Here is a 52,168-nt window from a genome sequence, read left to right as displayed (position 1 = left end):
GGGAAAGATGCCTCAAGTACATCTGTAAGTTTATCTCCAAACCTAAACTTTCTTTATATATTAATTCATATATGCATATATATGCACGTGTTCAATATGACATTTTCTAACAAGTAGTTCAAATTACAAGATGTGCCCATATGATTATATCTACGGATCAAAGAGATCTTAAAAGGTTAGAAAGCAGCCACATCGATGTGTTAATCCTCAGTCAGTACTCTCTCAAATTGGTCTACTTGTGCAGATGGTTGATGACGATCGAAACATTAATTGAAGATCAAATGGTTCGTGTATAAGTAGGTTATTATAATGATATATATATATATATATATATGCTTAAATCTAGGTAGATTCATTAGCAATTGACCTGGATATGAATCGAAATAACTTAACACAAACTCAAATGACTTAAGATCTATTTATTTATTATTCAAGTTGAATCAGGGTTAAGTGATCTTTTATAGCTCGAATTCTGGCACTGGTTTGATAATTGACATACGTAAACCTAGATGATCCGATATGAATTACCATTCATACTCGACATAGTTTCTCTAAGACTGCGTTTGGATGTTGAGTTGAGCTGAGCTGAGTTCTTTATGAATAGTAGTGAGTTAAAATAGTGGAGTGAGTTATGTGGAACCCATATAAGATGAGAATTTAGATGTTAAGATGAGTTTAGTACTATTTATGAGAAGTTAGAAAATGTATGATACCCACCAATGATTGGGAAGTTGTTGTAATTATTGAATAATTAATTTATTAAATCCTTTATTAATAAATAACATAAATCAAACATAAATTATTCATTCAATGCATGTAAATAATCACAACAAAATAAAAAGAAAATATTCCGAGCACTATAAAAAAAACTTCTTACTCCAAATTTATCAAAACAAAATAAAATAATTATCAATAAAATTACAACAGTATCATACCCACGTTTTATTCTATTATTTATTTACATATTATTTAATTAGTAGTAAAAAAATACATGTAATGCTAGAGGAACAAATAAATAGAAACTCACCCAGACAATTGAGTTGTTGCTCAATGAAGCGCTCGAGACCCATGTCTCTCGCTCGAGCGGCTCTCGTCTAGGCAATTGCCGCTTAAGGCTTTTAATAATCGCTCGAGCAAAATAGACTTATTTCTATTTTACTCAGCACCGCTAGATGTCTCCAAATTTTTTTTCCCGAAATAAAATAATTGTCAGTTGTGTTGGGTCCCACTGAGGCAAAAGTTACTTTTGTACATTTTCCACCCTTGAATTGAGAAACACCGAATGCGAATTAAGCCTTTTGTTTGCTTTTTGTCAGTTGTAGGGCCCACAGAGGTTAAAGTTGAAATGCACTCAACTTCAACTCAAAGTGTTTGGATGTTGAATGGAGCTTCAACTTAGTTTATTTTAGTCCTAATTTTGACTGTTTTGGATATGTTTTGTCTTTGCATTTAAACTCTTTTATCATATATGTTTAGATGCTAAACTCAGCTCAACTCAGTTGTGTTTAGCATCCAAACGGTTAAAAGAGTTTAAATGCAAAGATAAAACATATCCAAAATAGTCAAAATTAGGACTAAAATAAATTGCATTTAATGTTTCCATATATTATCTTTGCTTTTTCCTTCTTTGAAATTCTGATTTCATGATTTTTTGGTAAGAAATTAAATATAGATCTATTGTCAAAATAATATACACATTCTCTCTCTCTCTCTCTCTCTCTCTCCCCCCTAATGCTAGGGTTCAAGGGGTTTTATAAAAAAGCTTTGAGGCGGACATTAGCTCATCAATTAGTTGAAGTTCTTTGGGAAAAAGTTAGAATGTTGTCGATCAACCAGATGTCATCAAACCTGGTTCAACATCATATGAATTTACTCATTGAAGCTGCAAAAGTAGGGAATATTGAGTTTCTAAATATTCTTATACGCTCATATCCTGATCTCATATGGCAAGTTGACGAAGATGGAAAGACTTTACTTCACATTGCTATTCTATATCGGCAAGAGAATGTATTCAATCTTATATATGACATAGCCGCTACCACAAATTCCATTGCACTCTCTATTGATGAAAACAATAACAACATGCTACACCTAGCTGGAGAATTGGCTCCTTCAAGTCGTCTAAAAATCGTATCAGGAGCAGCCCTTCAGATGCAGCGAGAGTTGTTGTGGTTCAAGGTGGGTGCATGAATTTTAGTGTTATTTTAGACAACAAATTTTTATATCATATATAATCTATATATACTAGTCACCTTTTTACTCATTAGTTTACACTATGTATGATGTTTGTAGGAGATAGAAAAAATTGTGCCTCCTGCATATGTGGTCAAGAAGAACCTACACGGCCAAACACCTAGAGATTTGTTTACAATGACACATGAAGGTTTATTGAAAGATGGTGAAAAGTGGATGAAGGACACGACAAGTTCTTGCATGCTAGTGGCAACACTTATTGCAACTGTGGTTTTTGTAGCAGCCTTCACTGGGCCCGGTGGCAAAAGTCTAGACAGTGGCACTTCTATCGTTTTGGAAAGTACCGGGTTCCTGGTATTTTTCATATCAAATGCAATAGCATTTTTATCCTCTTCAACTTCAATATTAGTTTTCTTGTCAATTCTCACGTCACGTTATACAGAAAATGATTTCCTTAGATCATTGCCTATGAGGTTACTGCTTGGACTCACTGCGCTCTTCATCTCTGTAGTAGGCATGGTGGTAGCATTTAGCGCAACTTGTTCTTTGATTTATAGCAAAGAACAAACCTCAAGGGTTCCGATTGTTATTGCTAGTTTGACTGGTGTCCCAATTATTTTTTTTGTTCTGCTACACTATGAGCTCTGGATTGATATAATGCGCTCAACATACGGGTCTAGGTTTCTTTTTCGGTCATATAAGCGTAGACTCTTCCAGCTTGGGGAAGATGATGAGTGGGCAATTTGGCAATATCAACTCTGAACATGCAAGCCAAATGAAAACGGAAGGAAGATTTTCAGAGCTATTCATTGGATTTTGAGCAAGAAAAGCAAAGGAAAGTATAATATTGAACAAATTAAGTTTGAATTGATTATCATGATATGCAATGTTTCCAACAAAACTTCAGTTTGATCCTTAATAATTATAATTGTTGTCGTTTATTTGTATTTGTGTCTACACACCCACATGATATTCAGTATGTATGGATCATATATCCCATTGTATTTTCATTAATAAATCCAATTGTACTTCATGTCTTACACATTCATTCATAGGTGACCCTAGATATTTAAACTCTCAGTATGTTTTCTTCCACATTTGTAAGCCTCCTCTCTTTCTTTTTTTTTTTCTTTTTTTTTTCCAATTTTTCGTTGGGTTTTTGAGTTTTTGAATGTTTACGTGCAAGAATGAAAAGGTATGTAGGAGCAAACATTTCAAACAACTTGATTTGATCTAAATGTCAGCCTAGCTTATTTTTAGATTAGAAATGCATGTCATTGGTTATAAGATAAAAATAGCATGTCAAAATTATAATATCTAGTCATGCGGTATCCATGCGTTGAAAAAAATATGTATATATAATGATGGAGACACCAGTGCCCTAGCCTAAAAAACAATGTCAAAATCTATAAGTTCTAATCTGAAAGCTATTAGTCTTATTAGGATGGAAAATGACTTGGTTATCTAGTAAATGACCTTTAAGGAATCTTTCAGATGGTTTCTTTTGTAGATTTGGTTATACGAAAACTTTCTGACCCAACAACCGAATTATTCCAAATCATGGTGGGAGGCCTTAAGTACATCGACAACCTGCAAAATTTGTTTAACATTTACTACTTTGAAGAAAACTATGGAAAAATTTTCAGTCAGAGGGGAAAACAAGTGCTGACTGAAATAGAGAAGTCTATAAAGTTTCTAGATTTCCAACCAGTCACCGGAGTTCCTTACCACCGTCGAGTTTCGAGAGCGGCAGGGACACTTCAAACATAGCATTGTCACCGTCCAACATACCTAAAGAGGGTGAAAGTTGGAATTTCTCAGAAAAGGAATTCAATGATCATAGGGAATAAGAAGATACTATTGGTCGAAACGGCACCTGTTTCAACCATTAGTCTGAATCATTTAACTCAGTTTTCTAAACCGGTTCAAACTAATTTTGGTATTTTTGGCTGTTTTTAGTCATTTCAAGTTCAATCTAATTTGCTCAAAAGTCATTACACTCCTGGTTGTGTGCCAAATCTCTATAGAGCACCTGTTGTTCGAGATAATCACTAGTGGTTCCTGAGGTGAAAGCTCAAGTGAAGTTTGAGGCAATACTCGATCTAGGCACCACTTCCATTATTCTCTATATTTGAAATACAATAGGAAAATTTCTAGGCAACCACCTTGGATCAAATTTAAGGGTTATTATTATTAATTATTTAGTTAGTTTGTAATTATTTAATTTTCATAGTTTGAACTATTGTATTCCTATATTTGTAATAGAACATATATAATTTCTACATTTTTGTTGTTAATATTAAGGTTTGTTATTTTTGACAACTAAGAAAAGTATTGGTCACTTGGGGATTGAAAAATTAAATTGAAGAAATATTCAAAATTGAAAAAGGCATATAATTTTTCCTCTAAATGAAAAGTCTTATATACATTAATAACACCAAAGCTATTTAAAAATATGGAAAATGGTCAAAGTGGAAGTAGAAGCTGCGTAAGAACCAGAGACAAATGTGAAGAACGCAATACTTGGACAAGAGCCTTGATTTTACACTGCATGAATGATGAAATCATTCTCTTTTTGAAAACTATGGAATTGTTAAGTAAATCATGAATGAAATTAAAGGAAAGTATGGATTAAGGTGTGATACTCACATACAATTATTGTTATTTAAGTATAACAAGATTTGCATGAAAGAGGATGAAAGCATATATGAGCGATCATATCATTTAAATGGAATTGATTGCACAAGAATCATTCAATGTTGGTCGTCCTCTTACTGATAAAATCCAAGTTACAACCATACTTAATCGTCTTCTTTCATCTTGAGATCACATTGTCATTTCCTTAATAGGAAAGAAATAATAATGACTTCACTCCCAGTACTTTTGGTACTTGAAGAAGGAAGGATGAAGATGAGGAACATAGAGAATTAATCATCCAAGATAATGATGTCTCAAGACACGTTTTTCACAGAACAAGATGAAACGAAAACAACTCAAGAAAAAGAAATAGTTGAAAAATGGGCAAAGAAAACCATTCAGTGAAAACTGTTTTAAAAGAAGAATGGACATTACAAATCATAGTATCCTAATAAGGGAAAAGAAAAATAAAGTAAGGAAATTGTGACGACAATTTTAAAAGTAATGCTCATGGAACCAGCCTCAAACTGTTGGTGGTTTGAGTCTGTAGTAACAAGACATATTTGCATCAACAAATAACTGTTTGTCAAACTCAATGAGAAAAAAATAGATGAGCACAAAGTGTATATATGGGCAACAACACATATTGCGATGTTTTGGGTGTAAGGTACATGCATATTTTATATAAATGGTTCAGTTATTTTACTTAATAATGTATTGTATGTGTTTAATATTCGTCGAAATTTAGTATCTATACATGTACTATATCAAAAGGGCTACACAGTTGAGTTAAGTTTGGAGCCGTTATTATTAATAAGGGTAATGTATCAGTGAAATGTTTGAAAGGCCATAATATGTATGTATTGAATATTGATATTAAAAATAAACTATCTATTCTTGATTATTTGAATGTGTCTATTAATTGTACATATTTATGAAATTTAAGATTAGGGCATACAAATAAAAATAAAATAATCAGAATGTATAAAAGCAGATTAATACCACAAATAAATTCATATTATTTTTATATGTGTGAACCATGCATCAAAGACAAACTCAGCAGTAAATCGGTTTCCAAAAGTTAGAAAGTCATATATTTACTTGAAATAATAAATTATGATATTTGTGGACCTATTAAAACAAAAACCCACAAGGGAATTAAGTACTTTATTACTAATTTCACTGATGACTATTCAAAATATGGGTATATCTACTTACTCAGACACAAATCTGAGACAATTGAGAAATTCAAAAATTATAAAGTAGAAGTAGAAACCACTTGGGTAAGCCCATTAAAAGTTTGAATAGTAATAGAGAAGGAGAATTTGAAACTTTGGATAATTGATGTAAATAAAATAGTATAAAACATATTAATATTATGTCATACAAACCTCAACAAGATGACATTGCAGAAAGATAAAATAAAACTCTATTAGATATGACAAGATCAATGGTGGTATATGCTGATCTGCCAACACATTTTTTGGAGAAAGCAGGATTGACTGCAGCATACATATTAAATCGAGTAGAAACCAAAGCAAAACCTCTTATACCTTACAAGATATAGACAGGACATAAACTTAAACAAACTTAAAGTGTGAGATTGTAAGGTACAAGTGCTCATACAAAGGCAAATAAGGGATAAATTGAAAAATAAAACCTGGAAATGCAGGTTCGTCAGGTATGTAGAAAAATGGGTTACAAATCATATCACTCTAATAGATGATTGATAGAAAGTAGGGATGCCATTTTTCTAGAAATACTGACCTGATTACTCCACTTCATTAGATAAATTTACTGAATACTCTTAAAAATTAACAAACCTCTACAAAATTTGACAATGAAAATACTTATATTACTTGGACACAGAGTAATGGAAGATAAAAAAAGTACGATCAAAATCAATCTTCAAGTATTGATGTTGGAGACAATGAGAGTAAAAGAACTAGACGACCATCAATATTGTTTCAAGATCATTATGCTCTTAATACTAGTTTGAGAATTTTAAAAAATGATCCTGAAAATTTTTCTAAAGAAATCAATGGCGTCGATTCAGATAAATAATTTGAACCCATGAAAGATAAATTAGAGTCGATTACTAAAAATAATTTTGGGAGTTAATGAAATTAGAGTAGAAAAACTATTGGTGGCAAATGAGTTCTCAAAAAGAAATTGAATGCTGATGGAAGTTTGGGAATATACAAAGCAAAATTAGTGGCCAAAGGATACACTCAACAACTATGTGTAGACTTTGGGAATACCTATATGCTTGTGGTGAAGTTTATATCGGTGAGACTAATCGTGTTTATTATTACAAAAATGAATTTGAAATTGCATCAGTTAAATGTTTAAAATGCTTTTCTTAATGGTGGGTTAAAAGAGGACATCTTTATGATTTAACATAAAAGATTTCAAATTGAAGGATATGAAGAAAAAATCTATAGGTTAAATAAATCATTGTATGAAAGTAAGCAATCTTCAAGACAATAGTATTTGAAGTTTTACAATGCAATTTTAGAAATTAGATATGAAATGAGTCTATTAGATCACTGTGTATATATTAGGAAATATGACGATATAATAACAATATTATCATTATAATGTGATGCTATATTGTTAGTGATCTATATATGAAGGACAAAGCAAAAGAAATTTTGAGATATAAATTTGGAATGAAAGACATGGGTGAGGCTACCTATGTTCTTGGCAAAAGAATTTAAAGGGATAGAAACTCAAAAACTTATATTTAGATCAAGAAAAATATCTAGAAAAATTATTTAAAATATTTGGTATGAAAAATTGTAAATTTTTAAGTACACCTATTTGTAAAGGTAATATTTTGAGTAAAAGTATGTGCCCAAAAGATGCAGAGGAAATGAGTGAAATGCTTAAAATTTCTTATGCTCAAACTGTGAGAAGTCTCATATATGTAATGAAAAATACGAGACCCAACATTTGTCATGCAGTAGGATTGATAAGTAAATATCAATCTAATCCAAATAAGGAGTATTGGAAAACAGTAAAATTTATATTAAGATATTTACCAAAAATGTGAAGTTGTGCTTTGGAATTAATGATCTGGAATAAATTAGTTATAGTGATGCCGATTTTAGAAGTAATATAGATGATAGAAAATTTATACATGGATATATAGTTCTATTTGGTGAAACAACATTTTCTTGGTTGAGTAAGAAAAACAATTATGTATCTACGTCCACAACGGAAGCAGAATATATCGCTTGTAGTAAGATAGTAAGTAATGTGGTGTGGATGAAATACTTTATTGAAAACTTACGTTTGAATACATCCACTGAACCAGTCAATGTGTTTTATATTAATCAGTCGGTCATCTTATTAATAAAAAGTGGAGCACAAAGTCTCAAAGGAAAATACATTATTTTAGATATAGTGAAAAGATTAGAGGTTAAAGTTAATTTTATTTTCCCGACCAAGATGGTAATGGATCTAATGACCAAGGGATTATCTATCAAGAAATTCAGAGAGCATGTGGTTAGAATAGCGTTGAAAAATGTTTAGGTAAAGTAATATCATGGTCACCATACATAACTCTGGATGTTTTGGAGATGTCTAGATAAATGGAGTTATGGGGAGTTACCCAAAATAAATGGTTAGTTATTTGTAAAGTCACTGATAAGGTAAGTAAATAAAGTCTTAGGAACAATCCTAGAGGAAGTAGTTACTAAAAGTTCAATGCATGTTGATTGCCCAAAATAAAGGGTTGATCATTTATAAAGTCATCGATAAGGTAATTAAGAAAAGTGTTAGAAATGACTTTTAGAGGAAGTACTAAATAAAAATTTAGCACAAGTTGATACATGTTTTTATGTATTTGGGTGAAGTCATCAATTATGACAAGGATATTTATTCAATCATGAATAATTGATGTCATTCACTAAAGATATAGTGAAATGAAGTCACCCATAATATGTGATCAGTGAAAAAACATATGGTAAAGAATGGGGTCAGTTAAGGCAATGACTAAAGCGTACACACATCAAGACTTGTCATTACTCTGACGCCGATTTGCAAGAGTTGCAAATGATAGTTGAGTTGTGAAAAATTAAATTGGTACCAAGGTAAAAATACTCACCTAGATTCATCATCGTTGTTATGTGTTCAAGTGAAAGATTTGAATTTGATGGGCAATGATCACACACCAAACAATATACCCCTTGGATTTCTATCCTCCCTATAATGATGGTTCTCATGGAGTGTTGGTGGAGGAAGCGTCAAGAGACACAATCATTTAATTGAGTCAAATGGTTGTGTCCCTTGCCAATGGTTGTGCCCATTGTCAACTACTGTCTTGTAGTTTATAAATATAAACAACATGTTCATAATTACTACATTTACAATTCCTTTGTTAAACAACAACTTATGGGACAAACACCCTATTGAGATTGTCTCATTTTGTGTAAATATCAACAAATCTTTATTTCTAAATTCTAACATCTTCATCAGTCTACATCATGCTAACTCAATGGTGGTGTTGGGCAGAATGCACTAGTGGGCAAATCAACTGACAAATGCTTTCAACTTCCTTTAATGCGGCTTGGGTTGCTGCATATTATTTATTTAGCCTTGTACTTGATCTAGAGATGCCCTAACTTCTTTGAACTTAGTCTTTTTTTTTCTCACGTAGTTAGTTGTTTTCCCTTGGTGCCAACTTCTTTTGGCATTCACGGCGTCTTGTGCATCTATGATCACACGATCTTACCAAAGTGAATGTTTCTAGAAGAGTATTAACAAAGGACTTATTGAGAATCAGTAGCTGAGGGAGCTTCCGATGCTAAATTATAAAGAAGCCGCTATGTCTACATCAGGAATAGAAAAAAAAAAGATAATAATCTTTCTTGTACCTCATGATCTCTTATAGAAAATGATCACGAAAATGATCACGTCCAATAGAATTTTTATTACACACCAACAAACCACATACATTATTGTGAATATGAACTTCTTTTTAGTGGATGTTCATTTTGGAACATGAGGTACTTATAAATAGGCTGCTACATGCGCATATATGTTGGGTATTGGGTAGCCACCTTCCCCAGCCCTGCCTTGGCCTGTTGGGTGGCTACCTGCCCATGTAGGGCGGGATGACCATATGTACCCTTGTCCGCAACCCAACATTTGGCTCGTTGTAGATAATCATTGTTAAATAGGCAGGCAAATTGGCAACATCACCATTTAGTCCCCTTTCCATTTATGAAAATCACATCCCATCAACTATCCAACCTAATAATTTCAATATCCATTCAAAAAATCATATACAATACAAATCAGCCAACCCAAAACTTTAACAATCCAACCTAAGAATCATATCAGCCATCCACTCCGTGGATCTAAAGGATGAGGGCCTAAGAGCCATAGTCGCGCCATGGGGATCTTAGACTTAGGAAATGCAATCATGGGTATAGGGTGGAGATGTGGAGTTTCTGTCCTCAAATAAGAAGAGAGAAGAAACAAGAAGGAGAATGAGAAGAAGAAGAAAAAGAAGAAGAAGAAAGGTGGAGGAGGGAGAATGAGAATGAGAATGAGAATGAGAAGATGGGGGAGAAGTAGAGATCATAGGAGAGAAAGGAGATTCAAAAGATGGGTGTAAGGTACATATTTTAGATTAAAGAAATAATATTTGCAGTCGTGGAATGCGCAGACACCGTACAATCTTTTTGAAAAAAGTGAGTAAAAACGAGATTTACATGATAAAAATTAATTTTTGAATAGTGGACCTCACTCTTTAACAAAAGGATTATGCGGCGCTAACGCAATCCATGATTGTATCTCGTATTACTCATATATAATATTATATATACAAACTAAGTGGGTGGGCCAGTGGGTATCTTACTCACAACCTACACACTTGGTTAAAAAAATATACAATCACATATCTTCCATTTTTTCCTAATCGGGATATAAGATTTGGGAAGGATGACAGTTTCAAGTGACTTGCCACCCATCGCTATTTAATATATTTTATGGGTTAAATCTTATGATAAAGTTTAACCTTTGCACAAATGAGTCACCCGAAAAAGACACATGCTAAGTTTTGGGAACCGCAAAAGTCCACCACAAGCTACCATTTCTTCAACCAAATTATTTCCTTCAAAGGTGAGTCCCCCATCTTCTATTTCTACCTCTTCTTCTAAGCAAATTTGTGGTTAATGTCAAATTTATTTGCATAACCATCCTCAAAATTTAGTTACGGGGCAACCTATGGGTTGGCTCATGAATTGCACTTGGGTTGAAGTATGGGCTCAGGTTTATGTTTGGACAAGGACCAAATTTCAACTGTGCTATAGTGGGATTACAATTTTGGGCCATTAACTCGGTCCATTGGTTGAGTCTATTTTGACCCAAAACTTTCGAGGTGTAGTTTGTAACAATGCATACATCATACAGTTCTTGGAGCATTCACCTTTGTTTATGTAAAAATTTAGCCAAATTAAACAAAATAAAGTTACTTTTTTTGGTTTGCATAACCTATTGTAATAATCTCCACATTAAATTGGCTAACTTTATGTCCATAGCCCTTCTTGGAATTGTCCACCGATTATTTTTCTTGTTTCTCGACTATAGCTTGGAGACAAGCCGATCTACTGCTTTCATGCCACTTACGATCGTCACGCGCCCCACTACAAGACTCCCTAACTGCCGATGCTTCAGCCAATAGAAAATCATAAAAAAGGTGCATGTGGCTCATGTGTAGCCTAAACCATGTGAGATCCACGCACCGCCGCACCATAGTGAGTTTTTGGCCACCATGTGTGGTAGTAGTGGAATCAATAACCTTGAATCTTTCAGATCCGACCAACCCCCATGCGCCTAGATAGACATCATCAGTCTTTTATTGAAAATTCAAACCATCTGTCACATGTTATTTTCCTTCTAACCAAAAATTGTGAGAAAGAGTAAGTAAAAGTCTCATTCAGCCAATTCAAACCAGCAAGACACAACACAAAATAATTCAATACGACTTTTGATTGTAGTATCGTAGTCCAAATTTTAGACTGTATTAAAACCGCTTCGAGCAGCTCCCCCTTGTGGAAAATGGGTGGGGGCCAAGTCATTGGCTCCAAATCTCTATTTTTTTCTTTATTTTTCTTGTGTTGTAATAACTAGTTTGGAATGATTGTTGAGGTCTCCACCATACTCTTGTATCTTGTAGTTGTTCATATATATATATATATATATATATATATATGCACACACACACACACACACACACACACACACACACACACACACGTATATATATACGTATATTAATATGTGTGTGTTTGTGCGCGCGCGCGTGCAATACAACAAAAAGAAATTCTATAAAAATAAACTCACAAATTGATATGATTTCATATTAACGATGAGAATGATTCCTTCTAGCACTAGTTGAGCTCACTTTCTCTTTTCCTGGGTTGGGATGCATACATCGAGAATAAACAAAAAAAAAATATTTTTTTCATTCCTCGTCGGCTTTATCAACAAGACACACCCGTAGTGGTTGAAGATCCACTCCTGCATACCAACACGCAGAGGGCATTGCCAAACATGCCATCATGAGCAACCCTATGTTGAGTAAGGGGGCAAGGTGGCTTTCTCCCTACCTGGCCTCTTTGAGGCCTTGGTATAAGCACTCTACCTAGTATCTTTCCATTTTCAAAAAATTCTTATGTTTTAGTTCAAGCATATTCTAAACATATATTCATGCATTTATATATATATAAAAAAAAAAGAGCATAGTACCTTGATTTTTTTAATAAACATTCACTTGTTGTAGAAGAATACCTTATAGAAATAGAGCAATGAGGGTTATAATAAAAATCCCAAAACTTGGCTATTAGGCAAAGTATCATTGGAAAAATCAGCCGAATGGATACAATAGAATACTAGTAATAGCTAAAAATAAAATTTCAAAATAATGCTGGAAACTAGGAGTAACTACACGATCTAAAACAAAAAGGTCAATCATATGTTTGGAGAGCTAAAAAATGGTAGAAAAACTTGCTAGGTAGCCCTAAGCTCCTAAGGTAGCCAGAATGTCCACCAAAGCATTCTCTTCCCTGTAGAATTGATTAATACTAAATGGAAAGATATTTTTTAAATATAAAATATCATCTCAAATATCATAATAAATCTAAAGGAGTCTGGAGCTATTATTAAATCAATTCACAACAATAAGAGATTGTTTCCACAACGAGGTCCCGATTACAAAGCTGGTAGCACAAAATAAGCTCGTTCCTTAAAATTGACAATTATGCAAAAGTGTTAGTACCCAAACCAAGATAATAAGACAAATTAGCAATAACAGAGCAATTATAAGACTGAAAGATACCCTCACAACATGTGGGCCCAAGATTAACTTTAGAAGCAACATCAATGTTGAGATTAAGGCCCTAGGTGGGGGTAACCATTTGACAAGAAAATGTCTCTTAGTCCAGATCATGAAAGGAAGAATTATAAAAATTAACAATGATAGAAGCATTGGAATAGGATGTAAGAGTATGGGCTTGATGATCTAATAAATGATCTTATAGATGACAGTGGTTTGATGGGTATAAGAGTCCTCTAAATGAGTTTTGTTTTATGGTAACCAAATCTTCCAAAAGTAGAGAGATGGTAGCAACTGAACAAGTAAATGAAATTGATATGTGCCTAAAAAAAAAGACTACCACTGAGAGGCATTTTGTTTCCAATTGTGAGAGGCGATATTGGTGAAGCAAAAAACTTCAGAAAATTTATCTCAAACCTCTTTAGAAAGAGTATAATTAAAGAGAACATGATTAGAATTTTCCAAATGACCATCCAGGCAATTATTAAACTTAGAAGCCAAATGAAGACCACAATTTTGGATCTTGTCATCGAATGGAATACCATTGTGCCATAATTTTCAGACAAAAATAGAAATTTTAATAGGGAGGGCCTTGTTTCAAATATAATAGAAGTGTGGGTAGTACTCCGTAAATAAGTTCCAATAAGACTTAGAGAAGAAAACACAATTTTTATCGTGCTTCCAAACATGAAGATCAGGGTCAATCTTGATTTTGATAGGGAATTGGCTAACTCCAGAGACAATGGATGTACCACCAAGGTTAGAGAGATAGTTAAAGTCCAACCATTGAAGAGCAAAAATCTTTGATTTGTAAGGAATGGTTGGAGATGACAAAGCCCTTTTGAGCAAGGGAACTATTACCCAATTATCATGTCAAAAACTAATAGAACCATCATGAATGGTCCATTGACTTTTGGTGTGGATGATGGACAAAGATTTTCAAATGACTTTTCAAGAATTAGAGTGATAGGTTTTGGTGTCAATAAGATCCAAGGAGGGGACATTATTCATGTATTGAAGGGGTGGCAATTTTTTTTCGAATGACGTATTTATGTTGTATTAAGTCATTAGTCTTAGGCTATATGAGTCAACCCAAATATGATCCATTTAATTAAACGGGTGAGACCCTAAGATCCTAACCAGACTCATATAAATAACATGTGATACGATATAATTGGTATAACCCATTTACGAATTAACTTTTATTGGGTCAACTTGAACGCAACCTATTTAGCCCATTTCATTTAGATGGTTTGAGTTCACCCATATATTTATTTTGACCTAATTAATATGATTTTATATATAATACATGGATAATTATATAAATCATTCACAATTACAACTTGATTAATGCTAAGATATTTTATGATCAATATTCAAACCAATAATATAAGAAAAATATTATTTCTATAAAATAAAATTACATATTAACAATACAAAAAAGAATATTTTGAGATATTAAGTATTCAAATACTAAAATTAATATTATATCTCAATAACAATAAAGGCGTATAAAACTAAACATCGATAGAATTTATTCGTATTATACGAGTTGATTATGGATTTTGCATATTAACCAACAATTGTCCTCAATTCATTTTGACCCAAAACTATTTATATCAAAGTCGAAGTTGCCTATTTCGTGTCGTGTTTGTGAGTTCATAGGTTTTGCCATATATTACAACCCTAAATAAATGTTGATAGATAGGTCTCAGCCCTAATTATAACAATATATACAACATTGCTATAATGGAACCCCTTTACGCAATAATAATGACAGAAGACTACATTAAATAATGGTTGTTCCGTTTCTTTTCTTTTTTATTTCTTGAAAAATGATAAAGAGAGAATTGTTTTTTATAGCTCCATTTTAAATTGGAAGTGTTTTTGTATAACACAGTTACACAACTACATTACTGTTATCATCATAGTATTCTCAATGGTTTTTATATTTTGTTTTTTAATGTCTCGTTTGATTACGTAGTTTAGATAAGATGAAATAAGATATTTTAAATGATAGTGGGATTTTTGAGTTAAGATGAAATAGATGGTTTGTAAAAAAATATGTATTTGGATGGTGAGATAAAATGAAATAGTTTTTAACTTTTTAAAGATTTGATAAAGTGGTGCATCCACCAATTATTGAGAAGTATTTAATTATTGGATGGAAAATATTATGAAAATATTAAAAATAAATAATATTTATTATTAATTTAAATACCCATAAATATTTTGACTTTCCCAAAATATGTTTTTTGTAGTTGGTCATAATTATTTCAATATTTTCAAATGGAAAATGCTAAATGTACTTGAGAAAAATTTACAAAAAACTTACTTCTCCAAATGTCAATTATTGATATGCTGAAAATCATGAAATTTGAAATTCAAAATAAAACTAACAAAATGAATCTTGTAAGTAAAACTTTAAGTAAAAATAAAAGTACATTTAACACTACTCATTTCAAATATGATCACATTTCTTTGTTAAACGAAATTATTCTAATTATGATCTATTTATTATACTAGATTTTACAAAATTTGAAATATGCTTTTTTTTATTATATATTACAATAAAATAAAAATTTTAATAGATAATTATATATTAAAAATGTGATAGTTATTTTTTTTCCCAATTTTTAGTTTCGACCAATATTCACCCTAGCCAATGTGAGAATTTAAAATATGATTAGTATTGGTCTATATATATGTATATGTAAAGTCATATTTACATAATATAACCTTAAAATTCTCCACATTGGCTTTTGCATATCCAAATATTTATCTACCTATGAACAGTGCTTATCCAAATTTGGATAACCACTATTCACCATACAAATCATATTTTAATCATTATTTCTCTTTCCTCTCACTCTCTCTCTCACAATCCTTTTATTTTCTCCATCCTTTAACAACACAACAAACCTTCACTTGCACATTCATTTTATTATTATAATATATTATATATATTTTTTCATTTTATTATATTTATAATATATTATTATTAAAAAATTATATTTTTATTATTACATTTGTATTATTAATGTCAAATGTATGTAGTGGATGTTAATTGTAAAATACATATAAAAAAATTGATTTTAGCAAAAAAGTAATAATAATAAACTAATAATATTTTATTATTATTTTATCTCAAATATACATAAACCAATATGAAAATTTTGTTTAAATGATAAAGTAGATATGTAAAAGAGGTAATTTTATATATGCACGTGCATATACATAAACCAATGCTAATGCTCTGACTATTGGGATTTGAGGTGCAGGAGATCAGAGTCTTGTGTCAAATGAGCGGTGAAAAGCAATTGTTACATTAATGCACAATATACAAAATGCAGAGATGAGTTAAAACATGGTTGAACGAGCGTTTTGGATACGTAGATAAAATAGACATATTTTGAATTTCGTAAAATATAGTATAATAAGTAGATCATAATCAGAACAATTTCGTTAATAAAGAAATGCGATCATATTTAAAAATATTGAAATAATTACGACTAACTACAAAAAATATATTTTAGAAAAGTTAAAATATTTATGGGTTTTTAAATTAATAATATATATTACTTATTTTTAATATATTTATAATATTTTCCATCCATTAATTAAATACTTCTCAATAATTGGTGGCACCCATCATTTTATCAAATTCTCAAAAAATTAAAATCATTTCATATCATCTCATTATTTTAATGCACATTTTTTTACAAGCCATCTCATTTCATTTCAATTCAAAAATCTCACTACTATTCAAAATATCTCATTTTATCTCATCTAAACTACGTAATCAAATGAGGCATTAAAGAACAAAATATACCATATATCTCACCTTTTTTTTTAGCTAACTTTTACAATACATCGTATATCAGCTTCTCTATATCATTTAAATATAATTACCATTAAATTTGTAATATTCTCACATTTTTCAATATTTTTCATATATTAATGTGAATTCGGTATCTCTCTGTTGCCAAAATGACATCAATCGCCCAATAAAAAATTAAAAAGAAAATAAAGTTCATTCATCCTATTTTTTGTGAATTTTTATGTTTTTATCATCAATAGTCTTTTGTCTTTTTATCATAACATGAGTAATTTTATATCTTGGAATGAGTAATTTGAAATGTTACCATGGCCATCGATACCACTTTTAGAAAAATTAAAACCAAGAATACATGTAAAATAATTTTATCTCAAACTGCAGTTAAAAGAGAGCGTGGGGTGTGTCTTGGTATGAGACTGTCGGGGTTGTGTGTGGTCTATATTTACTCTGCTACAAATATCAGTTTCCCAAACCCCGCTCTCTCTCTCTCTCTCTCTGTGAAAAACGATGGAATGCTGTTCTATGCAAGTATCGTCGTCTCTGTCTTCCTCTATTCTCAACGTTCAGGTAACCCCACACCCAAAAAGATTTAATAAAATAAATCAATAAATTGGAAGGAATTCCTTGTTCTCTTGTACCGTTTAAGTATCTCCCACTTCACATGAAGGTCGAAAACTCAAAGTTGCAGTCTTTGTGGTATAACTACTCTTAGGAAAAACGTTAAAAAAAACAGCTTGTGTGTGAAAACATATTGCCATTTGTTTTTATGTTAGGCAAACCAGAGTCTTTTAGTTTCAGTTCGACCGGACCACCACGAGATATGGAAGTTAAATTTTAGAGTTTGGATGGTCTTGATGTGCATATATTGTATGCTATGAGCCTACAGCTAACTTGTGTTTGGTATTTTATTGTATATAATGTATTCATGAAATGTTTACAATGTGGAAGGATGATGAGTGAATTGAATGGGTATGTTTTGTAGTCTGGGATTTCTCTAGAGAGACTAGGGTGGGTTAGAGGCTGTCTTAACGATATGGGCGATGTTTCTTTTGAGCCGGTTTGTAATCTATCAGCAATTAATATTTTGCACGTTGTGTCGATTGGAGACACACAATGTTTGCTTTGTGTTGTAGAAGTGTTGCTGCAGCATTCAACTAGTTCTCCTGGAGCATTCAATCTGACATTATTAAGAACGTACACGTGATAAGAACGTACTGTGTTCAGTTTCATACTCAATTCTAGGCAGCCGATTGATTACTAATTTAAGGCATCTCTTAATTTCTTGACTATAGCATGAATATAAAAAAATATCCTCTCTTTATTTTCTTTTCTTTCTATAATTGATATTATGCCGCTATAGAGAAAAATATCTATTGCGAAGTACATCCAAATCGTTCTTCAATATGTTGCCCAATTATTTCCGTATTTTGTGGTTAATTTGGGCATTCATCTATTTCTAAATGGTCTTCGATGTTTGTGACCATGTCCAGGAGTCCTTGAAAAATGATAGATGAATTCGAGCCAAAATACTTCCCATGACACTTTTGAGAATGAAAAACATAAAGATGTTTTTATGTAGATTCTCCATATTTATCCCTTTACTATATTTTATTGCATAAGTATATCTGTTTCAGATGATATTTCACATGCCAACATCTTTGAATTTGCGATTAGTTTAACTTGCATGGCTCAATTAATTGACACTGCAGGGCTCTTCATCTCCTTTCAGTAGAAAATTTTCGAACAAATCTTTCCATCCTCGGTTACTGTCCTCTCCACTACCTAAACCGTTTCTTCAACTTAATGACAAACCGAAGTCCTTTGTTTACAGACAAAGCTTAGCTTCTCTCTCTTCAAGAACAAATAACGGGCCTGTATCAGCAGAAGCTGGAAAGCAGAGTTGGGACTTTGGCAGATTTTTAAAAACTTTATATTTTTTTAATGGACCCCCATCCCCTGCCAAGGTTAGACATGGTGTCTATTCCAATTTTGATCGCCTCTAACATATCTTGCCTGTTTGAACAATAATTTATTTTTGGTATTTACTGACAAGAATTCAATTTTTGGGAGTTGTGAAGTTCTTTGAATTTCTGATTGAGAAACTATCCAGCCCATCACCCAGTGAGCCAGTAAAGGCCATGGATACTTCTGGTATTATCCTGGTAGCTGGAGCTACTGGTGGTGTGGGTAGAAGAGTAGTCAACATCTTACAGAAGAAAGGATTGCCAGTCCGAGCATTGGTATTTCTGCTCCTACCTTCAAATGTGTTTGTAATGCATGCTTAGCTGAAAGTGCTGCAAGCCATTGTAGCATTATTCATTTAGAGAAATTTCCAATATGCTCTTAAGATTTTTAGTAGTCATTGACTATTATATATCCCCATTTTTGTATGACAATTTCTTAGGTCAGAAATGAAGAGAAGGCAAGAAAGATGTTCAGCCCAGATATTGACTTGGTGAGCTAGCTAGTAGCTACTGCATAAAATTTCTCTTCCTAACTGATCGATCACATTTACGACTTTGAGCGAAGGATGCATTCCTGGGCATTTTTGGTTGTCAGTTTTTGATAAGCAGGCCTAAACAGGCCTACTCATATTGAGTCTGGAGGATGTATGTTTTCTGTACATTACCTATCTAAAAAGAATGTACTTCTGAATTTTGCCTCTATTTTCCCCTATCTTTACGAGTAAATGTATACATGTCAACTTTGGAAGTTTCTGAATTCTTTCCCAGTCTCAATTGATGTTAGTAACTGATTGTGCGACTCTTTCTTGGGCGGAAGAAATGAATTATTTAGAAAATATGATTCTTTGGTACTCTCAACTGTAATCAGTACATCCTCTGAAAAAGCAGATGCTTCATAGCACAATATCTAATTGATTAATCAAACTGTTTGTGACTGTCCTGATTTTGTCTGTGAGCTTTTAATTATTTATTGTTTTACTAATTTATTTTTTTATGTGGAGTGCCTAGTATATTAAATCGTTGATGTCATTTCTCGGGTGGAGTATATTCAGATTCTTTCATTCAACAAACCCTGTCAAGATGTTTCCATTACATGATTGTACATAATAAGTTGGTTATATGAAACTTGGTTGTGTTTTCATCCCTTACTTTACATGCTTATGACTGTGCCTTTTTCTACAAATTTCAGATTGTTGGAGACATTACTAAGGAGAGCACTCTGGTCCCTGAGTACTTCAAAGGAGTGAGGAAAGTTATTAATGCCGTTTCTGTCATTGTTGGTCCAAAGGAAGGGGACACTCCTGACAGGGCAAAATACAGCCAAGTACGTTTTTGAAAACTTGGAAGATGGTAGTGAAAACTCATAGTTTCACACATAGTTGTAGGAGAGTTTGCCTATCCACCAATTTGTTGGCTTCTCAATAATGGAAGTTGTATGCTTGCTATATTTTTTACCTTTGATTTTTCTCTAACTCAATAACAATTCTTGTCTACAGGGAATCAAGTTCTTTGAACCGGAGGTGGTGAACTGATTGCCTGTTTTGTATTGATTTTCCTCGAATTGGAAGTTCAATTGTTTTTCCTTTGTGAGTTATGCAAACATCTGGCTCTTGATAACAATGAGGCCTCATTTGATTGTTCGGAACAGATAAAAGGTGATTCTCCTGAAATGGTGGAATACATTGGAATGAAAAATTTAATCAATGCTGTAAAAGGGAGTGTTGGACTTCGAAAGGGCAAACTACTCTTTGGATTTGAAGGTACACAATTATTGATCTAGCACCAAGCTGTTGCATTTTGTGCGAGTAATTTATCATGCAGATAAGAGTAAAATAAAAACGAAGCATAGAAAAGGAAAAAAGAAATAATGGAAAAGGGGAGTAAGGGATGGCATGGGGGGGGGCATTGCATGGCATTCAAGTCCATGTTAAGTATGCCAGCAAGAGGCGTAATGAGAAGAAAAGTTCATGAAGTTATATATCGCATACAAAATTTGTATTAAAATTCCATTTATAACATGGTCGTTTGTGCACTGAATTTATAATTTTATATATTGTTTCATACTACAACAGATCAATCAATACATTTCATCAGTGCTTTGCAACTAGACCAAATCTTTACTGTCATTGCTCATTACCTGTTTGATATAGGAATATGTTCTGTGATTAAGATTTTGTTCTCCTGCCCCAATTTTGCAGATAATAACTCTAGAGAACTCGCTTGGGGTGCTCTAGATGATGTTGTAATGGGAGGAGTTAGTGAAAGCACATTTCAAATTGACCCAATAGGCAGTGAAATTGGTGGACCAACTGGCCTTTTCAAAGGTTTGTTCCTGCAGCCCCTTCCACCCACATTTCACTGTTTTATGTTTTCTTGCGTCCTTAAGCATGATTAACTATCCATCTCCAAATGCTTTGATTTATTCATTTCGTTAGTATTTTGTGTATCTCCCAGGTGTTGTCTCCACTGCTAACAATGGTGGCTTTACCAGTATCAGAACAAGGGTAAAATGCAATGACTTATCTTGACTTCTCCGTACCCCCATGAGATTATCCTTGTTGTGGTCTAATTCAACATAGATTCTGATAAATGGTCTTCGATGGCATTGGAAATGAGCTTACTTCTTATTTCTCTTGAAGTGTCAGTGAATTTGTTCAGATGATCGAGATGTGAGATTTTCGTAATTTTCATTAATGGTATCAAATGTTTCAAAGAAATGGAATGCATGATCGCACTTAAGGGCTGTTCAAGCATTTCTTCAATGAATTTTTGTTTCTAACAACCTTTTCATGAGTTGCTGACATGAAATTTTGGATGTTTCTCTGGGCTACTCAGTTCATTTAGTTTTTGTTATCTGCATGGCTCTATGGACCATAATTGTTTTCTTAGCACACATGGAGGTTGTTTTCCCTGTGGATCTGCTTTCCTTAGAACTATCTATGATTCAATCATATCAAAAGACTTTCTTTTTGTTACACCCACCTGGTGGGTGATTTTTTCCCAAGGATCTGGGCTCTTGTTGTCAGGTTATAAGATGAGATCACTTAATTGCCAAATTTCTACTTTGGGTCCTTATGGATTAGATCCATGCTATTCTTAATGAAGTTTGCACCCGTTGTTGTATGAGGATTTGAAAAAACCCCCAAAAGCCTTGCTGTGCCCGATCTTCCTGTATTTTCTACTCAATGGATATCCTTCAATTCTTCTTCTTCTTCTTCTCCTCTCCTCTCTTGGCTTGTGTTCCAGACCTTTTGGGATGTGCCAGTTTATGAATCCATTTCTTATATAAAGAGAAAATCATTTGTTTGGTTTTCAGAATTTTTCAGTCCCAGAAGATGTTTCTGCATATGATGGTTTGGAGCTTCGCCTTAAAGGTGACGGTCGCAGGTACAAAATGATTGTTCGCACTAGCAGTGATTGGGACACTGTTGGTTATACGGCAGGCTTTGACACTGTAGCAGGCCAATGGCAGTCAGTGAGTGACATTATAAACCCCTTGATCGAATGGCTATGCTTGATAATCACTACTAACAAGCTGTGGTTCCCTTTCACACCCAGATACGCTTGCCATTTTCTTCCTTGAGGCCTATATTTCGAGCACGAACTGTATCAGATGCCCCGCCCTTTGACCCAACCAATATTGTATCATTGCAGGCATGCTTCTGTTTATCACTGTTTGTCTATATTCTGCTTCATGGTCTTCTAAATTTGTTATTAATGAAGTATCCAAATCACTGCAGCTCATGTTCAGCAAGTTTGAGTATGATGGGAGATTGAATCCAACTTTTGTAGAAGGTGCATTTCAACTTCCTGTATCAAGCATTCGGACGTATATAAAGGATCCCATATGTCCAAGGTTCAACAGTACTTTCCATTAGATCTTTTATAATATTAGTATCATAGTGATTATATATATGCTTTAATATACTTGGTCTGCTAGATGCAATTTTTTTCTGGGATTTCTTTCTTTTTATGGGTTACTTGTAGGTTTGTACATGTGGGCTCGGCTGGAGTTACCCGACCTGGGAGGCCTGGACTGGATCTGAGTAAACAACCTCCTGCTGTCCGCTTGAACAAGGAATTGGGTTTTATTCTCACATTCAAGTTGAAGGTTTAAAACTAATGCTGCAAACTTTTAAGTAAAGATAGAATCATTTGTGTTACAGTCCTCTGGGTTAATGCATTTTTAGATATTGCCCTACTGCTGCTAGAGCCTTGAATTTTAAAATTCAGACTATTCATTAAGCTGCCTGAGTTCATGGTACATGGGTTGATGAGTTGAGCCTCTTACCTGATTAAATGACTTGTAATATAAAGAAGATAGAAATATTAATTAGTTTCTTTCAGTTTGGTAGACATTCTTATACTAAAAATAAATACTGGGAATTGATCTCTTTATGGAGATGTGTCTAGGTCTAAAAGGTCACTAAATGAATGCAGGTTGATATGCGTTGTACTCAGTGACAAGATTGCACTTATAAGTGCATATAGGTAATTGAAAAGTAGAAGTCTATACGGTACTTGAACATTGGTGGACCTGTGCATGTTAAATGTATATGAGCTGTATCAAGTTAGTGAATTAAACTTGTGATCATATAGGTTACTGACAATTAAAAGTTTCAATGTTGTTGACCTTTTCTTCACAAACTGAAGTGATAAGATAAATATGGACTGGAGAAGCTTCATTATAGTAAAATCAGAGAGTTAAATTTGACCAATGATCAATATAACTCAAACATGGTGCAAAATTTGATTGATCAAATTAAGGTGGAAAAGAAACACATTTTACGTGCACACAAAAATCTCTGAAGCTCAACTTATGCCAGTTCTATGAATAGAGAAGAAATGAAATAAGGAAAATATAAGAAAGAATTTCAGCTTCAAATTAACGTGATGCCGAGTGATTCTTCTCCTAGTACCTTAGGCCATATTGTATCTCACTTTGTTTTTTTTAATTGGTAAACAAAATTTTATTGATCATAAAATAGACAATGGTCCAAGACTTTATTTGTAAGCCATAGTTACATAGTGTGAAATCTACATATCTGCTCGCCATTTTTCTTAAACTTGACAATTCCGTGATAGGGGGAGGATTTAATACGGGAAAGTGGAATGCCGTATGCAATCATTAGGCCATGCGCATTGACTGAGGAGCCTGCTGGGGCAGATCTCATTTTTGACCAGGGAGACAATATAACAGTATGACTTTTCACTCATATCTCAGGTTTTACTACTTAAGTTAAAATATTTAACAGGAGGTTCTATAAGCAGCACTTGCTGTGGAATTGAGCTTTTGGGCTTTTGGTTGAACCTCCAAGGCTCCAATCTCTAAAGATGATTCTGTTGGCTATCTAATACATGCAGGGTAAGGTATCAAGGGAAGAGGTTGCTCGTATATGTGTTGCTGCTTTGGAAAGCACATACGCTTGTGACAAGACATTTGAGGTACTACTCGTGCTCCCCTTTATTTTTGGCATATAAACATTGTATATGCTATTAAATATTTTTAGTGAATTGTCATCCTGGTTTTTGTAGTATGGGATGTGAATGATTATTAGCATGTAACATATTGATAATGATCAAGTTTTACTAGGAATTCTTGCAGTTTGTATGCAATCTTTCCCACAGACCCACACTGTAATAAAGTAATATAATCGGAAATCTTGTAACTTATTCCTTGTCTTCCCCCAATTCCCTCCAATCATTTCAAGGTATGTATATACAAATTAACAGGCCTGCTCATTTGTAAGCACTTTCAAAGATGAGGGTGTGCTGGTTCTGATTCTGTTTTCTCACTACTTTACACGACATTTATGATAGTAATTTCTGATCGCAACATTCATATTAGAGAACAGGTTGCAGAATTTTTTAAATGATCGGAATTCAAGCTCAAAGGGTTGTAACATCCATCCTATGATAATCATCCTTATGTGCTTTAGTAATTTGACTGACTCATGGATGGGAATTTTATCATCCTGACATAAATGATAAAATTTGCTTTGGAGGGTTTACTATTGCACTTTATTGGGAAACTAAGGAATGGTCTTCTGAAAATTTTTGAAAATGGATCGCAGATCCCTCTATTTACAGAAAAAGCTGGAAAATTGGAAATCCTTTTGCAGTTACACGTTCACTTTAGATTTCCACTAGCAGTAGACAAGACAAGTGCAGCCAGTTCCAACTTTGGCAGTTTTTACCAAGGAATATATATAAATTCACTCATGTACATACATATACACAAACATTTTACCTTGGAACTCCTTCACTAAAAGTTGATTAAAAGATGACTGTTTATGACATAAACTGAAAGTGTGAGAATATCTAAGGTTGTGATGCTCTCTTATTTTACTCTTGAGCTTAAACAAGTTTTACTTGTGAACACAGCTGCCCAAGGTATGTTTTTTGGTCCCTTTCTAATTGTAGATTTGGATTTTATTGGGTACATTTGTGTCTTCTGCAGGTTAAAAGTGTCATTCCATTTAGTGAACCTTTCACAGTGGACCCTGAAAACCCGCCACCAGAGAAGGACTACAACATATATTTCAAAACTTTAAAGGATGGCATTACGGGGAGAGAAATCCTTGAAGAAAGTCCTGTTCCAGTGTGATAATGAATGTTAGCTGCTCTGATTTCTAAACTGTAAGTATTGTGGAGTTGATTATATAGTTATTTATTATGCAGAGTCTTTGATCCAAATCTTAACTAGGATTTGAGAATGAAATCTTTAGTTCTTACACTTTCATTTGCTACACACAAAAATTATCAGGTGGCTCACAGAACATTGCATTGAGTCAGGCAGATAATTTCTTGGTGCATGTTATCATAGTTAGTCAAACCCAGCAAAGTAGATTAAGGTACTCTTTGACTACAACACCTATACTACTCTTGATCAATGCAGGTATATTCAACACCTGGGAGCAAACAGGGCGAGGTTTCTGAAGAAGCATGTAAGCATGGAAAGAAAATATAGCATATATCTTAGCTTTGCTCTCAAGCAATGACAATGTATAGTCGTAGATCCATCACATAAATAGTAGAAAACACCAACTGGCATTCAAAAGTTTTGCACACTGTTCATGGATGCATACTTACATTAATTAAGAAGCAAGTAAATGGAAACATGTTTTACATTCATACTGAGCAATAATACGCCAAGTTCTTCTTTTGTTAGTCCCTAGGCTTTTCAAGTCACTCCCCTGACTTTCCTGTTCCAAGTCTGCATTTTCATCTCAGGTCCGGTTTTTGCAGCTCGTTCCACTTTCCATGCTTTTCTTTTCCCCTGCATAACCCTGGGAACCAGTATAGCCATTCCGTTTCCACTTAAGTGAGAATTAAGCTCTGGAAGAAAAAAAAATTTAGCACCGTTTGAGCATTAGGTACTTGGCCAACGTTGGATTAACGAGATTGTCTGTTGTAGTAAGGAGTTAGTAATAAGACTCTTCGTGGGCATGATGTTAAGAACATGAAACTCATACTCATTATTCCTGCCCCCTGGCTGTCTCGTTTGTTTTCGCAAATGAGATGAGTTGAAATTAAAGTTAATAAGTTAAATAAAATATTATTAGAATATAATTTTTTTATATTATTTTTGTTTTGAGATTTGAAAAAGTTAAATTGTTTATTTTATTTTGTGTAGAAATTTGAGAAAGTTGTAATGATTAAATGAGATGAGTTGTGAAAATAAATGAGGTTATCACGTTTTTGGTGGAATGTGGTTAAACTATAATGTATGTCTATCTTGAAAGAGTGCTTGCATTAGTTTCCTGTCTTGGTCCCTGTGAGAGATTAGGTAGAGAGAACCAACCCTTGTTTCCCTCCCTCTCCCCTCGCCTTTTTTTTTTATATTATTGAAAAAAGGTTTTGTTTCAATGGTTAGGCCACAAAGAGGGTGCGTAAGGTGTTACAAGAGCTGACTCTTTTTATTTTAAAGAATTCCTTAGGACCGGTCGGGCTAATTTTAGTCAAATAATAGCCTCTCAATCACATAGCAACATCTAAGACTTCCACCACACTTATCCTAGATTAGCACTACATCAAAATCTCTTTCTCTCTCTCTCTCACGAACTTGGACGATTTGGCTTCCACTCTCCCACAAAATCCTCTCCACCACGACGATTGCCCTCACCACCACGACGATGACCCCTCTCTCTGTCGTCGCACGAGGAACTCGAGCCCCCCTCTTCGCCACAATCCCCTCCCTCTTAATTGATTCTCGCATTGAAGCCACCCTTTCTGCCACTCTCCTCACTACCCGCCCCTAATCTTGACCCTCCTAGTGCCGTCGACGAGATTCTCCACCCAGTGCTGCCACCGAGATTGTGGGTTTGCGATGGGTTTCACTGTGATTTTGAATGGATTATGGTTTGATTGTGAGTTGATTTTGGATTGATTGTGGATTTTGATTTGATTGGGGTTTTTATAGAGAGTTGGAAATGATCGACAGAGATGGAGGAGGTCGGCGATAGAGATGGGCGACAGTGGAGATGACGGGCGATGCCGTGATGGAGATGTTTGGCAACGACGGCAGGAGAAGATGAAAGTAGTGACAAAGAAAGGGCAGATGACGGTGCAAATGAGAAACGGGAGCACATACGAATTGATTCTCTGTGGTGGAGTGTATTTCTCTTAGGCCTCGTTTGGATTCGTAAGTGATCTCAGTTCATCTCAACTCATCTCAGCTCATCTCAACTCATCTCACTACTATTCAGCAACTTTAACTCATAAATCTCACTACTATTCACAACTCATCTCATTACTATTTACAATCCATCTCAGCTCATCTCAGCTCATCTCAAATCATCTTAGAGTGTTTTTTCCTACGTGGCTTGAGATGAATGGAGGGCTGTTTTTGTGGGATTTGCAGCCCGACCATTGTGAAGCGCTTCTCTTTATTTTAATCTACCCTTCTTATATTGTGACGTTTTGGTTGAAGAAAAAAACTCCATTCCCTTTCATCCGATATCATCATGATGCAATGATATCAAAATCACGCGGTTCTTTTTATATTTTTGAGAGCTAGACAAAGGTCTTCGTCGCCTTGTGATGGGTTCTGAGTTCTGAGTTCTGACAGCTTAATGCTTTATTTTTTCTTTCTTTCTTTCTTTCACACCCCCTCGCCCTCCTGGGGCAAGTGATTCCACCTTCGGGGCTTACCCAAATATTGGGTGGGGAATGCAACAGTGAAAGGCCTGTGAGCATGCATGGGGCCGGGCTGGGGGGACATACTGGTTGGTAATGATAACGACTGTGCGAAAATGTTGCATCCATAGTTGAAACACAGAATCAAACGAACCAGAAAGAAAAGAACAGAAGCAAAACACAAAGGACAAATAAAAAATTAAAAAGAAAAAGAAACGAGAGTACAAGTGGATTAGTGTTTCTTTATAAAAGTTGGACAGAAGGTCTTGAGACTGGAATTCAGAAATCTCAGATTTCTTTTCAGCATCTATACTGGCATCTCATATCTTCAAGTTAAGTACTGCAAAGCCGAGGAACCTTTGCCAACTGAGAAATCGAATATTTATATATATATATATATATATATATATATATATATCTCTCTCTCTTAAGGTGTGAACGAAGAGAAGTCGGTGGGTTCATTTAAAAACTGTTCTTTTGCATTCTTACTTCACTCACCTTGTTATACTAAAAGAAGGCAGCTGGTACCTAGGAGAAGGAACTCTGGACTGTAAAAAGCTAGGATGCTGCGGCAGCAGCTGATCTTAGAAGTCTGATGCACATTTCCCACATGCAAGACAAGTGACAAATCGTGGTCTTTCTGTATGCAGATACGTCAGGATATTGTTCCCTTTGTTTTTGTATGCAACAGTATGCAGATTTGCAATTATATAGTAGGACTGTAGGACCCTCAAAGTTACATGTCTTAATTGACTTCTGTTTCGGGAGATGTGTTCCTCTCAAAATTAATGGTTTCCAAAGTACCCTTTGTGACAAGTGGTTTCGAATCCAAGAGATGTGGATGGTAGTAACGGAGAGAAGTGGGGAAATGGATTGTAAATCTGAATCTTGCAGTGACTTCTGAAATGCTTTGAGCTTTGGGATCCTCTCGAGTATGGTGATTTCATATCTCAACAAACAAGTGGCAAATTTTAAGGGTGTCAAATCGTGCTAACGGGTCATGTTCATATCATGTCAAGACATATACATTATATTTAATGGGTCAATCCGAACACAATCTTTTAAGGATTTCGTGTCAAAATCTCAAACCTTAACACGACCCATTAAAATAATGGGTTGACACGACACGACCCATTTTTACCCATTAATGAATACGAAATAGATTAACACGATATGACATGACACGACCTGACATAACCCGACCCATTTTAACCCGTTTACGTTAATGGATTGAACAAACCCGTTTCAACCTGTTTGAACTTATTGATTTTATATAAATATTAAAGTATAAACAATATCTATAAAAAAAAAACTAATTACAAGTCTAAAATTATAATCCAAACAATAAAAATACCAACATTAAAATCTCAACAGTATCAAATATGATAAACACGCATTGTAATAATATTAAAGTTATAGTCCCAAATACGATAAACACACATTGTAAAATATTAATGTTATTGAGTAGTTGAGATTTGAGAAAACTGAGGGACTCGAGGGCCGTAGGGTTACTGGGTTAGGGTTTTTTCAAATTTTTTAATTTTAGGTCTAAGGGTATAAATGTAAATTCAACTTTCTTAACGGGTCATAACGGATTAACCCGTTAGTGACATGTTAAGCAATCGTGTCTTAACGGGTCAACCTGTTTTGACCCGAACCCGTTAAGGCCAAACCCAAACTCACTTTTATCGTGTCCTGTTTGTATTGGGTTAACAGGTTGTGTCACATATTACCACCCCTAACAGATCCTTTAAGCGATATTACCGATTGGATTCAGTTTTGAAAGCTCTAGGCCAACTTGCCATTTTAGCTTTGTGCAGAAACAACAAATGAAGGCAGAATTTATATATAGCTTGACTGTTCTTGACAATATCTGCCACTGACAATGAAAATTCACATCAAGGCTCCTAATGCTAGTTTAAGTGGTTTGCAGTTGAATTTGGTCTCTGCAAGACTAATCTTTAAGTGTTGTTTTTTAGTATTTTACAAAAATTAAGACCTTTCTTGAAGGCACTTATAAACAAAGATAGTGTAAGAGAAGTCGTATTAATATGACATCAAGCGGTACTTGGCAAAGCAGAGAGCTCGACTTTCCAGACTCAGAAAGTCAGGCAAATGAGTTGGTTTCTAAACATAAAAGAACTATATGAAAAAAGACCTAAAAGGAGCTCACAAAGTATTTTGGACTCCAGATAATTGAGAGTCTAAAAACATGCAAACTCCCTCGTAAAGACTACATATATAATATGTTTAAATGGCATGTTCCCTTAACCAAAAACTCTTACATTTGTTCATTTGGATTCAACAGTGTTATATGAACATTTTACTCGGACTGGATTACATAACCCATTCACACCACTGATCAGCATTTCTACAATTGGAGCAATGTAACATTTACATGATCACCACCAAGAGGAAATTGTTGAACAAACTGAGAAGCTGGGACAGGTGAGAGGGCATGGTAATGTTGTACGTAGTAGCTCCAAAGTTAGCTAGACATGCTCAATTCACTGATGGTATGGATATTTGTTAGTTTTTTTTTTTTTTTAATTATTATTCCTGATTTTATTAAAGCTGATGCACAAAATTTATCAAAAAGAATAACATTTACATCGCCATTAAACCAAGAGGAATTAAAAAACTTACACAGAAAAAAGCATTTTGTGTTGTATTTTGACTTGTTAATTAATTTACAATCGTTCCTGGAAACAAGGGTTACCTTGAACATCTCACTCGGAAGCAGCAAACCAATACCTGCAAAACAAGAAGCTTTATGCATCAGAAGTTCTGAAAAAAGAAAATGGAAATTAGCTCCTAATCTCTCTCTCTCTCTCTCTCTCAAGAAATAATAAAGAGAGAGGAAGGAATAAGAGCAGCTTCATACATTGAAACAAAGTGATCTGTGTTTCCTTCCACGACGATGCCTCTGCAATGCGCTTCTGAGTTTTGACAGAATATCTGCTTCCGTGAATATTTTCCCGGAGGAGCTCATGAACACAGTCCTCTGGACCGGAGGAGACCACAATCCACTTTGCTCGTAATCAAAGCCGAATTCAGACACATCATAAAACTTCTGAACAAGTCGATCCGATACGAACTTGGAAACTAGTTCAACTCTCCCAGAAGAGGTCTGAGGCAAAGAAGGCGAAGGCGAAGAAGAAGAAAATGGGCTTTCGGGAATGGACATTTGACAAACTTGAATCAATAATAAGCCAACGTCGGAAGCATATAATATAAGATAACGAAAACAGGAGGTTTGTGATTGACAAAAGAGAGACATAAGAGGCCAACATAAAGGTGGAAACCGTGATAAGGACGTGCATGGATGTAATGCAATCATGTAGAAGTCGTGGGCGTACTGGGTAGCATTATAGGAGATTCTTATTTCGATGTCTGAGCTAAATAATGGCTGGAAGTTTGAAATTTGGAAACCTACCTATTATTTTATTTTGGAGCAATGCTATAAATATAGTTAATTTTATCTTTAAATTTTTTTAAAATTATAATAATATTCTTATAATGCAATAAAATTTCTCTTTATTTTGTCCCATGTGGCTGTGTTTGGTAGACATTTTTTTTTTTTTCTTATGAGTGATGCTGGGCTAACGTCCAGTAGTGACGGCTGGTATGCCGCCTAGATAAAAGTTTTCTTTTTTATTTTTTTTATATTTTTTAAATATTTTTAAAAAATTAAAAAAATATATCAATATATTAATAATTACTTCTTTAATTAATAATTAAAAAAAATTAAATACATGAAGGGATAAAATGAGAAGACATACTAATATTATTCTTCTTTTTAATATGTAGTTTAGAGGACAATAGACATAGAAGTGGTGTTGTGACCTATTTCTTGGTTCTTTTTACTAAACAAGCATATTATATATATTAACAGTTACACGATACAATATTTTAAAAAATTGGAAGCCCCAATAATTAATCATCCTAAACTAGCTAATATAATAAATAAATAAATGAGTTTTGGAACCATTCATTAACAGGATAAGTTTGAGTTAAAGTGAAAAAAATATTTTTTTAATTCTAGTTGTATTAAAGTTGTGTATAACTTATAATCCTATCATTGCTCTTTATAAGTTATATGGAGCGCTCCATATAACATAATAGATTCGCCTAAGTTTTGGGGGACCTAAATGGTGTGTTTTGGTTTTAATTACGCCTAAGATCTTCCAAGAAAATAAAGGGAATGTATGGTTTATGGTAACAAAACCAAGATAAATATCAGCTTAATGTCCGATTATCAAGGGACCTATTTTATTAGAACGACAAATATTATTCTTTGATTTTTAGATTTTATTAATTTGAATCACACCTACTCTAACATAACATATTTTAAGTGATTTCATGTACCATTTCAAATGTGTCACATTAGTAAAAATAATTAGAAATGACAAAATCTAAAATTGAGAGTATCATAACTCTTAGAACAACACCAATAATCATAACTCTAGCCCTAACTACACATGGAAAGAAATGGCTACATACCATCCTTTCTACCATCATCTTTTCATTATCCTATGTTGTGACATTAAATGATTGTAAAATTATTTATCATCCAATTATTGGATGCCAAATAAGAGTATGGTAAAGGATAATAATTAAGAGGATAGTGGATAGAATTATTCATGCATGAATGTTCAAAATTAGGGGGATTCTTTTTTTTCTTTTTTCTTTTTTTTTAAGCAAGCAAATTTCTATTAGAAATAGAAAGGATAATACATGAGAAGGGGGTGAGATTCCTCAACAAATGCCACAATACAAAAAACTACAGCGTGAAAGAGGTGGAAAAAAAAAAGAGTTTTGGGACCAATTTCATAGTCTTTACCCATGCCCTACAAAGAGGATACTGTCTTAAAAGACGGAAATAAGCAGTTCGTAAAGTTATACGAACTATGGAACCATCGTTGGTGGTAGGTGTTGCCCCTGCTGTAAGCAATGATGGTGGTAGGTGCACTACAATTTGTTATCTTGAAATGTTTTTTGGAGAGATCCATAGTCAATTTCCCAAGATCATTAGTTAGGAAAAACGATAACATAGTAGAAAGTACGACATCGGATGGGTTGATCTGCGGCCGGTTATCCGCCTTCCCACGCAGTCGTGGTGGTGCCACGCGCCGGTGAGATGAAGGTGAGGCAAGCCAAATCTAGAAGATCTTGATAAGAAGAATCTTATGTTATGGTGCGTGTAGCCGTAAGAGGCATTGGGGCGCGGCAGTGCGTGAGGAACACGTGCGGAAACAAGCCTCACGTGAGGGCCACGCGTCGAGCTTTTTGGCACAACTCTGCATCGTACCAATAGATCGGCGGCTAGCGGATGTGGTGGTGGGACGTGTGTTGACTGATGACGGCCGGAAAGTAGTAGATCTAACCAAAATTGAACCGACGGAGGAAGGAAGAAAAAACCACTACCATATATACACATTGTAGAAATGGAAAGGAAAAGGAGAGGATCCGGGAGTTTTCTAAAGAGAATGGAAATGTTCCCTCTCTAAAAACAGTCGGCAAGTCCACTCAAAATTAGTGGGTTCAAACAGCTGTTGTTTCTCTAATTCTTGGTAGCAGTAAACACTTTGAATTTAATTAACTGTATCTGGCCGAAGACAAATAATTACAATAAATAAACAAATACAGATTTAATCATATGTGCACCAAACATCCACGTCTGCTATTAGCCAAGTCTGCACACGTGTCCTCCCAATAAATCTTTACAGGTCAAAATCAGTGGCAAGAAAAGATACTAAAAGACTATCACCACCTAAAAACCAGGGAGTTACTTTTATCCGCCCTACAATTGCCTATGACATGGGGATTTTCACCTAAAACCAGCTAAATTTTCACCCACCTGCTTGGGTTTATCGACTGAATTAAACTAAGAAACCTGCGTCCCTTCTTCCGCCAACAATGATGTGATTAATGTAAGAACACTAACGGTGATTTAGGAAAACCAACTTCAAATTTCCAAAACTCCATGCTTGGCTCAAGCAGGCAACTTAAGCTTTGTATTGCTTTTCCAGCTGCAAAACAAACAATTGTTAAAGTTATCCATCAAGTAAAAAACTGTTAGCATGGTTCGTCATCAAGAATGTGTCAGATTTCTTTACCTAATGTAGTAATAGTAAAAGAAATCTGCATATAAAGCTGTCTGAACAAGTCCGGAGATGCAAGCTGCAAAATTAAGAAAGAATTTAATTATACTCACAAGCTGCAAGACGCATGACAAACAGTTGTTCTCTGATTCTAGGCATAGCTTACCTATCCATCGACTAAAATGAGACTCTGTGAAGTGGCGATATATCCAGTTAAGGATGTAGAATGCACGATATGCCCTGCAGAATGAATATGTGGATGCTAAGTACTCTCGCCACAAGTTCAATAACATTACTTCAACGGCAAACAAAAACAGCTAAAAGCAATAAGTCACAATTTTGAACAAAACTAGGGCATGGTTGTCACATTTGGAAATGCTACATTATCTAGATGGATCTAACATTTGAGTTTGCATCCAAGTTTCATGAGTTTCGTTTCCAAAGGTTTTCCACCACATTGAGTATCCAGTCCAGTGGACCCTTACCCTTGTCATGCCATGTGGAAATGGGTTGGCATGGGAAGCAAAGGGTTGATTTGGATTTGCATTGCTCTGAAGGGGTTCAGATTTCTTTCTTTTTTTTTTTTTTTTTGATCAGGTGAAGGTGTTCAGAATTCTCATCAACTGCAATACCTATTTCCGTTCTACTTTCCCACCTGATGGCATTATACCATTTTTAGATGGAGGCAAGACGCCCACATATAAATTCAATTTTCATTGAGTTACCAGTAAGATAGCTATGGAGGATGTGGGGTGTATCCTCTTCGAGTTTTCCGGTCTCTGAACTTATTTACCAATATAACGTGCATGAAAACACAAACAAACACCCCAGAGAAAAACACACATTGACAAACACATACAAATTCACTCAAATATACCACTTTCTTATTTTTCAGTAAATAAATCACCTTAAAGAAAGCTAGGGAGCAACAGAAACAGTCATTACATGGTGAAAACGAGACACATCATGGGGTGCATAAATCGATACAGGTTTCATTGTATATAATGAAACTGGCCTATCGCATTTTTATTCTTGATAAGTTAATATTGGCCTATCACATAATGATAAGTTCACTTCTATATCTTTCCCTGCTACATCCATAGATGTTTTTTTTTTTTTTTATATAGGTAATCAATAAGTTTTATTCATAAGAGAAGGCAAAGCCCAAGTACACTACCTACATCCATAGATGTTCATATACACAGAGCTCTAAACTTTCACAATGTATCAAGCTGCTATCAAGTGGTTAGAAACTGCATTTCTATGTTCATGAACAGTACAACTTGCTTAGTTCCCCCTTGGTTTACTAGCTAGAGCTGTCCTATATTACCATGGGTGCTAAGTAAGATATATGCATACTACCTAGTCCAATACAAGCATGTATGTTTCCAAGGTAACTGCATAGAGTTATGCTGGCAGTAGCTGATGTATCTTCCACAGAGATATTTTGCCAACCACACAACAAAGAGAATTCTTGAGAGCAACACTGGTATTTTTTTTATAGGTAAAGCAACACTGGTATTAAAAAAAGATACACATACCCAAGAAAGAACACATATTGCCCCGTTAAATTGTCCACATTTCCGCTACGCTGTAACAAAACTAACTGAGGAAGAATTGCAACTGCCTCCAAGTATATTGAAAATGCCCAGAAGATCTGCAAAAAAAAAAAGTTACAGCATTAGAAGCAAATCATCATGCACCTGGATGATTTGATAATCCATCGGGGAACTACTAAAAAACTAGCATGCATGATACTAAATTTTGATTGGAGAGGTAGGATTTGTAGAATAAAATTATTGATATAGAACCGTATACAGCGGGTCTTCAGCAAGTATTTATAATATGAACTTGCATGCGACGGGAAGGATTCAGATAGCTCAGTGACATCTTAAACCCTAAACCTTATCACCAATGCCATAGTATGACAGTAAAACGATTAAGCCAGTAACACTCTAAAAGTTACATCTGCTAAGTCTACTTATTTAAAAAATAATTAATAATAACACAAGGGAAGGGGGGAGGCGTAAACTCATTAAACCAATACCCAAATTCAGAAGGGTAAAGCTTCAAGCTCAGGGCAAAAAAAAGGAAGCCAAAGCTTTAATAAAGGATTTTTCTCCATTGCCATGGACTAGCGTTCTCAAAACAAAGGTCTCTTCAAAAGCCTAACAATAGATGTCTACCTCTGCACCATATACCACTCATTCACTGAGGAAGAAGAGATTGAATCGAACACTTCCAAACATTCATGCACACAATTCTTTCAAAATTTAATTTAACAATAATATAATTCATTATATCCTTCCTACTCCATGGAAAACTTCAACAATAGCTGATGTGATCGACAATTAAAGTTGAGTAAATATTAGCTAAATTTAGATGGGTACCTTATATTTGGTTTTCTTACAGGAACTCATTAAAAGCACAAAAGGTCACCACTCATCAGCAAGGGAAGTAATACATGAGAAAACCCTCCAAGAGAACAGGTCAAATTAGTCATTAATCATTACCAGACCACACTCTAAAAGTTACATCGACCTTTGGCCTCCAACCAGTCGGCTCTGTTAGCAGATTCTCATAGTAGTTCACAATATGGTTCTCTAAATCAGTAGGAGAAGAGAGAACTTGATCAATAGCACTTTATCCAATCTACCAACTTATTTCTTATCACTATTCCCGTTGCCGGTAGGGGTGGCGCATCGTATCGAGAAATTATTCCGGGAGTTCTTGTGGGGTGGTATGGGGGAAGAAACTAAATTCCATCTTGCTAGTTGGAACAAAGTTTGCTCTCCAGTTTCGAGTGGTGGTTTAGGTGTGCGCAATTTGAGGACTTTCAATAAAGCGCTTTTGGAAAAATGGTTATGGAGGTATCAAGAAGAAGGGGAGTCATTGTGGAAGGAAGTGGTAGTTTCAAGACATGGAGGTGCTTGGGGGGGATGGTGCACTAATGAAGTAAGGGGGGGTATGGTGTGGGTCCATGGAGATATATAAGGGGGGTATGGTAGTGCTTTGAAAATAATGTTAGATTTGTAGTCGGTCAGGGCACTCGCATCAAGTTTTGGCAGAATGTTTGGTGTGGAGAGCGTTCTTTGGAGAGAGCCTTTCCAGCTCTATATAATATTGCGGCTAACAGGGAGGCTTCTATAGCGGATCTATGCGTGATTGCCCAAGACTCTTTTCAGTGGAACATTTTATTCACTCGGGCTAATCATAATTGGGAGCTGTCTATTGTTTCAGAATTTTTTAGCGTGATATATTCCTCAGAAAGATTAACGACACAGGATGATAGGCTACAATGGAGGGGCAAGGACAGTAAGAAGTTTTCAGTCAAGACATACTATAAAATTCTGGTATCACAAGGTAATGAATATTTTCCGTGGAAAAGTATTTGGAAGTCACGCGTACCTTCCAAAGTGGCTTTTATTGTGTGGACTGCGGCACTTGGAAAAATTCTAACCACGGATAATTTAAGAAAGAGGGGACTCATAGTAACGGACTGGTGTTATTTGTGCAAAAAAAACGGAGAATCAGTGGACCATCTATTATTGCATTGTGAGGTGACGAGAGAGTTGTGGAATGGAATATTTCGTAGGGTAGATGTCGCATGGGTTATGCCGGCAAAGGTGGTGGATTTGCTTGCTTGTTGGAAGGGTCTACAAGGTTGTACACAAGTAGCTGCAGCTTGGAAGATGATCCCGCTGTGCATTATGTGGTGTATTTGGTTGGAAAGGAATGCACGCTGCTTTGAAGATAGGGAGCGATCGATGGAGGAGCTTCAGAATTTTTTTCTACACACTTTACTATTATGGTTTTCAGCCATTGTTCTTAATGGAAACAGTGTACATGAGTTCCTAGCTCTAATTTAGTTTTTTTAAGAATGTATTTAGGTGTTTTCTATTGTATACTCCCTGTGTACATAGGCCTTGCCTATTTTCATTCATATTAATGAAAATTAATTTTTACTGATAAAAAAAAAAAAGTAAGTATAAAAATTCTATCAAGAGTTCACCAAGTATCAAAAGAACATGATGATTACTAGATAAAGTTAACGATGAACCACCTCTTGAAACGTAAACTTCTCGTTCACAAGAAGCGCCAAAGCAAAGCTTGCAGCAATCTGAAAATAATGGCGAAATGTGTCGAGCTCTTTATCATACGAGCGCCTCACCAGCCGGTGCCTCTGCATGCACCACACGATCGCCGCAGAGCTTGCAATGAACACAAGCTTCATCACCGTGTTATAGACAGAGATAAAGCCCGTGAACAGATCCAAATACCGCGTCAGAAACACCAGAGCGTAAAGCTCCTGGGTTTTGAGCGAAATCCCTGATATAGTACACCAAATTTTCAAGCTTAATCACAATTATGCGTATTTATTCATTCTTAAAGGTCTTCCGTTATTCTGAGCCGTATATGATATCACTGCAACTAACCTCATTCAACTAGCTGTCAGCAGAAATTTGTATAGCGTCTTTAGAGGAAACGATTAAATTACAAAAATGTAAATAGTAAATACGTCTCAATTTTCATTTTTTATAGGCTTTTCTTTTTCTTTCTTTTTTTATAAGTAAAACATTTTTTATACGCTAATTATCAGCAACAAAACAGAAAAACCATAATGCTTCCATTCGTTTACGGACAAGGTGAAAATTAAGATTAAAAAAAGAACAATAACATGGCAGATCACAAACTATACGACAATGCGGGACAAGACAAACATAAAGGTTCATTTGACCGAGATGGATACGGTACTCGAAAAAAAATGTTTCCAATTAGTTTGTTCTAATTTCCCGAGAGAAATGAAGATGAGAAAGGGTTTTGGGGGGGGGGGGGGGGGGGGGGGGGGAGGGAAGAGAGAGATATTTAACTAACCTGAACAAGACTTGGTGGCGTAGATTTTGAGAAGCAGGACCAGGATGCTGATCAAGTGCATCATATCGCCGGCGAACCTGAAGATATTCATGGTTTCGGAGGTCAAACTGGTAAGATTCGAGCCCTATATTTCAGCAATTTGAGCGCGCGCGCACGAGAGAGATAGAGAGACAAGGGAGTTGGGGGCGGGGGCGGGGGGTAGAAATGTCGTGGCAGACGGAAACGGGTTTTTATCGAGTCTACGACCGCGTTCGCAGAATCCAACCTGTACGATGGGTTTTCTTAGGTGAGCACTGAGAAGCTTGGGTTTGTTTGTTACGGCGAGAGAGAGAGATGGCTCCCGTGTTGAGCCGCTTTTTCCCACATGGGCGGTCTTTTTGGTAGGGGTGGGCGGGGCACCGCCCCGCTTCCGCTCCGCCCCTGCATGGGACGGGCAACTTCACTCCACTCATGAGGGATGGGGCCCAAGTTCCAACTCCACCCCGTCCTGTCCCCGCCCCCATATATATATATGTTATGTATAAATATAAATATAAATATATATTTATATTTTATAAATTATGTATATATAAATATATATATTATAATTTGTTAGACTTGTTTATAAAATATACAGTAGTAAATTTAAAAATTATATAGTTTAAAAATTAATACACTATAATTTACATAAAATATACTCTAGCAAATTTAAAAATTACATAGTTTTTAAATTATAGTCATATTTACAAAATTTAAATTTATAATTTAGATGTAAAAATGTATTTTTAATTACTTCTGTACTTATAAATAATTTTTAAATCAAATAAATGTAGTTTTTTTTTTAAGTAAAAAGAGGCAGAACGGATTAAGAATCTATCCCTCCTAATTTTTAGTCAGAAGAAGGCCACATTTTATAAAGGCACGTTTTAATAGTGAAATGATATAAAATTATGTTAAATAAAAATTAAAAGTTAAATAAAATATTATTTTTTAATGTTATTATGATTCTGAGATTTAAAAAAGTTAAATTATTTATTATATTTTATGTGAAAATATAATAAAATTATAATGATAAAATGAAATAAGATAAAATATTTTCACTATCCAAACGTCTCCTTTTACATCGGTGGGACATTGCATTAGGCGGTAGCGAGTTATCTCATATAATCTTTAAATAATAATGAAAAAGAAGTAAAAAGTAATAATAAAATATTAAATAATAGTAAATAATAAAAAAAAAAGTAAAAAATAATGATAAAATATTAAATAGTAGTGGAATGATCTCACTACCCAAACACGGCCTTAAACTTCGAAAAATGATAATATTACCATTCTTTTTTATAATTTTTATACAATCATACATTAAATGAGAGGTATTTTTGTAAAAGAATTTATAAAAATAACATCAATTTACACAAAATGCCTTCAATTTAATACGTGGTTGTATAAAAATTCTAAAAAAGAATTATATGTATCATTACTCTTAAACTTTTAAGATATCTATGTGGTAACAATAAAATATAGAAAACGCTAGTATGACTCTTAAAATATAGAAAATATAGGAATTATAATTTCTAAATGTGTCCACTCATATATTTTAATTTTTTATTATTTATTTTTTGTAATAGTTAAGGAAATGACTATTAATAAATTTTTTTTTTTATTTTTTCTTGATGATTAAGGATGTTTAAAAATACTAGAAAAAAAAAATTATTTGCATTAGTGTACATATTTGAGGTGTACATTTGATGTGCACCCTAGCATTGTCCATTAAATATATGGAAATATATATATATATATATAAATATATATAATAAATGATATTTGCAATCATAAGTCTCCTGTACTTTTGAAAAAGAGTGAATATATGAGATCTACATAAAAAAAATTAATTTTTTAATAGTAAATTTCACTCTTTTTCAAATAGAGTATGCGAGACTTGCACATTTTAAAATTATATCTATCATTACATATGAAAAATACTTTAACTATAAAGGAATTACACAAAAGTAAACTCACAAGCTGATGTTGCTTGATGTGGTATTTCAGATTGTAAAGTTAATTTTATTATAAAGTAGATTTAACGGATTCAATGAAGTTACGTTAATTTTTAGATTTCTATTATGTAATCCCTTTATATAAATATATATATATATATATATATATATATATATTGACATACACGTGGGTGATCGTATATAGCGAAGGTATGGAAAGGTTCAATAGTCACAAAACCTTTGACCTCTCTAGAAGATTCTAATGCCTTCGAATTACTGCATGCTGATCTTAGTTTTAGGCAAGGTTGTTCAAACAAAATGAATTTATACCGATCGGTCCGAAATTTGGAAATTTATATGCAAGCTCCCGATTACGTGAATATCTACTTTGTGATATGATATTTATTATTGACCTTAAATGATAAGAGTAAACAAAGTATGAGATCTCACATTATTTGATATGGATAAATTATTAATTCTCTTTATAATAGTTTTAATGGGGTCTCAATTATATCATTAACTAATCTTTTTAGATTATAAATCTAGACGTAACTTGAACTTTCGTTGGGTGTTACAAATGATATCAGAAACTATATCAACCAAATTTATGAAATTTGAGCCATGCTACCTACAACAAATTGCCTCAATGAGGATCATACTGACCTTAAATATTGATAAAGATAGGTTATGAATGAGATCTCACACTACTCATGAAAGAAAAGTTCTTTCTCTTTATTATAATTTCAATTGTATCATTATCTAGTCATTTTAAAATACAAACCCGTGATTTAGGCATTCCTTGAATGTTACAATTTGTGATAAAATAATTGAATCCACTACCCACCCCTACATTGGGGATATCTATTTTAGGGTATAGGGTTGGATAGTGATTCTAGGGTAGCAAATAGCTACGCATTTAAAAAAATTTAAAATTTCTTTAAGTAAAACAAGACCATTTTGTTATTATGATGAGAAGAAAGGGATAAAGAGATGACTGATAATGACAATACTTGATCGAACATAAAGGCAAGATGAAACATAAAGATGGAAAACAAGACATAGAACAAGGAGAATGCACTTAAAGAGGGAGGAGAGGCAACTGAAAGGGGTCTAGGCTTCCTCGAAGATATGGAGGACTGCTAGAGAGAATGAGAGAACTTCTCCTAGAGAACTCCAATACCATTTTTCTAGAGAGAACTTCATATATAGGAATAATTGTAGAGGGCTGAGGGCTTGTATCAAACTCTACTCATAGTGAATGTTAAATTACGTACATACTGATCTTCTTTATTTTCTCAAATCATGAATGAACACTCAAAGCACATCACTATCACGTGAGAGGAGAGGGTCACCCGGCCATAAGGCTGAAAAACACATAAACAAGAATGAAATCAACTTCTTAAAATGGAATAAACCTGAAAATTTCACTCAAAACCCATTCTTCCTCCCTCCCCCTTGAATTCTTCAAACCCAAACGGAACCGGCCGAGTGACATGTTTGGTCCTCGACTATATATAACTTTAGACAGTCATTAGAAAAATGTGAAAGAATGGATAATTGGGATTTGGGTGGTTGGTGATTATTAATTGCAAGTTGGTCCCATAAAAAACAATCAGGATTTGAGAGAGTTTTTCCGTAACAAAGAGAGTTAGGCTCTATTTGGATTGTATGATGTTCTTATTTTATTTCATTTCATTTCATTTTATCTTATCCATTTCGATATTCAAACATTACAAGTACAAACACTTTTCAATTTCAAATATTTAATTTTACCATTACAATTTTTTCAAATTTCTAAACGTAACACAAAAAACAATTCAACTTTTTTAAATCGTAAAATAAAAATTATATTATAATAATATTTTAATTTTATAATATTTTTATCCAATTTTTTTTATTTTTTAAAATCTCGTAAAACATCTTAATTTAAATTATTTTATTATTATTTACAAATTATATTATTATTATTTATAAATAATGTAATCTCATCTTACCAACCAAAGTTCAAACGATGCCTTAAAATTCCTTGGAGGGTGGCTTTGAATTTCAACACACTAATCAAACCTAATTTTCAAAACACTGATCAAACCTAATGAAATTAATCATGGCCATCAATAAAAATCACAGAATTAGAAATTATATATCAAGACTCCAATAAAAATCCCCAACATATTAATCTTAACAAAACTCAGAAAAAATCAAAATTAAGAGAAATAATCAGTCCTTAATTACTGCCAAACATGGAAAGATGGGCTGATTGAATAGTCGGGTACTGAAGGCCGCAAATGACAAAAACTGTGACGGCAGTGTGGCGACGGTGGCTCAAGAGAGAGAGGAGATGGGAGAGAAGCAGCAGCTAGGCTACTATTAGATGGGAGTTGGATAGATAAGATAAAGATAGTTGTCGATAAAAATTAAAAATTAAAAATTAAATAAAATATTAATAAATTATATTTTTAATATTATTATTTTTTTAAAATTTAAAAAAATTAAATTATTTATTATATTTTATGTAAAAATTTATAAAAATTATAATAATAAAATAAACTAGAATGATTTTCATATCAAACTGAGCTTTAATTAATTAAAGGAAAGGACATGATGATCACCAATTGCTACGTTGACTTCATTAGTCATTTTCTTTCTTTTTATTTATCCTTAAAATTATCAACTGATCGCCAAGACACATGAGAATGATAAGTAGTACGTGCATGCATGGCATGCAAAGGGGATGGTAAACGTCTGATGTATAGGTTTAGGTTTACTTGAAGGAAGTCATGGATTGTGATAGGTTTAGGTTTAGGTTTAGGTCAAAATTTAACACATGATACATGCATGATACGTGCATGCTTAATTGTGGTATAGATATGTTGAATTAAGGTATATACAATCTATATAATTATATTTATATAAACTCAAATTGATTTGTACGTATGAGAAGGTAGATAAAGTCGCAAGAGATAATATTAACAATCTATTTGTGATTAAAAAACAAAAAAAAACAAAAAGTTTATTGTTTACTACATATTCAAGATTTACCAATTTATAAACTTCTACAAATTTATATATAAACTCACAAATTGATAGGCGATGAAAGAATGTGGGCGAGTCAAGACGTCGTCACCCGAGTTCCATGTGCGTTGAGGCAACTAAGGGATAACTCAACAAAACACACTGCATCATGATGAGAATCGAATCCCTTAATCGCACACGATCCGAAATCACTACTGGACAATCCTTCTATAATCAGCTGCCACATCAACAAATTTAGACGAGATACTCATGTCAAATCGACCCTATAAATGGCCAAGTCGTGCTTCGAAATGAACATGTTTAGCATATCGAATATGCATAATCAAGCCCTTATATAGAGGGGCAACGCCATACTAGATTTGTCATTCTCTATAAATTAATGGAAAATAGTAAATGTATTTAAGAAAAATTTATAAAAAATTTACTTATTCACATGTTAGTTGTAATATCCAGCTCCTTCTTCTTACGTACGCTTCTCTCTTTCTGACGTATGTTTCGTCTTGATGACGTAAGCAAACCCTAATAGCAGAGATTATGTGATCATCTGCCTTTCTCACTACCGACTGCGAGTCACGTTATGCGTGTCGAACCATGATAGAGTGTCTCGAAAGATATCGTGTGACTTCTAGGGCACGCCCGGTGTTTTAAATATGCTGGAAATATTTATAAGGAGTATTTCCATCATTGTTGAATTAAGATTTGATCTTAAATACGACAATCATAATATTATTGAAGAGCTCCAAAAATATTATAATTGCCGGAAATCATTTTAATATTATTATTAAAATGATTTCAATTATTTAAGATATTATGAGATTTAAATTATGTTGAGAACTTTTATTAAATAAATGGTTTAACCCTTTAAATATGTTAAGTGAGACTTCATCATTCTATTAATGATGAAGAATATTATTTTATAAACTAAAGTTAGTTTAAAATAATATCTACCTTAATTCCTCTAAATGCTTTTAATTAAGTTAACGTTTTACGCATCTTCAAATTAGTATTTCAATTTCTCGTTGTTAGATCATCGTGTAGACCCCCAGACGAAAGGACTAGGTTAAATACCCAGACCCCTTTCTTTTCCCTCTCATTTCCCCGTAACACTCTCTCTCCTCCCTCTCTCATTCGGCGTACGATGTACGCATCTCCTCCACGCCAAAGCCTTCCAACGCACAGCCCGGCACCGCCGTGCGTCGCCAGGCCACACCGCCGGCACCAACGGCTTGCTCTCCCTCCGGCGAGCCCAACCATGCCAAACCCTCCACCTCACGCTCCCTCTTCCTCTCCCTTCGAAGTGTGAAGCCCGAATGGGCTTGTGCGCGTAGCGCCGCCGTGCGCCGCCCAATGGCTCCACCGCTCCCACGGCGAGCTCTTCTCCCACCGGCCATCATCCTCTACCGAAGCCAACCCCTATGAAGCAGTCCTCTCCCTCCTTCCACGGCAAGTACCCGAAATGGGTCTCTAGCCCATTTCCCACCATGCGCCGCCGTACGCGGCCACCCACGACCACCATGCGACGCCATGGACCTCCTCTCCCTTTCCCCGAGCTCCTCCATGTGACCCATGGCCAGAAGCTCTCCCTCCACCTCACGGTTCCCCTCTCATGCACGCACGGGTTGCACGTCGTGCACCGCCACCCACGGCTGGTAACCACCATCATCAGGCTCCTCAGGCCGCCACCAAGCCAACCCAACCTCCATTGGCCCCGATCTGCCACCCACGAGAGCACACTCTCTCTCACTCTCCCACGGCTTTTCCTCCATGGAATGGCCAGATCTGCCACCGTGAGCCACCGTGGCGCCACCTCGACGCCACCACGAGATTCACCACACCTCCTTTAGCCAAGCCCTAGGTCTAAACTATCACTTTATGTGATGGGTAATCATTGCACGTGATGGACAGTCACTGCGTGTGATTGACCGCCACTGTACATGGCTAGATCCGCCATGTTATGCTCTTTACCATCATCACAAGGCTATCACGAGCCTTTCCAAGACCACACCTAGCTATCTAAACGCCTAAATAGTCACCGTACGTGAGTTAGCCGCCACGTACGACTCTTCCGACATCATCGGCTATGACGGTCAACGAGCAACGCACGGGTTATCCCGTCGATGGTATAACCCTCTATCCCTTATTAATTATGTTGGATATTGATTAGTTGACTAGGTTGTGGACTGTGCTGTTAGTATTTGTGAAGTTGTGGTATTGTAATGAAGTGTTGGGCATTCTGTGTAGTGAAGTGTTGGGCTTATCTGTATTGTATGGAGGCGCATTGTGCCGTGTAGTGTACTGTGATGTGTTGGGCGTAATTGGAAAGTGTGCTGTGTAGTGTGATTTGGGAATATGTGCTATAATGGTGGCATGGTGTATGTGGAATGGATACGGTGCACACTGAGTGTACTCTGTGTGCCTGTGGCGTGTTGTATATGTAGGGAGTACAAATGGAATGTACTCCATGTGATGGTGAGATGCACCATATGGCGGGTCCGCCATAATGGTGACATGCCGTGATGTGTATGAAGGGAGTACACGATGGGTGTACTCTGTGTGGGGTATAGTATATGTGAGGAGTACACGTGGAGTGTACTCTATGTGGTGGAGTAATGCACCATGTGGCGGATATGCCATAATGGTGATGTGGCATATGGGATGGGAATAGTACACGCTATGTGTATTTTATGTGTGGCGTAATGCGAGACAATGAGAGTATATGTAAAATATACCCTCCTGGCGTATTGTGGAACGGGATGAGTACAAGTGGAGCGTACTCAGTGGCATAGTGCGCGTAAGAGGAGTACATGTAGAATGTACTCTATGTGGTGGACGATGCACCGTATGGCGTGTATGCCATATTGGTGATGTGGTATGTATGTGGAGAGTACATGTGGAACGTACTCCATGAGATGGTGAGATACATCATATGGCGTGTATGCCATAGTGGTGATGTGCCGTAGTGTGTATGAAGGGAGTACACGAGGAGTGTACTCCATGTGATCGGGGGATGCACCATATGGCAGGTATGCCATAGTGGTGATATGGTGTGTATGGATGGAGTACATGTGAAATGTACTCCATATGATGGGTGATTCACCATATGGCAAGGACGCCGTAATGGTGACGTGTCGTACTGTGTATGAAGGGAGTATACGAGGAGTGTACTCCATGTGATATAATGATGTACCATATGGCGGTCATGCCATAGTGGTGATATGGTGTGTATAGATGGAGTGCATGTGGAATGCACTCCATATGACTGGGGATGCACCATATGGCGTGTAGGTCATAGTGGTGATGGAGCGTATGTAAAGGGAGTACGAGTGGAACATACCCCCTGTGATGGAGTGATGTACCACATGGTAGGTATGCCATAATGGTAACGTGGTGTGTATGAAGAGAATATACGTGGAGTGTACTCCACGTAGCAGCGACACTCCGTGTGGCATGTCGTAGAGATAATGATGGTTATGTGATTGATGGGCGTGGAACGTGATCGATAGTGTTGGGGAACTGTGAAATAGTGTCCCGAAGTAGTTATGGCGTAGCCTGTAGTCTGAAGTGACAGGTGTCACTGTGATGGACTTATGGCCAAGAGTATGCGCAAAGTAGCAGAACAAGTATAAGAGTGTGCAGCGGAAGCATGGCTAAGGAATGTCACGAAGTGACATGACTACTGACAGTCATGCTTATGATGGGTGAAGTGTTGAAGTGTAGAAATGGCGTAACGGGAACGTGACGAGATGTCACGATATGACGGGAGTACGTGAGGAATCGTACTCGTGATGAGTCAGGAGTTGATGTAGTAGAATGTTAGGTAACACGACAAGGTCACAGTGTAGCTCTGGAGCAATCTCGGACTATATAACGTGACATGAAACGTAGTTATGGATGGAGTCTTGTCGTATTAAGTGTTGGGATGAACTGTCAAAAAGGACGGGTAGCTTGAAGAGTCATGCTAGCCGGGTTAAGAGAAGATTGGTATCGGAGTATGGCCCTTGTCCCTACGAGCAGGTGATCAACGTGTTATATACGTTGATCTTAGGTGATAAAGGGGGAAGGTACCTGTGTAACATGGTGAGAGACACGTGCCGGACGGATTCACCATATGTAATGGGTAATCTGTCATGAGCATAGTTGCACGGTACTAAGCCTCAGAGTTGGCTTAGAGCCATGTGTCTTTATGGATGGGAATGAGGATTTAGTGTGGGCCAAGATGCATGAAGATAGTGACGGATGCATCGTTAGGATTGAGATGTGTGATTTCATCGGTCGGAATCATGCGTCGAATGTGGTTGTAAGAAGAGTAAGACGAATGTCCTAGTGTCTTAATCCTAAGGTGAATAAGGGGTTCACTTTAGTGGATGAGCACTTGAGACAAGACTTTGAGTTGAAAGTTGTGGTGACTATAAGTGGTCCTCGAAGGGTTTAACATAGTGAAGGGCACGTAAGTGCACGGGATAGAAGGAGAGTGTTCTAAGTATAGCATAGTTCTATTTATAGTTTAAGTTACTTATGCATTAGATAGAGAATGATGCTAAGGTTATGTGTATGCATGTAGGTTGCCATCTGACAAGCACGTGAATGGACTGAATGACATGCAAGTAGCATGGAGTCCAGGTAAGTGTTACGTTCATACTCTTCTAAGAGTTATCAAAGATACAAGAAACGCTTTTCCTTTAAAATGCTCACGAAAAGACTAAAGACGTTTTAAGAAAGAAAATGCTAAATGTTCAAAAGCATAAGTATGTACGGCCCCTCATTGGCAGCCCCTTTTTGCGCACCCCAAAGTATTAATTGTACGCATGTGAATGGATGACTATACGCTGTATCTATTGTATGTATTTTCTAAGAAAAATCCATAAACTGATGAAGATGCATGAAAGGCATGAAAGCAGATGCTTTTGTGAATCCTACGAACCGACGCTCTCATGTGCACCACGAGGTGATACTCGCGGATACCATGATTGACGACGTTCAAGGTGACACTTATAGGATGCCACGGAAGCTGACGCTTAAGCCCATGTATGTTCTTTGTTAAAAAGAGGATAGAACTGAAATGAAATTGAAAAAGAAAACGGAAAGACCATTTTTGGGCTTACGCCCCAAACGATATTTTCTCACGAAAAGAAATGTTTTCTCATAAAAAGAAAGGACTGCTAAATGAAAGAACGAACTGAATGAAAGCTGTCAGCTCATTCGAGCTGACATGAACGAATAAATGAAAAGAAAGAAACGAAAGCATGAATGTATGAAGACACGTAACGGCCACATGACATGAATGAAAGGGTACCGATGAATGGGCAGATTGCAATGCCGGGTAAGTAGTGCTGGAAGTGCACCCAGTGCTGCCCCCTATGAAAAGGGTTTCCCAACCCGTGGCCACAGGCGGAATCCGGGTCCAAAGGAAGACCGCTAACCCCAAACACACGGGACGTAATTGTGTGTACTGGCCTATGAAAGCGATAAGAAAGAATGGATGTACGCAGGCACGCACGAATGCACATGTATGCACAAGAGCACAAGAGCACGGGCTCTTTAAGAAATGAAGGCACTGACGGGGGAAACGTTTTAAATAGAGGAAAGCCCTTTTAAAAGAAAAGTCCCGTCTAGTGACGTTTTCAAAAGAACACACACAAGACACGTAGGCACGCACGTAATAGTATGTACGAATGATGAATGCATGAATGAAAACCTATGTTGTTATATTTTAACCGTATGAAGTAATGCTTACGAGTCTTCGACTCATTTTAGTTTTTATGCATGTCCCTCCCCCTCACAGGAACTGCACGATCAGGACGGACACGGCCCATGGGGAAGAACACGGAAGTCTAGGCACGAGTTTTAAACGTACGAGGTCTTTTTATTATGAGATTTATGTTTTCCGCTGTAACCCTCTTTTATGATCAAAACACATTTTATTTATAAACGTAGAGTCTCGCACCCTGGGGATGCGAGTGAAAAGTTTTAAACAGGACGGTAATTCACGTCGTCCTTTTTATAAAAATATTTTAGAAAAAGTCCCACCACAAGGACGGGCGTTACATTAGTTATTGATATGTTGAAAATCATGAAATTTTAAATTTTAAATTTTAAATTTGAATTTTAAAAGACAACTAACAAAATAAGTCTTGTAAGTAAAAATATAAATAAATTTATAAGTATATATAGCACTACTCTAAACTGAAAATGGTTCCCTAACTACCCCTCGAGTTCCAAATTGATCTCTTGTTCATGCCAAAAGTCTTACTTCTCTATCTTGTTTATTCTTTTGCATCTCTTCAATTATAACTTTTAAGTAACTCATTATTTTATGTCTTATTATTGGAGTTGGCGGGGTCTCTGTATCTACTTTCTCTCTTGTAAGGGTGGCTTTTAATTTAGAGAAATGTTTTCGTCAAGAGATTTTATAAAAATAAATTTATAAATTGACATGTCTTGATATAATACGTTAGATTATAAAATTATTTTATTATAAAATAAATCTAACGTATCACATGAATTGAAGTCAATTTGTAGTTAGACTTTAATTTATCATTGGCTCTTGGTTGGACTTATAGTTCATGGCTACATTTTATCATCGCTAACAACCTAGATGCTAAAATTATGTGAGAAGTGAAACTGTCAAGAGCTTTATATAGCCTGATTCTCTTAATAAAAAATCTGGATTCGAAACCCGACTCTATTTATAAAATATATCTATATATATATATGAGAGAAGTGAAACCCAATATAGTGTTTTGTAAAAGAGCGGTGCTACTCTGCTGCCTGAGTAACACCACTCATTTTGACATTTAGGCTAAAATTGTGTTTTTATTTTTTTTTTCAATTTTCTTATTTATATTTTTTATCATTTTAAAATATTTTTAAAAAATATAAAAAAAATATTAATATACTAATAGTTATTTCTTTAACTATTAAATAAAAATAAAAATTTTAAAAATTTAAAATATATCAGGTGTCAAAATGAATGGATAAATTGAATGGAATAAAATAGCATTTTTCTTTGTAAAATGGTTATAATTGAAGGGCTGATTCCGTAAAGACTAAATTAAGTAATTTAAATTTTAACCGCTAAATTTTCTGAAAACAAAGTAAAAAAATAGAGAGGATAAGATCACCGTGTACCCAACCCCAAGCTGGAGTTGAATTTGAAAGAGACGAGAAATATCTATACGGATTTCCACTCAGCCCCGAGGCGACCCCTCACTCCGCCCTGTCTCTCCCTCTCCCTCTCCCTCGGATCTCAAGTTTCCTGTAGGAGGAGAGAGACTCGTGGGAGTTGATTAGCTATAGCTGTCGTTTTCGGAAAATTCAAGCAAGCACGCAACAGCCACTGCATAAACAGTACTGCATCCTTAAAACCTTCCGTTTTTTTGTTTTGTTTCCCATACGCTCGTCTTTCAAATTGTATTTCTTGCTAATTCCCGAAAAACCCAACTCACGCCCGGGAAAATTTAGCTGAATTTTATTTATTTTCACTGTCTTTCGCTCTCATGGGTTGTACCGGATCGTCTCGGGCCAAAGGGGATGGTAAACATTTGAATCACTTTACCTCTTATTTTGGTGTTTCTCTGTTGTTGTTGAAGCAAGTTTTTTCTTCATTTTTTTTTTTTTTTTTGGCGAAATGGAGTTTTTTTTTGTATTATGTATTTGGTGTCTGAATTGGTATGGGGGATTGATGGTTTTGATTTTTGATGGATAATTCTTTTTATTTGGTGGAGTAATTATATTTCTTTTTTACATGATTTCAGAGAACGCTCAGAAAATTCGGAAGCCGAAACCTTGGAAGCATTCTGAACCGATCACAAGGGCACAATTAGTGCAGATGCGTGATGAATTTTGGGATACCGCTCCTCACTATGGTGGCCAGAAAGGTAATCTTTCTATAGACTCTCGGAGAATTCATGCAGTACTGCACATGTATTGTTTAGTTATTTAACATTAGGGTAATGTGGAAAAATTATGCTAGGCCCAGGTTGGGTATCTAATGACAGCCACAGTCTCCAAACCTCAGTAAACCTATAAATATTAAACTGATAGAAAATAGTGAATTGAATCAT

General features: G+C 35.2%; 5 protein-coding genes across 9 annotated transcripts in view; 3 read left to right on the top strand and 2 right to left on the bottom strand.

Moving 5' to 3' along the window:
* LOC109012753 overlaps positions 1–2,955 on the top strand; it is a 4,323-nt gene extending 1,368 nt beyond the window's left edge. Inside the window, exons 3-5 of the mRNA XM_035688691.1 lie at positions 1–24; positions 1,883–2,178; positions 2,293–2,955. The exon at positions 1–24 is cut by the window's left edge and continues 198 nt beyond it. Coding sequence (XP_035544584.1) covers positions 1–24; positions 1,883–2,178; positions 2,293–2,955 — 983 coding nt within the window. The remainder of the gene's footprint in view (positions 25–1,882; positions 2,179–2,292) is intronic.
* Positions 2,956–17,454: 14,499 nt separating this feature from the next.
* Positions 17,455–26,111, top strand: LOC109012685 (protein HIGH CHLOROPHYLL FLUORESCENCE PHENOTYPE 173, chloroplastic). 2 transcript variants are annotated; one of them, XM_018994446.2, is made up of 17 exons: positions 17,455–17,582; positions 18,725–18,979; positions 19,094–19,255; positions 19,420–19,470; positions 20,169–20,303; positions 20,476–20,499; positions 20,628–20,739; positions 21,178–21,303; positions 21,434–21,483; positions 22,296–22,454; positions 22,538–22,633; positions 22,720–22,835; positions 22,967–23,090; positions 24,065–24,178; positions 24,344–24,424; positions 25,440–25,618; positions 25,878–26,111. In XM_018994446.2, the coding sequence occupies exons 1-16, from the start codon at positions 17,523–17,525 to the stop codon at positions 25,584–25,586; spliced, it is 1,812 nt and encodes a 603-aa protein (XP_018849991.1). In that variant the 5' UTR covers positions 17,455–17,522; the 3' UTR covers positions 25,587–25,618; positions 25,878–26,111. The 2 variants fall into 2 exon arrangements, with proteins under 2 accessions (XP_018849991.1, XP_018849992.1); XM_018994447.2 differs by lacking the exon at positions 25,878–26,111 and adding an exon at positions 25,746–25,871.
* Positions 25,978–31,360, bottom strand: LOC109012687. 3 transcript variants are annotated; one of them, XM_018994449.2, is made up of 3 exons: positions 31,002–31,360; positions 30,837–30,871; positions 25,978–26,268 (listed from the first exon to the last, which is right to left on the bottom strand). In XM_018994449.2, exons 1-3 carry the CDS (start codon positions 31,302–31,304, stop codon positions 26,163–26,165), a joined length of 444 nt encoding a protein of 147 aa, XP_018849994.2. In that variant the 5' UTR covers positions 31,305–31,360; the 3' UTR covers positions 25,978–26,162. The 3 variants fall into 3 exon arrangements, with proteins under 3 accessions (XP_018849994.2, XP_018849996.2, XP_018849995.2); XM_018994451.2 differs by having other exon boundaries at positions 26,256–26,317; XM_018994450.2 differs by lacking the exon at positions 25,978–26,268 and adding an exon at positions 30,357–30,627.
* Positions 31,361–33,680: 2,320 nt separating this feature from the next.
* On the bottom strand, positions 33,681–39,552 carry LOC109012684 (ER lumen protein-retaining receptor A). The gene is made up of 6 exons (XM_018994445.2): positions 39,097–39,552; positions 38,285–38,550; positions 35,763–35,878; positions 34,388–34,461; positions 34,237–34,300; positions 33,681–34,149 (listed from the first exon to the last, which is right to left on the bottom strand). The coding sequence occupies exons 1-6, from the start codon at positions 39,185–39,187 to the stop codon at positions 34,113–34,115; spliced, it is 648 nt and encodes a 215-aa protein (XP_018849990.1). The 5' UTR covers positions 39,188–39,552; the 3' UTR covers positions 33,681–34,112.
* Positions 39,553–51,234: 11,682 nt separating this feature from the next.
* Positions 51,235–52,168, top strand: part of LOC109012683 (ubiquitin domain-containing protein 1-like) — a 4,703-nt gene continuing 3,769 nt past the window's right edge. The window contains exons 1-2 of one of the 2 annotated variants that reach the window (XM_018994444.2): positions 51,235–51,638; positions 51,860–51,982. In XM_018994444.2, coding sequence (XP_018849989.1) covers positions 51,602–51,638; positions 51,860–51,982 — 160 coding nt within the window. In that variant the 5' untranslated portion in view covers positions 51,235–51,601. The remainder of the gene's footprint in view (positions 51,639–51,859; positions 51,983–52,168) is intronic. The other variant, XM_035688116.1, reaches the window with a different exon arrangement.

This window comes from Juglans regia, chromosome 3, assembly GCF_001411555.2.
Source record: "Juglans regia cultivar Chandler chromosome 3, Walnut 2.0, whole genome shotgun sequence".
Classification (NCBI taxonomy): Eukaryota; Viridiplantae; Streptophyta; class Magnoliopsida; order Fagales; family Juglandaceae; genus Juglans; species Juglans regia.
This window is presented reverse-complemented; position numbering and strand designations above follow the sequence as displayed.

Excerpts from the sequence above, each read along its gene's own strand:
- LOC109012685 (XM_018994446.2), top strand. The coding sequence starts at position 17,523 with ATGGAATGCTGTTCTATGCAAGTATCGTCGTCTCTGTCTTCCTCTATT. Across the intron at positions 20,500-20,627 it reads TCAAGTTCTTTGAACCGGAG|ATAAAAGGTGATTCTCCTGA; the intron begins GTGGTGAACTGA and ends TGTTCGGAACAG. Across the intron at positions 24,179-24,343 it reads ACCAGGGAGACAATATAACA|GGTAAGGTATCAAGGGAAGA; the intron begins GTATGACTTTTC and ends TAATACATGCAG.
- LOC109012687 (XM_018994449.2), bottom strand. The coding sequence starts at position 31,304 with ATGTCCATTCCCGAAAGCCCATTTTCTTCTTCTTCGCCTTCGCCTTCT. Across the intron at positions 30,872-31,001 it reads ACAGATCACTTTGTTTCAAT|GTATTGGTTTGCTGCTTCCG; the intron begins GTATGAAGCTGC and ends CTTGTTTTGCAG. Across the intron at positions 26,269-30,836 it reads TTCCGAGTGAGATGTTCAAG|GGTTATGCAGGGGAAAAGAA; the intron begins GTAACCCTTGTT and ends ACTGGTTCCCAG.
- LOC109012684 (XM_018994445.2), bottom strand. The coding sequence starts at position 39,187 with ATGAATATCTTCAGGTTCGCCGGCGATATGATGCACTTGATCAGCATC. Across the intron at positions 35,879-38,284 it reads AGAAGTTTACGTTTCAAGAG|ATCTTCTGGGCATTTTCAAT; the intron begins GTGGTTCATCGT and ends TTTTTTTTGCAG. Across the intron at positions 34,462-35,762 it reads CAATATGTGTTCTTTCTTGG|GGCATATCGTGCATTCTACA; the intron begins GTATGTGTATCT and ends TTCATTCTGCAG.